This window comes from Opisthocomus hoazin, chromosome Z, assembly GCF_030867145.1.
Source record: "Opisthocomus hoazin isolate bOpiHoa1 chromosome Z, bOpiHoa1.hap1, whole genome shotgun sequence".
In the NCBI taxonomy this organism is placed as follows: domain Eukaryota; kingdom Metazoa; phylum Chordata; class Aves; order Opisthocomiformes; family Opisthocomidae; genus Opisthocomus; species Opisthocomus hoazin.
In genome coordinates, this window is record NC_134454.1 from 43,581,986 (window position 1) to 43,653,708 (window position 71,723).

General features: G+C 41.4%; 1 protein-coding gene and 1 long non-coding RNA gene across 3 annotated transcripts; one reads left to right on the plus strand and one right to left on the minus strand.

Moving 5' to 3' along the window:
* The first annotated feature begins 3,315 nt into the window (after positions 1-3,315).
* On the plus strand, positions 3,316-40,639 carry SPTLC1 (serine palmitoyltransferase long chain base subunit 1). The gene is made up of 15 exons (XM_075411447.1): positions 3,316-3,394; positions 5,402-5,509; positions 15,177-15,271; positions 19,172-19,265; positions 19,732-19,804; positions 25,128-25,260; positions 26,997-27,126; positions 28,964-29,053; positions 29,796-29,903; positions 31,336-31,431; positions 31,748-31,844; positions 33,192-33,246; positions 38,259-38,376; positions 39,240-39,313; positions 39,764-40,639. Exons 1-15 carry the CDS (start codon positions 3,332-3,334, stop codon positions 39,855-39,857), a joined length of 1,428 nt encoding a protein of 475 aa, XP_075267562.1. The 5' UTR covers positions 3,316-3,331; the 3' UTR covers positions 39,858-40,639.
* Positions 40,640-64,372: 23,733 nt separating this feature from the next.
* Positions 64,373-69,996, minus strand: LOC142358956 (uncharacterized). 2 transcript variants are annotated; one of them, XR_012761979.1, is made up of 3 exons: positions 69,693-69,996; positions 66,720-66,900; positions 64,373-64,598 (listed from the first exon to the last, which is right to left on the minus strand). It is a non-coding gene; the product is annotated as an uncharacterized LOC142358956 (long non-coding RNA). The 2 variants fall into 2 exon arrangements; XR_012761978.1 differs by lacking the exon at positions 64,373-64,598 and adding an exon at positions 66,519-66,599.
* Between the last annotated feature and the right edge of the window lie 1,727 nt (positions 69,997-71,723).

Sequence of the window (71,723 nt, forward strand, 5' to 3'; positions counted from 1 at the left end):
TTCAGGGTGCCATGGTACAGTTTGGGACAACTAGAATGCACCAGTGCTCTGACCATTAGCTACCCTTACTCCTACACGAAGCTTGTGTCAAAGGCTGCAATCTCCAGATGTTTCCCAGGAAGATCTAAGACAGGTTTCTGCTGGTGACATTAACCCAGAGCTAATTCACTACAGAACAAGGATTAAGCACGTTTCCAAGACACAGTGGTGCATGGCTCAAGATAACACTAACTTTATCCTATGCTCCGCTTGCCTCGTGAACAACTACTCCTCCACATATCAGGTAAATTGCAGAACTTGATATTCAAGTTCTTCTTGGCAGTTGCACAGTACTCTTGCAACATCTTTCTGCTTCCCACTAGGAGCTGGGATACATTTTTGGACTTAGCACTAAGCTTCCAACTGACTTTGGACATTTTCTGTGCTTGCTGCCAGCATCATCTTGGTTCAGCATCAGGTTTCAAGACAACAAAAAGACTAGCTAGTACTATCGTGCTATTCTCCTTGCCAGTACAGGATTGCTTTCCCAATGCTGTATTTATTTTTTGATTACTTTTTGAGGGTAGCTACAGAGCCAACAAGTTACAACTAGGCACACTAAACACACAGTAATATAAGCTACGCTTTCACCACCCAGAATGTGTGAGAATGGCTGCAAAGACTCGCTTATGTCCCTAATCTCCTTGGCCATCATCCCCCTTCTGTGTGTGTGGCTGGAGGAGGCAGCGGGGAAGTGAATGACTCTCAGACCTTATTCCCACCAGTTCCCATGTTTCCCTTGCCACCATCCCATCCATGTGCACATCTCCAACACAGCAATACAAGTAGGATGGAAACAATCACCACCATCCCCTCACCGTTACGCATCACCTCCTGCTGCCATTCTCCCCTTCCTAGGTGATAAAGTTCCAGGTCGAAAGGAGCTGGAGGTGAGAGCCAAGAGTGCAGAAAGAGGGTGGACATCATTCCCCGACTTCCACTTCCAGCCCCTACTACCTGTCTCATACTTCACAGAGTAAGAATGAAGAAGCCAGGGGAAGAGCTAATAGAGCAAAGAGAACCAAAGATAACTGGCACTGGCTACCTCTGTGATATTTAGGAAAAATAAAATTCCTGATAGACATACCAAGTCCCATTTTTCTGCTTCTGGAGCAACCAGAGAACAACTGCAGATAACTGGCACGCCAGTGCTGAGCCAGGGGAATTCAGCTGAGAACTCAAATCAGGGCGTGCAAAATCCATGGATTGGTGAGGAAGGTCCAGAATAAGGGCAGTTTAGGAATAATGTGCAACTGGAGGAATCGGGAAGGAAGACAAAATTTGACACTTCCAGTGCAGGAATTTCCTCAGGGCACTATCTCAATAGCTTTTGTCAGGACTTTAAGTTCACAGATAGACAGATAGATGTTTTTCCTCTCCCCTTTCTTCCCAGCCATAAACTGCCATTGCAAAGGACTACTCCATTCACCTCACCCTCTTTTTCTGCTGTCAGAAGCACAGCAGCCTGAAGCAATTAGCTGCAGTTGCCTTGTGTTGGAACAATGAAACTGCTGAACCATAGGGATAGGCTCATTATTATGAGAGACCCAGCCCTATGATAATCCACACCAGGAACTGTGAATTCACTGCCAGAAGAATTACTGATTCGTACATTATTAACTTCACTGCATTTCAAGCTGGAAACAATTCATCCCGTGTTTCATAAAATCAATTTCTTGGTCTCCCAGTCATGCACATACATGTCTAACACTGATAGTCAGAATCTGATGTTGAGAGCAGGGGTGTAATTTAATCTGCAGCTCAGCAAGACAACTAATGTGGCCCACTCTTCTGGTGGCAATTTGGGACTAGGATGCATACCAGATACATTCTTTGAGGCTGGTAGTAACAGCCATCCCAAGAGCCCAAGACTCCTCTCCAGCATGATGCAACGGCCACAGAAGTACTTAACAGGGAACAGAATAATCTTCAGGCAGCTAAAAAACAAAAGGGACATTTATTGTCTCTGTCTTGACTTTGCAGATAGCCTCAAACCACATTTTTTCTCTTTACTGTGTAGAGACTGGAATTTGACCAGTGTATCATTAAGTCAGAAACCTGGGGAGATTAACTATTACACGCTTGAAAGTGAAGTTCACCATCTTGCGATAAAACCAAGTTTTAACCATCTGCTGCTGTAAAAGTGTAACTTACTGTTTGCTTGTCGTTAGCCACAGCACCCAAAGTTTTCATGATCATCCATTTAATCAACTGCTGCCCCAGGTTCCTCTCCTCTAACCGCAGTGAAGACTTGTGAGTGAAGCCCCAAGGGCTGCAGTTTCACAGTGCTTTCCCAGAAGGCCATCAGAAGCCCTCCTCAGTTGTTTAGCTTCAGCTAACAACTCCTTTAGCAGCAATGTCCTTTGTTCCCCTTCCATCAAGCGCTACCTCACTTCCTACGCAAACTTCTTTCCAGCTCCCCCTCCTCTCCCCTGCCTTTTAGGCAGTTGCTTAAGTCCTGCGCAGCTGTGCACAGGGACTGAGCCACCTGCCCACGCTCCGGTCCATCTGTGCAAGGTTTATCTCCCCCCCAACAATACTCAGCTTTTATGGCTGCTCACTTTGACAAGACTCTTAAAGCTGTAATTTCTCTTCTTATTTGAAATTACTCGCTATTTCCACTATACTCTGGGTTTGCTTTTGCTGTTCATCAGCCAAGTGTCTGAACAGCTGTTACTCACAGCAGCAAAGCCACCAGTTCCGGGTACAGAGGCAGCACTCGCGAGGCCCATTACAAAGCCACCAGTCCTGGGTACAGAGGCAGGACTCGTTCCAACACCCAGGCTCTGCCCTCGGCTGGTCCTGGCCCGGGACGGCGTTGGGCCGCAGAAGCCTGCGGCTGTGGAGAATGTGACACCGGGACGACGCCAGCACGTTCAGCAAACAGGACCAGGTCTGAACTGCGGTCAGGAAGCACGCGCCAATGCGTCCCAGTTTACCTCCTCACGTGAGTTCAGCTTATAGCTACTTTATTTAACGCCGAAGAGTGCACCTCTCCGGTGCGGCCTCGCTCCCCGACCCGGGCTGCCAGAGGGAACAGCGGTTCGCGACGGCGCCGGGGCGCAGTAACCGCGAAGTGACCCAAGCAGGGGCACCGCCAGAAAAGGCGTTTCTTCACAAACCGCCATTACGGAGAGTTAGGAAAGCGGTCCCACGGCCGCCCGCCCTGCCCCCGCCGGGCCGGAGGGGGCGCTGTGGCGCGGCCGTGGGCCCGCCCCTCCGCCCCTGACGCGGCGTACGGCGCCGGCGCCGCCCGGGCGGGGCTCAGAGGCGGAAGCGGGAAGGCGCGGCGATGGCGGCGGCGGGCGTGGGGCAGCAGTGGGTCTTGGTGGAGATGGTGCAGGCCTTCTACGAGGTGCGGACCGGGCCCGGGGCGGGCCAGGCGGCTGTCATCCGCCGCCGGGAGCGGGGGGGGCCGAAGGGGTCCCAGCGTCGAGCCGCGCCGCGTCGAGACGGACGGGGCTACCGGAGCTTGGGTGGTGGGTGGTGGGTGCGAGGGCGCCCGGTGATTTCAGGTGCGGGGAGCGGGAAGGTAGAGTCGGGCCTGCCACGGGGCTGGCGGCTGGTGAGCCCGGCTCGGTGGCGGGGCAGGGGGGTGCTGCGCCTTGCCGTGCCTCGCCTGGGCTGCAGGGCCGCGGGCCGCCTGGCCTGGCCTGCCTTGGCCTTTCCGTGCCGTGCTAGGGCTGCAGGGCGGCTTCCCTTGCCGTGCTGTGGCTGCCGTGAACGGGGAGGCGGCCGCGGGTGATGGGCTGCACTCGCCAAACTGTGGCTACGTGTATGTGCACCGTGTTTTTATGCTGAAAAAATGGATGCCCACACTAAAGCGTTTCTCTGTGTTGAACTTTATAAAGTCGTGTCTGAGGTGTATGCCAGAGCATTGGACTTTAATAAGATTCAACAGTGTTCTTTGCATATAAGGTCAGGGTTTGTAACTTACAAGTGTTATTTACAATGGAAGAAACAACTTCTAAATGTTTATGCTTGAGTTCTCCCCTGGAGGGGATCAGCATGGCATGTTTGTATCCAGGCTTTGTTTTGTGGTATTAAAAACTATGTCCTGATGATAGGCGATGTTCTGGTATCCACAGTTTGTTTACCTCCTTTCCTTTGGCAAAGGTTGGTAACTTTTTAAGAATTTATACTAGGGTTTGCAGTATGGAGATAGAAGTGCTTAGCTGCTTAAGCTGGTAGTGCAGTCTAGCACACTGAATTCGGGATAATTGTAGTCACTGAAAGCACGGGGAAGTAGTTTGTGTATGCCTCTGCTGCTACTCTGTGTTCTTTAGACGTAATGGTGTACATGGTGTTCTTAATACATTTGGTGAACTGAAAGTACTCTGCAAATGATAAATTCGTTATTTGCAGTTTGATATGCCATAGGACTGCTTACTGGTTTTGAAAACTTGTGTTCAATTTCCTTTAGTTTCTGGATGTGTGGTGTATTCCACTTCCTTTCTTGGCAGGTCAGATCCCACTAGAAAAAGTTGATGTGTGGGAGCTCTTCCACTGCATTGGAGACAGAGTGCACTAGTTTGTGTGCGCTTTGAGTGTTTTAAAAATGGTAGACATCTACAATGCAGACAGAAACCTTTCTGAAATGGAATAACTAAACCCATCATTAAAACTAGGTGTGAAATGCAGATGCTGTAACTCCACATACACTTTAAATTAGCTGTGCTAAGAGAGACTTCCCTCTCTCCCAGCACCCAAAGAGGCTAGCTTTAGCTTGGATCGGCTCTCTGTTCTGGTTTGCTGTGTGTATTGCTAGCTATTGTGTCCGCACAAGAGAGCAGACGACACAGAGGCAAAACTGCTTCTGGTGGCTGTGATGGGTTATACCTGATCAAAATGCCTGTGAGACTAATAAAAATGGGCTATGAGGACAGGATTACATTTCTTTGTAAATGACAGTAGCTGTCACTGCTGGTGGACTGCAAGTTGTAAGAATGTAGGGTTGAAGTGGGTGTGTATAAATGACACAGACCTTCGGCTTCTCAGGAGATTTCTGCTTGTTGTGAAAGCTTTCTGTCTTCACAGATACTGGTGCAACCTGTACGGCTTATCTGCCTTTACTCTCAATATTCAGTTTATGTGCATGTGTGGAACTGAAACCGCTTACCAATTTAGAGTGTGCCTTGTTTATTAACGGTAGAAGAACTCCATTCAAACTCAACAGCTACAAATAGCAGTTGCAAAGCAATCCACTTTCATGTAACTGTAATTTTTACTGCTTTAGAAGTACAAATTGGCTGATGATCAGCTTTTTTTTTTCTGAGTGTACTAGTAGAGACAGAATTGTTGCAGTGTCACACTGATTCAAACAGAATTCTGCGTAGACTTACTTTTGTGCGTTTGTTTTCAGGCTCCTGCTTACCATCTCATTTTGGAAGGAATTCTGATTCTATGGATAATCAGACTTCTTTTCTCCAAGACATACAAGCTTCAAGAGCGATCTGATCTAACACCTAAGGTATGGTGAAAAAATATTTTTCTTTAGAGAAGCACTTTATAGCTATTGATGCGTTTGGCTGTTAAACAACTGCTGCATCACAAATTGTGCTGGTTTTTCCTTAGGATTTCAAAGGGTAAGCTTACTTTAGACTAAGAATCATCTTATTGCTTGAAGGCTTGAGTTCGTGCTTTTGAAGTAGCACTGGGTTGGAGAGTTTGAGAATTTGTTAAAGAACTGATGTGACCGTGACTGCTAAGGTATGAAACATTGGCATTACTTCTACTCAATGGATGGCTTTGTTTTAAAAATGGAAGCTATACTAAAAAAAAACCCCACCAAACAAAATGTACTATAAGAGTGTAGAGAGTAGAGAAACGATCAGACTGTACAGGTTGTATCTGTGAGTACGAAGTCTGAGAGTTTATAGTGTTATGTGGGTTCCGGAAAACTTTGTAGTTTAGCAGCAGTTTTCTTCTTTTGCAAAGTAGTTGTCTCAAGAAAAAAAATAAGCTGTAATTGTTTGCAAAGACTGGAATTTCTGTCTGACTTGTGGATGGTGACTGTCAGGAATGAGTAGAGTTTGTTTTTGAGATGTTCCTGGACTAGTTTGTCTGAGACATGATCTGCAGTTGGGCTTGCTGCACAGTATCAGAGGATGCCATTGGATATATTCAAAGGATGATTGGATGCGCTCTCTGAATGTGAAAATAGAGAGGTGGACAAAGACACACTCATTTTTCTCAGTCGAAGATGAACAGTAGCAATGTATTGCGATGTGACAACCAACTTGTGTATGAGAGGGGTTAATCTGAACAATCTGAAGTCCTGTATAACAAACAAGCTTAGTTTGGTAGAGCTTCAGAGGGATGGTATCTTTTATGAATGGGGTAAAACACTAGAGTTTCTTCGTGGTGCTGAGGAAGGTTTGTGAAGCAGATTTATGGGTATGTGACCCTGTCATTCCCATCTGTCACGCGCTTGCATGCTTTTTGATCTTATTCTTGCTAAGGTTGTTGAGGTCATTAAGCATGTGGCCTAGGTGTAATGCATTAGTGAATGGGATGCAGGGACTGTAGGCACAAGGCTCTAAATGTGTGCAAATCTGCAGGCAGTGTCCTCTTTTGGGGAGTACTTACTAAACGAGCTTAGAGCACTGTAGGGAACACTTTAGCATGTGTTCATTGGAGGCATTTAATACTGGAGGTGAGAAGCGAGCTGAGCAGCAATCAAGAAAGGCCAGTTCAGTTTTGTGCTTGGAAGGGTTTGAATTTATCCTGGGATTCTTGAAGTTTGCTGCCTTTAGTGAGACACAGAGGAGGAGGGAACGCAAAGGGAAGGCCAGTGTGGTGAAGTGCTGAATGTTCACATCAACTTGGAAAACATGCTGCAGCTTTAAATTAGCCTCTGATTGCCCATTCAGAAACCATGAGGTTTGTTTAGTAGAGTTTTCCTGTATCAGATGGTTTTGATCTCTGGTATTTTGGTAGATAACTTTTTTTCATTTGAAAGGTTCATTCTCTGTGCAGTAGATGGTGAGAAAAAGGTCTTCGCTACTCTTGCATAACTGGTGACCTGAAAAAGCTGAAAGTTATCGCTTCCTTACAGATTAAGGATTACCCTTACATGTTCCTCTGTGCTTCTTAAATGTTATCATCCAGTTGCAGGTCATGTCATTCATTCACTGACAGACCGTTTTGCTGAAGCAAAGGTGTTTAAGAAAGTGGTCACACAAGTCTGGAACAGTGGTATGCAGGGAAGAAAATTGTTCTGTGCCCTCTTAACTGGGGACAATGAGCTACTGGAAGATTGCACATGTAGCTTGTTTGCTGCAGCTCAGTTGAAGCAGGGGTTTAGAAGGGGGTCAAAAGGGGGAAAAACATGTGAAAATGGCTCATGCTTAGTAACAATCCTACTTTTGCAGGATGACAGGAGTAAAGTTCACTGGTAGGACAGCAGTAGCAGGCTTTCTGAAGAATAAAAGCATGCAAATGCATTATTGCCGTGATACTTCTGATGAGATTTATACAAACTTTACTGAGCTTGAAAGGTAGAAAAGGATGTGAATACCAGCAAAAATCCAAAGTAGTTAAGAATTGCATTGTATAGATACTGGATATATTGATTCACAGTTGCAAGGCACAGGAGGAAAAAAATTTGTAGAGCGCTAAGAGCTGTGTTACAGCAAAGGATTGGACTTGAGATGTTAAAGACATCAACACCTCTACCTTTTTGTTACCTGCATCTTGATGGCAAAAAAATAATGTTGGGGAGTGCTCTTTGGTCTGATGGCATGTTCAGGTTGGCTGACAATGAAGGAGATTTAAGTTAGTCTAGCTGGCTTTACCATTGACCTCTGAAGGTGGAAACACAACTTTCCATAGGAAGTACTGCATTTGGAAGGGAATGTCTTGTCTACAGTTGGTTAATTTAAAGCAAGCTTAAATACAACAGTGAAGTGAAGTGTGAATAACTCAAATGCAGTTGGAGGACTTAAGCAGACTGATACATCAGAGATGTGGAGTGGTTCCATCTCTATTTCTACACCGTCGGTAATTGCTGTGAAAAGAGCTCATTTATTTTGTGTAGGGGAATTACTGGGAGGGGGGGAAACACCTTAATCTTCACTGAAAATCCATGAATAGTTGACACTGGTCTGTGTTGTGGGTTAACCCCAGTAGGCAGCTAAGCACTGCACAGCTCCTCGCTCTCTTTCTCCCCCACCCCCAGTGAGACACGGCCAGAGGAAAGGAAGAGTAAAAAAGAAAACTTGTAAGTGAAGATAAAACTGTGTAATAAGCAAAGGAGAAGTGTAGGAAGAGAGAAACAAGACAAGTGATGTAAAGACAATCACTTACCACCTTCCGTGGGTGGACCAATACCCAACCAGTTCACAAGCAGAAGGTGGTTAACTTCCCTAAACCCTCCTTTTTCCCTTTGGTTGCTGAGCATGAAGTTATATGGTATGGAATATCTGTTTTGTTAGTTCAGGTCATCTGCCTGGTTTTGTCCCCTCCAAGCCCTTGTGCACCCCCCAGTCTACTCACTGTGTGGGCAGAGTGAAAAACAGAAGGCCTTGACACTGTGCAAACGCTGTTCAGCAAGAGCTACAACATTAGTTAGTGTGTTATCAGCATTGTTTTGGTCACAGATCTAAAACACAGCGCTATACGAGCTGCTATGAGGAAAATTAACACCATGCCAGCCAGACCCAGTACAGTCTGTTTTATACAGTATGGGATCCCCACAGCCGGACTTCTGTGTACGTGTTGAGCTATGTGTGGCAACACACCAGCTGTTCAACGAGGAGGCAGCTGATTTGTCTTCTGATTTGTTCCTAGTTTGGTTCGTGCTGTGGTGTCCAGTCACCAGAAAGAAATACTAGCTTGCTCAGGTGCAGGCGCTGGAGATAGGCCAATGCAGGCATGGAGCTCAGGCCACCTTTATGTCAGCCACTCAGGTAATGATACGTCGAGTTTCTGTGTGAATTATTGTTGGGAATGCTGCCAGGGCAGAGCTGGCTCCACATAATAAATGTGACTGAAGAATACCACTGTTGCACAGCTATCTTAGTGTGATCTGTCAGGACCGGTCTGTCCTGGGGAACGAGAGGCAGATGGTAGATTGTGCAACGTAGCGCTCTTAGTGACAGTGAAGAAATCCACTCTGAAGGTGGCTTCTGGGTTTAGTCAAATGTGTAGCAAGAGTAGTACGAAATCCAGTGCAGGAGTCAACTTTCAACTGTCTGTCTGTCATCCATTAATAACATTGTTTGTAAGTATTCCTATTGGTTCTATTCCAAAATAATGATCTCTCCCAAATCATTAGCTAAAATGGTGGAGTACTTCTCTGTGACTGTAAGTTCCTGATAGTTTGGGATTTTGGGAGGTACAAATAAGTCTGTGGCCAGACAGGGTGCTAGACATAAAGATTCCTGTGGGCTTTTCACCCAAAATAAAATCTATAGAAAAGCAGCAAAATGCCACTGAGGACTGGAGCAGGCCATGGGAGATTGCATGGTGTCATTTAGCTACAAGCTCACTCTCCAGCCAGCAACCATTTGTGTGAAAGGAAGGTGCTCTCCAGGTGTATGTGTCTTTCACTCTGTAAGAAATGATACTGAGCTTTTCTCTCAAAATCTCTGAAGTCCTACTAGGAGCAGCATCTTACCGTGTGTGGATAGGAGGAATAGTTGTTTTCTTTAGTTTTAGAATTTTCACTGCAGTATTGCAGGGACAATAATTAATAATAAAACAATTGCATGGGAACAGTTTTATTAGAGCAATACAGGTCAGGAGGCTGGAAAGTTCCTGTCAGAGACAAATGTTTAATGTGGGCTGAGAAATACTGTGGGCCACAAGGGCTTTCTCTTGCAGGAACAGCATTCAGAGATTGATCAGATGTTGTTCTACGGGGAAAAGCAGATATAATCCGTTCTTGAAAAGGTTTGCAGTCATTTTAAGCCAAGACTCCCTACGTGGGTGAAGATTCTAAGTTTTATCATAGTTTGAAAGAGAGAACATTCTAAATAGCATATCCATTGCTTGTGCCAATTTATGCCATGCTAATGTATGATTCTATAAATACCATGAAATTAAAGACCTGTTATCTAAGGAACAACAAATACAAGAACATTATTAATCTTTGGATATTGACACAGATGCATGTATGACACTTTCAAAACACTAGTGCTAGGTAAGAACTGTCTTTATGAACGTAATAGCTACCTTTTCTTAAAAAAAAGGGTGAACAAAGCAATGTATTGAAATAATTTGTTGAGTGTGTTTACACCAAAGTATTTCTCTTACCCAACGTAGCTGGTGTTTAAAAAGTAAAAACCACAACAAGCAAAATACAACCACCCAAAACCATTTTATTTCTATATATGTGAATGTATTTAGATAAATATATTTAAAATTTGGTGCCTGTTTAGGAGGTAGAAGATAAAAGTGCTGTTCTGAATGTGAGGTCACTGTATGAAAGCCTGCTCCTGCTCTGTCTATTTGGTCAGAGGGAGATGGACATGTTTACCCTGAAAAGTCAATGGGACAGGCCAGTGTGCGGAGATATTTGGTGAGTGGAAGGAGGAGGTATTCCCATCTGCAGTGTGGATGGCTGTTTTAGGTTGAGATAGGTATTCATTTTAACCACCAATGTCATAGAATCATAGAATGGTTTGGATTGGAAGGGACCTGAAAGATCATCTAGTTCCAATCCCCCTGCCATGGGCAGGGACATCTACTAGACCAGGTTGCTCAAAGCCCCATCCAGCCTGGCCTGGAACATGTCCAGGAAGGGGGCATCCACAGCTTCTCTGGGCAACCTGTTCCAGTGCCTCACCACCCTCATAGTAAGAATTTTTTCCTTAGATCTAATTTAAATCCACCCTCTTTTAGTTTAAAGCCATTACCCCTTGTCCTATCACTACATGCCCTTGTAAAAAGCCCCTCTCCAGCTCTCTTGGAGGCCCCTTCGTGGACTGAAAGGCTGCAGTAAGGTCTCCCCGCAGCCTTCTCTTCTCCAGGCTGAACAGCCCCAGCTGTTTCAGCCTGTCCTCGTAGGAGAGGTGCTCCAGCCCTCAGATCATTTTGTGGCCCTCCTCTGGACACGCTCCAACAGGTCCACATCTCTCGTGTGCTGAGGGCTGAGGGCTCCAGAGCTGGACACAGGACTCCAGGTGGGGTCTCAGCAGAGTAGAGGGGCAGAATCACCTCCCTCGACCTGCTGGCCATGTTTCTTTTGATGCAGCCCAGGATACAGTTGGCCTTGTGGGCTGCGAGCGCACATTACCAGGTCTTGTTAAGTTTCTCCTCAACCAACACCCCCAAGTCTTTCTCCTCAGGGTTCCTCTCAATCCATTCTCCACCCAGCCTGTATTTGTGCTTGGGGTTGCCCTGACCTATGTGCAGAACATTGCACTTGGGCTTGTTGAACTTCATGAGGTTTGCATGGTCCCACCTCTGAAGCCAGTCCACGTTCTTCTGGATGGCATCAGTTCCCTCCAGCGTGTTGACCACACCACACAGCTTGGTGTCACCAGCAAATTTGCTGAGAGTGGACTCGATGCCACTGTCCATGTTGCCAACAAAGATGTTAAACAGCATCGGTCCCAGTACTGACCCCTGAGGAACGCCACTCATCACTGATCTCTACTTGCACATCGAGCTGCTGACCAGCCTTTGAGTGTGACCATCCAACCAGTTCCTTATCCACCACGTGGTCCATCCATCAAATCCATGTCTCTCCAATTTATAGACAAGTATGTTGTGTGAGACAGTGTCAGATGCTTTACTCAAGTCCAGGTAGATGACGTCCGTTGCTCTTCCCTTACCCACCAACACTGTAACGCTGTCGTAGAAGGCCACCAAAATTGTTAGGCACAATTTGTCTTCATTAAAGCCACGCAATCTGTCACCAGTCACCTCCTTACTCTATATCTTCAATCCCCCACCATCATAAAGGAACTCCTATTGCAGAAGCTTTTGGTATACTACTGCCTATGCTAAGTACCTGTGGAAACAGAAGACATAAGACATGAAGATGCAGTAGTTTGTTGTTTGTGTTCCTATGTCCATCAAAAAGCAAAATGCCATGTAACGGATGAAGAGAATGATTGTGAGCTGGAATTAGTGAAGCGGTGTTCTTTGAAATGAGGATTAGTCTTATTTTGTGTCAAGAAAAAAATCAGGATATTACCACATCTCATCTGTGGCTTGTCAACTATGCTGTTAGTTTGTATGCTGCAAACATTTCAAAGGGAAGAATGGAGGCTTGTTACAACTTAGTATGAATGGGGGAGAGAAGTACTAATTAGGAATTGCTCATTATCTTTATGTTCACAGATCTCAACTGCAGTTATACTGTACTAATTTATTGTAGTTACAGTGTCCTTCCATAAATACTATTTTCCTTTCTGCTAGACTCCACAGCAAAAACATTTTAATTGAATTTGTGTATTAGTTGCTAAGCTGCTTGGTGGTATTTTGTGCATGTAGTTAAAAAAATTAGACTTAAATGAAAAAGCTAAGTACATGCTTGCACAGCTCTAATTCTGCCATCTTTAGGAAAAGGTACGTTATGTTGCCTGCTCTGCCTTTGAACTGTGTTGCATAAGAGCTGTTCAAGTATTCATTGTGTTCAGGTCTTAAACAGAAGAAACACCATGCTTCCGAAGTCATTCCCCTTTAGGCATTTGATGTAATCTAATGGTTTTCTTATTTATCCTTCCATAACTGACAGACTGCACCACTTCTCACTTGGTTTGTTCCGCTCCCTAAGTAAAACAAAAAACAAGAACTGAAACACCACCACCCGCACCCTGTGCTCTGAAATGAACAGAAAACTGTTTATGCAGGCTACAGTGTACATCAGGGATCTGGGGCCTTTTGACACCAGCTGTTGTAGGAGCAGAGTGAAGGCTGCATGAGCATATATCCTGCTTTCTGGTTTTCAGAAGTCTTTTTGAACTCCTGTGAAAAGGTAGAAGATACTGTAGCTTGGGATATGGTTTCCCAGTAGCATCAACCAGTCTAGTTTGGGACTACTTTGTCGTGAGATCTAGTTCAGCTGTATACCCACCCTGCTTTTGCTGAGTTTATTTTCATCTGGATCATTTTTCTGAACAAGGTTATTTTCTGGTTTTGTAACTGCCTATGCCAACACAAGAAACAGGAATGCATCTGTGGCAGGGAGAGGACTGTACTGTAGCAGCTGCTGCCTTGCAGTGCTGTGTATCAGCACACTTAGTGTTAAATTACATCTTTGATTTTTTTTTTCGTAGCAATACAGTATAGAGGTGCACACTAGTACCTGTTCTGAGACAAGGATGGAATTGCCAGTCATTGTCTTCGATCAGTGGAGTTTAGCATACAGAGTTACCCACTCTGAGATTAAACTGAATTTGGGTACTACTTTTCCACCATTTTGGTACTGTGTTGCATGTTAATCTTTATAGGGTGTGTCATCTAGTAATCTTCTCTTATAGGGTTCTTGAGGTATTTGCAGAGTCATGTCAAACATGAGGTTTGAGCATGGAATGCAGTAGTGAATATCAATAGTATTTACACACAGCTTAATTTATTATTGTTCTTTTCTCTGGTGCTCAGTTATCTGTGTGGATTTTTTTAATTGAAGCATTAAAATGTGCTATTTGACATGCTATGAATGGCACTAGTACAGAGTAAATTAATAAAACCCCTACTTTTAATGCTTTTCTTAATATGTGAACAGCATTTTAAGGCATACACAACTGTGTGCAAGGGGTCTGTCCTATGGTGGCTGAAGAAACTAAGGACTCTTGCTATCATAAGTGTAGCCACTTCAAAATATTGAATATATTTAGTTCTATTGCACATATTAATGGCATTTTATTTGCTTTAAGGTGTATGCACCATGGGTTAAGTTTGAGTTAAGAAATCTGAGAAAGTTAAATTAAAACCTATTTAAGGTACATCTGCAAAATGTTAGAAATACACGTGACTATGCTCACATAAAAAGGATCTTTTCTGAAATACAGGGCTATTGAAACTTCCATTTGTGTTTTGAAATAGACCTTTGTGGAGTGCCTGGGATATTAATACTCTGGAAGCACCTAGAAACAAAGTTGTTCACTAGCTTAGTAAAAGGAAAGGGATGAAAGTGCAAGAGACTAATTGTATTATTGCATGTAGTCTCCTTTTGATTTTTTCACATCTTAGTGTTTTTTTTTTGTACTTGGGAGTCTTTGAAAAGTGTATTTGGAAAAAATAAAAAGGGAAAAAGATATTGCTGTGGTGGTTTCAAAAATCAATTGCAGATTTTGTCTTTTGGTATTGAAATAAGTAGCCTTAAATATTCTACTGCTTTTTGAAATAATAGAGAAATACAAACCCATTGTAGTCATACTGTTCAAAGTTAGTGCGTTAACAAATATGTTATCAGGCATGTTTTGCTATACTAGTAAATAATCCTCCAGGGAATTTCTGCTTTTATCATATGAAGGATGATTCTGATGATTTGTCTGAGTGGTTGCTAATTTATATGGAATTGGTCTAATGCACCTGTTATACTGGTCCACTGTATGTCCTTTGGAAAATCTTCTAACTGAGGTTTTCCAAATAGTTTAAAGCACTTTGGAAATGAATATGTGTTTAGTATTTCTCCATGGTTAGTTGAGGGATATGTGGTTTAGTAGTTACTGTTACCAGTTCTTGAGCATTTGGCAGTTTTTCTCCATTGTGTCATGTTTGTGTATCGGTTACTTTGCCAGGTATTTTAATGCCACAGTTGTTTAAACAGCACTGTTGAATACTTGATAATGTAAAGTGAGGCAATTTATATTCAATTACAAAAACTGTAGAGGAGGATTTTCATAATTAATGGATTGAATGAAACAGTATTGATTAAAATTTGGCAAGGACGCCAAATTAGTATTTCTTCTCTTGAATACTATGTCCTACTATGATGTCTTGCCATGTCTTACCATCTTTAATGCACAGGCACAACTGGCTTATCTTTCTTTACATCTCCTTCCTTCTGAACAATTCAGAGCCCCTCAGTTGAACATACTGAGATAATACCAATTCTGACTATCTCAGAATGGTGACACATAATAGCATACATCATTTCCATTACCAACTGCTTATTAGCACGTAATGTCTTTTCTAATGGGAATCCTTTTTGAGCAGTATGTTTTTTTTCTCCTGTTCAGGAAAAAGAAGAGTTGATTGAAGAATGGCAGCCAGAGCCTCTTGTACCTCCTGTACCAAAAGATCACCCGGCTCTCAACTACAATATTGTTTCAGGGTAAATGTAACCAAAATAAATTCTAGGTTTGTCTTCAACTTAAATACTTGAAGTCCATAATTTTAAGCATGTTTCTTACTAAGCATTTCCATATCCTCAAAACCTTTCATAAATGAATTGTATTTTTAGATAGCAGGACTGAATATGCCACTGAAGAAATTGTCTTGGTTTTGCATCATTATCAAGACTATCTTACTAAGAAAACGTTTCTTACTTTAAATGTAACTAATTTTTTAAAAAATACTGGGGATGGTGGGAGGGACACTTAGTCTTTTTTGTCATTATGAGGCTGTATTGTTTGGTAGTAATTTGTTTCATTTTTTCTGAATATGTAGACTTAGACCTCCAGAAGTGGTGACCACCTTCTGTGTGGGGGTGGGGGGGAAATTGTGTCATCACAAATCACTGCAGGAAAAACTGATTTTGTGGTTAGCCACTTGGCACTTCATGAAAAGTTGTTCCTCTTTGGACAATCAGAAGTAGAGATGCTTGATGGCAAATTTGTTTGAGGAAATTATGGCTCAGCATTATTTTCTTCTCTGTTACGGGGCTTTTAAAATGTTTGTGGACATAGGCAAGAGTCACAGTATTTCAGAAATTGCTCTGAAATTTCTTTCGCAAGCTTCAGATTTATGTCAGTAACTTTTACAGTATAAGCATTCTTAATATCCTTCTAGTGACACTAATAATTTAAAATAGTTTAGCAACAGAGCACAATTATTTGCTTTCATAGGGAGCTCTATTTTGGTAGTTTAACCACTGCAGAGAAGTCTGCCTTAGAAAAGGGATGCCTATTTTAATCAACTATGATGTGAACAATCCTGCTGTTATTGTTCAGAATTTTGAAACAGGCAGTACTGTGGAGATAAAGGACATGTTGGATGTTTAAAAAAATATTAATAAATATACCTATGTATTAATTAATGTAAATGTAGATTAATTCAGAAAATGTTTAAATTACTTAGAACTTTCCAGTGCTTACAGCTAGGGAATGTGTTGCGACAGAATGTTAAGATGTTGTGGCTGTTAAACTTAATAGTGGCTATGGGGAAAACTTGGCATTTTTCTTGTGAGATTTAAACTGCCAACTACCTAACTTCCAGTAAGTTGCTCAACGGCTATGAAATTGTAACTTGGGCTATAAACTTAACCCAAGCTTCAGCATTAATAACGAAATGAAAGTGTCTGCATCCTAATTCCAGCTCAATAGCATTTCTATCCCCTTTTTAATTAGAATTTTAGGGGGACCCTATTGATGCTGATGAGGTACTCTTCTTTCAATGGTTTTCATGTGTTAATGTCTACCATGAATGATGATTTACATAAATCTTTATTATCTTCATATGTGGTAGTTCAATATTGCATATTTGCAGTAATGTGTGGATAGGGTTTATATAGGCTCATAACCACTTAGAAAGTATTAAATATTTCAGTAAAAATTTTGACCCACTGTGTGTGAGAGGCAGACTTCCTCCTTCCTCAATATGCAAGGCAGTTTGTGCCTTATGTTAGTATGCTCCTTTCTGCTGAACACTTGCATAATCCCAGTAACGTTGCTAAATGATAGCGAAGACAATAATGCAGAGACTTGTCCAAACAAAAAAAGTGATCAGTCTTGATTTAGCGGTCAAGTTACCCATGATAGCTTGGTCACAGTCCAGAAATCGGTGACTTTTTGTGGTACCCTTTCTGTGAACTAACCTATGGAAGGTAGCTTAGTTGTACAAGACCTCATTCAGGAAATATGAACCTATTTCCTAAAACAGTATGTCTGCAAAATTCTCATGCTGATTCTCATTTTCCTTTAAAATAAAAAGGCACTAATGGTCTGGCTTTTAACTTTATCATCTTCTGTGACTGATTTTTCAATACATGCAACACTGAAGATGTGAGTGGTCCAAGTACAGATGGAGTGCTTTCAGTCCATAAAAGACATGATTTCTGAAGGGCTTACTTACAAGTCCTTTGAATATAGTGTGAATTGTATTTTTATTTACGGTTTCAGCTGGATCACTCAGTATCTGTTAACTGTTGTCCCTAACCATGATACCTAATGATCTGTGTTATACTAGGGGAAGGGAGATACGTGAAAATATAAAGAAGTGAAGTGTTTCTCTCTTTCCCTCTTGCAAAGACTTGATTTTGATGTTGCAAGGAAGATTTTTATGATACTGTTAGGATCCATGTTTTGGTAACAATTATTCACTGGAATAAACTTTTCCATGAGTGTTTTCTGCCTAACCATAAATGCTCCTTTAGAGGGTTGGATAAAATTCTGATAGCAAAGTGTGGCCATGTTTTCATGAGGGCTGCAGCTTAATTAGGGTCAAGTTGTTGGTGAACATTAGTGTGTTTTCTAGGTTTGAGAGATGGAGCTGTGGGGGCAAATTCTTCTAAATTTACAAGGTTTGGTAGTATGCTAGGAATATACTGAACCTTGTGTTAGTGCCAAAATGCGGAAGTATAGGTCTGCTCTTGTGAGTATCTGCAAACCTAAATAGTTGATTCACTTAATAGGACTTCCAACAATTGGTACAGCTTGTTAATGGGCAAGACAGAGTAATAGGTGCAGGTATATTCTTAATGGCAGTCAGTTCCTCAAAGCAGTTTGCTGAACATCTGTTTAATGCTGCTTCTGTGCAGAAGATGCACTGCAGTGATGCAGGACTGGTGCTTTGTGGGGTCAGGTTCAGCTCATGTCAGTTTAATGTCATGGAACGACAGTGATGAAGATGCACTGCACGTGCACTATGTTAGCTGAAAGCTTTCCAAGCTGTTTTTCCAAAGCTTTACAATTGCTTGGTTGAAGTAATATGTGCTAAAGTTTTAAAGTCAGCAGATATTAAACAGTATCATTGCATTTTTTTAAGTAAAGTTCAGGCAGTTCAGTGTTTTTCTTAACTTGTAGTGAGTAGCTTGGACTTAAAGATTATTTGTTTTGCACACCAAATATACTACCCATTTAAATATTGTTAACAACCGGATTTGGAGCAGTTGTGCACAAGCATTTGACATTTGAGCAGCGCTGCTTGATTTTGATTGGAAAATTGCTCAGTGCTGGTTTCCACATGAGAAAAAGTTATTGAAACTATTGTGTTTGAGGAATAGTATAGGATCTCAACTATAATATTTGACAAAGCATACAGAAATGGGCAGACAGAAGGTTTTGTATTTGGCTTAACTTTGAGAATTCTCAACACTGAATGATTAATTGAAACTTTTGATTTATAGTATTGAAATGTATAGCTGCCAAAACAGGATTGCTTTTAGAATACAGTACACAGATGCGATGCTTGTGTTTAAAGGGGTAATAGCTATTTTTATCTTCAATTTTTTAAAAACTGTTTACCTAAATAATAATAATTTTTTAGGGCAGAAAATTTCTCTGCCCCTTGTTTCATATGTATTGTACTCTTGTTCGTTTGTTAATGTTGGTTATTTTCACACTCATTGGTATTGTGGGTTTGCTTTATGAAAAAAACTGAGTATAAATCAACTTTTATAATGGAAGTAAGTAATTTCCTTTTTATTTGTGGTATTCCTTCTTTCAAATACATACAACTTTGGTTTTAAAGGAGAAGCTTTATTTATCTCTTCAGAAGTCATCTTTGCATTAATTAAGTTTTCAACAAAGAATCATTAAGCTAAATATCTTGGGAAGGTATTTACGACTTCTTTATTAAACTACAGGCATACAGTTTTTGCCGAGTATGGTAGCATATTTGTGACTTGACACTGAACTTAAAATAATGATTGGCAGCTGCAAAGGAAGAAGTGAAAAGTGGGAATCTTGAAGAAGCTGTGTGCCTTTTACTGTTGAAAAACAGAACTCCTATACTCTTTGACTGTTTATGAAAATGGCAACTGTTCATTCATAATAGGTCTTTAATTTTTTTCCAGTCCTCCCACCCATATAATCACTGTTAATGGCAAGGAATGTATAAACTTCGCATCGTTTAACTTTCTTGGACTTTTGGATAATGAAAAGGTTAAGGTGAGTTCTTAGTTATTGTATTTGTGTGATTATTCCTCTTTTACTTTGTATATTATCTTGAAATTAAGAAGGACTTCAGAAAACACAAACTTTGTCGAGGAAGTGCACTTCTAAAGCAGCAAGGAAGATCATAAACCTTTTCATTTTGTGCTGTTTAAGTTTGTCTTTTTACTAAAGTTTAGTCTGTTGCACTTACTGCATACTAGCTGATTGTCAAGTTAGATTAGTATCTGATGTCCTTAATTATCAGAATACAATGAATGATGCTCAAACAGTTGTCTAGTTTTGATGTGAAATTAATTGATAGAAATCAGTATAGTACTACACTTTCTGTAAAGCAGGCCATGTCACGTGATGGAAGAACTGGCCTGTGTATATTGGTATAGAATTGTCAATGTGAGGTGTATAGAAGAGTTAGAAATCTAGTGTAGGAATAAATATTTGATGTAATTCCTTTCTGTTTAAGAGTGCGGCCCAGGCATCTCTGAAGAAATATGGTGTTGGCACTTGTGGACCTAGAGGATTCTATGGTACTTTTGGTAAGTAACTTTCTTTGATCTGCCTTTAAAGGTGTTCAGACTGGTTAGGTAAGTCAGCCAAAATAGTCCTATATATAAGCAGCAAATTATTTCTATCACTATGAAGAGCAGTTACCCTCTTAACACACTTTTTACTGTAATTGCTAATTACTAGTTAGTAATAATTTTCTTACTCTTTGTAGTGATGGTCTTGGAGGAGACTTGCGAAGTTAAATAAAATCTGTTTTAGATTTGGTGACCATAGTAGAAAGAGAAAATAAATGTATTAGAATTTAATCACACACGGTGAATTTAATTGTAAATTAATTATAAATTTCTAAATAGACCACAAGAGGGCAGTGTGAATTCTATGATAAAGACTATTATCTAATGCTGTAGTCAGAATGAAGTTTTCCTTTACTGATAACTGTAATTGGGAGATTTTATGACGTGAGGAGGTGTTACTAAGGGTTTTTTCATTCTGTTTAAGAAGCAGTAAGTTAGTTGTTAACTATCAGCCTCTAGGAACAGTTCTTTACAGGCACTGGTATTTTGAAATATGGCATGGAAACCAGAGAGTAATACATGAATAGCTGCACAGTAGCAGGCTAAAACCATCCACTCATTGTTCTTGTGAACTTTCCAGTCTCTTCCCAGAGGTGATGGAATTCACAGTGTGTTTGTACTCGGATGATTTCATAGAGTTAGCTTCTTGTAGCTTTGACTTGAATTCAAGACTAACATGAGCTTTTCTCAGTTAATCAAGCTAGTCCTTTAAGTGATCAACCAAGTGCTGTACCTGTTTTGATTTGTTAAAGTCTATGTATCAGAGCGAAGTTGGGTCTTTGATATCAATCTTATAGATTGCTCATTAGCCTAGGACCATAATTCATTTCTAAAGAAGGTGGTGGTAGCCCATTGATTAGTAGAGAGCTTTTAGGAGGCTAGATTCCCTCACTGATCATGTTTCAGCAGTGATCTACTGGAGTTCATACATAGTTTGTGGGGTTTTTCCCCAAAAAACTCTGAAAAGCTTAAAGAAACCTGTGGACTAATGCCTCCTGCCTTTTGAGTCCAGGATGATTTTACATTTTGTGAAATCTCTGACTTTGCTTCTTTCTAGTAATTATTCAAAACAGAGTGGTTAATAGTTGATTTTTTTTCTGGTAAGTGAGAGATTCTTTGGGTTGTTTCCTGGCCTCTTTGGAGGTCTAGTCTGAAGATCCAAGCTGTATAGCTTTTGCATTTAGTTTGATTGCTGTTCATTGGCTTCTGAACTTTTGGGGTAAATGTTCCATTTCACAAATCAGGGGATATAGTGAAGAAATGATGTTACATTAACTTATTTGAGATACTGTATTTTATAGATCACAGAATTTTAGGGGTTGGAAGGACCTCTGTGGGTCACGTAGTCCAGCCCCCCTGCTGAAGCAGGGTCACCTGCAGCAGGCTGCACAGGACCTTGTCCAGCTGGGTCTTGAATATCTCCAGAGAAGGAGACTCCACAACCTCCCTGGGCAGCCTGTTCCAGTGCTCCGTCACCCTCAGAGGGAAGAAGTTCTTCCTCATGTTCAGACGGAACTTCCTGTGCTTCAGTTTGTGCCCATTGCCCCTTGTCCTGTCGCTGGGCACCACTGAAAAGAGCTTGGCCCCATCCTCCTGACACCCACCCTTCAGATATTTATAAACATTTATTAGGTCCCCTCTCAGCCTTCTCTTCTTCAGACTAAACAAGCCCAGCTCCATCAGCCTCTTGTCATAGGAGAGATGCTCCAGTCCCCTCATCATCCTTGTAGCCCTCTGCTGGACTCTCTCCAGTAATTTTTCATCTTTCTTGAAGTGGGGAGCCCAGAACTGGACAGAGTACTCTAGATGAGGCCTCACTAGGGCAGAGTAGAGGGGAAGGAGAACCTTCTTCGACCTGCTGGCCACACTCCTCCTAATGCACCCCAGGATCCCATTGGCCTTTTTTGCAGCCAGGGCACACTGCTGGCTCATGGTCAACTTGTCATCCACTAGCGCACCAGGTCCCTCTCCAGCAGGTCTGCCCCAAGCCTGTACTGGTTCATGGGGTTGTTCCTCCCCAGGTGCAGGACCCTGCACTTGCCCTTGTTGAACTTCATCAGGTTCCTCTCTGCCCAGCTCTCCAGGCTGTCCAGGTCTCGCTGAATGGCAGCACAGCCTTCCGGTGTATCCACCACTACATAGACAATTGGTTTAAAATTTGAGATGAACACCTGCTGTCCTTGTTGGATTCCAAGCTGTCTTCCAATTTTCCCTTGATTTTAAACATTTGAGTATTGCAGGATTATGAGTCTCTGATAAGAAACGCTTATTACGTCAGTAATGTTGTACACCTCAAACTTTTCACACAATTTATCATGTACTGCGACTTTTGTAAATGAGTCGTGTTGTGTCCAGAACTACCTAGTTTCCTCTTACTTAACTATGTACTATTTAATCGATGGTTGTCGATTGTTGCACTCAGAACTTTCCCCTCTTAGGGGCTGATATTTCATATCAGTATTAGAGATCTCTTTATTTTGAAACGTAGATACCATGTTATATTTTATTTTGAATAGAGACTTAATTTTTCGTATGTCTGCCTGTTTGAAGAGATTTCGTAGATTCAGTGAGTCCCTGTTAAGAGATTTTTGCTTTGTGCTCTATCCCTGAAAACTGCACCCATGCCTTTATGCTATGATAAGCTTGAAATACTCATGTATTCACACATAACTGAAACTTTATGGTTATTTTCTCCATAATGACAGCTGAGAGGTGTATGACTTTATTCCTGATGGGGGCCGGTTTTGGGCTGCTGTTGATTGCCTAACAGCCACAATATCTGTACCAGTGTGAAGATCAGGACTGGCTACCCAATAAAATATATACAAAATGATGTGGGGTTTGGTCTCAGTTCTTCTACTTTTGACTTGCATGCGAGCACATGCTAGGCACTGAACTGGAACTTCATAGTAGTTGTTGGCAATAATAGCTTTATTTAGGTTTCATAATTATGTAGAAAGCTGTTCTGATCATATCTTCCTCTGTGCAAATGTACTGTAGGTAGTGTTTGCAGCTTTCACTTAAGGTAGGCTAATGCAAGTGATGTAACCAGATTAAAGCAAATCACTGCAGTGAAGAATAGGAGAGTCAGAGAGTATTCTGGTTTTATCGCCGTGTAATGGTAGCGAAGCCTTAATACTGTCTTAAGCTTTTCAACCTCACAGTTATACAAAGCATTTCTTCCCTTATGTAATGATCTGTCAAATTGTGTATGCTGTATGTTGTTCTGAACGTAAATGTTCTTGCCCTTGGCAAAATTTACTAGGCTTGTAAAATTTATTTCCTTAACACAAATCTGATTATGTTTGTTAGCTCATTATTGCTGACAGTGTTTCCTTTGCCCACTATTTTCCCCTAGCCTTTGCTCAGTGTAGTAGTGGTTCTGGTTGAGTACAGGTCAGTGAGAAGCATGCAAGTTTTCATTTCGTAATGATGATGGTCTCGTCATCTTTTCCAGTTTTTTAGTTAAAGGATGTAGGTGGTCTTTCACACTCAAACATTTTTTTCCCCATTAGGTATCGATAGCTGAGCACTGAAAGTAGTAGTTCAGTCCTTGTTTCCCTTAATTTGTTATTCTCCACTGGCAGGGCTTCAAGAAGAAACATTTTTCACTGAATGTTGTCTACATTGCATGTTTTAAATGCCATGTGGCCAGCCTCTTTTTTTCTTGGGCTTTTTGTTCAATAATTGAATCAAAGTTCATCCATCCTGTTTTGGTGCCTGACTGGATATTGTTTCATTGGTCCATGTAACAATAACGAAAAAGATAGAAAGATTCTGGAAAAGGTATAAATCAAATTAGTACCCTTTCTTCCAAAGACTTTAGAGAAGAAAGGCTGTTGTAGGTTTCTCCAAATGTTTAGTGTATCTGATATACCTGGATCAAAGTGATAGGTAGCAAAAGAAAACTTTCAAGTAATAAGTGGTTAAACTTTTGGTTTCCATTTAAAACCAGTGGAAAACCAAATACTAGAATTCCTTTCCATTCCATTTTTTGATGCTCAGTTAGGCATTAGCAAAGGATTATTGAAGATTTGTATTCTGCAGTCTATGGACAAAATTGCTCATGACTGTCATTGGGAGACTGTTGTTTGAAGACATACTTTTGCTTTTATTGTGTAATATGTGAATCAGGTGGATGTGCCCTTTTGGGGAATAGTTATGCTAGATATTTGTTTAGTATGGCAAAGTCAAGATTTTTACAAAGCGCTTTCTTCCTACACCCTTGCTGTTGGTACCTGGCTAGAAACAACAATATTGACATAACTCTGCCTCATAGGCTGTTCAAGAATCTGTATTTTTAACTGATGTTGCCTCATTTGATTTTAGTTTCAGTCAACTTTCCGTAATTGCAAAAAGGTGGCACTTGGCTGGTGGCGATCTTTAAAGTCACATGCAAAGGACCTCTGTTTGCCCTTTAATCTTGTTTATTTCCAGTTGATAAAATGCATAATTCTCTGACTAACATTTGCTAGCAGAAGTGGGCTGTGGCAAAAGAGTTACACAGTTAAAATAACAGTTTGTCAGATAGAGGTTATTTTGCTTAGGAAGAATACTTTTAATGCTGTGGTCACCTTTCTGCAGCAAGCAGTCCACTCACCATGTGGTATTACCCTTCTTAATCTTTCTATTTAGTGGTGGGTTTTTCCTAACATGGGTCACTTTGATGAAATTGGTTTGGGAAATGCTTCTGTGTGTAATTGTGTCAATTTATTTTAAGGGTGAGTGATCTCTGGTGTGGAGGTGATGACCTCTTCAGTTGGCTGAAGTGTGTTCAGGAGATGGTATGCAACTGCAACATGGCAAGAGCAGATTTCCGTTGTAATGATAGCTGTGCTATATGTAGTGGAAGCACCAGCTTGGAAGAACTGACAGTCTGCCAAGAGAACCTCATTAATTGCTATAAATTACATAGCTAGTTGTTGTCTGACTGTAGTAACTGTGCTCCCTAGTCACAGTCCAGGAATGCTGCATCATTTACTTGTGGTGTAATCACAAGTGGATTTTAATTACCATTGCAGAAGAACATGAGAGAACCACATTACATAAATATTTTCAGATCTATCAAAGTTTCAGATTAATATTGGGTTACTTGTCAGTTTAAGTAATGCTGGATTGGTTGCAGCTGGTTTGGGGGAAGTTTTTTGTTGTTAGACCCTTCTTACAAATAAACATTCTGTTTCCTTCAATTAGATGATTGCTAAAAGCAATGGTAGTCTTTGAATGATATGAAAACAAGTAAACCATGTAAGATCTTTTCAATTTTTCTCTCAAATAGATGTTCACTTAGAATTAGAAGATCGACTAGCGAAATTCATGAAGACAGAGGAAGCTATTATATACTCATATGGATTTGCAACAATTGCCAGTGCTATTCCAGCATATTCGAAAAGAGGAGACATTGTGTTTGTGTAAGTATTGTTTTCTACTTGGGAAATTCCATATTAAAGAGTTTGCCTTTCAGTTTTTCTCTTTCATTATTCTTAATCACATTAAGTTAACCGTTTAGAAAATCATGCAGGTTTCGATTAAGTATTTTATTGTACAAAGCTCAAATATCTTTTCTTTGCTAAATACTCTGAATCAAATGAGTTACTGCATTTGTCATGAAAGAGCAGACTTGGATACTCAGCTGAAAAAAAACACATGACAAACTGGTGTATACAAGAGCTAGCAAAGTCTAATACCCAGTTTTCTGCTTAAGAAACTGTACAGTCATGTTTCCTTTTCTCCTGTTTGCTGCTGACTTGTCACCTTTCTTGCAGGACAGTTGTTCCCTTCATGCATATTTGCAATGGATTAGTTGGATAAATATTGGTACATATTAAAACAACACAAGAACAGCTATGCAAGGTCAAACTAAGATTCAGCAAGCCAAGTATCTGATCCCTTAGAGTAGCCAGTCATAATTTGTCCAGGGAAGAGTATAAAAACAGGAGAAACAATGTAACAATACTTAAAATATCCTGAGCTGAAGAGGAGGATGTGGATTTAGTAATAATTGATGGATTTTTCTTAAGTCTTCCTACACTTCTAGTACCTTTGTAAATCTTTAATATCCACAGTGCTTCTATGACATGTAATTTCACAGTTTAACTTGAACATTTTGTGAAAAAATACAAAGAAATACCTATTTTGAGTATAACACCTACTAATTTCAATTGATGCGCTTGATTTGTAGACGGTGAACTGATGCACCTTCTCCATGGTGGCAGTGAGCGAGTGACTGTGTGAGGCTTAGCTGCCTGCTGGGGTTAAGCCACAATACACTGATACTTTTGTGTTTGTCTGACAAAATCTTTCTTCAGTCCTCTCTTTTCCAAGTGTAAGGCATGCAGCCTGTTTGACTTCTTTTACAGAAGTTCTTTCGTAACTTTGATCATGATTTTTGGTCGTCTTGGAACATTTTCTGGGTCAGCTTGTTTGAGACAAATAGCTAGGATTGCGCATGGTATTCAAGATGCCAGTGTATCCTGAGCTCTCCTGTACTGTTTCAGCTTCTCACTGACAAAAGATCTTACCATATTTAAAAGCAGCTTGGTTGAAATTACTGCATGTAACCTATGCGGAAGGTTTGATTTAGTTGCCACTTCAAAAAGATTACTCGACTTAAGCAACTGTGAAACTGCATACCCCATCATGCTCAGAGATTTGCTTTTCCAACTCGTAGAAATGATGGATAGTTCTTTGAACACTGAGATAATAATTCCGAAAGGATATTAAAACATAGGTTTTGAAAGTTTGGAGGTCCATTATAAGTGTTACAGGCACATCTTTGCACCCTTTGTGTAAGACCCAGACCAAATGGAGTGAGAGGTTTCTGGGATGATTCCCATGGTATTGTACCTGGTCCGTGGAATGCTGTACTCGGATAAACTGCTGTCATACAAACAAAAGGACCAGTGTACTCTTCAAGGAAAAAAAAAACGTTGGCTTGCCTTTAGTGATTGTAGTGCATAGGAAAGTTGAGAAGCTTTGGAACTGAGTTTTCAAAATGTAAATAAAATATGTGATGTTTTAATAAATCTGGTTTTAACTACACCTAAGTACAGGTATCTGCTCAAAAGCAGGACAGTCCTAATAGCCAGCTTTCTTTGAATAATTGTTAAACCGAGTGCAAACTTAGAAGGGCTTGCTATATTTACAGAGATGAAGCTGCCTGCTTTGCTATTCAGAAGGGATTACAAGCATCTCGTAGTAACATCAAGTTATTTAAGCATAATGATATGGCTGACCTTGAACGACTGTTGAAAGAACAAGAGACTGAAGATCAAAAGGTACCTTTCCTTTGAAGAAATATCTGTACTCTTTTCTGCCACCTCCCCACATTTTTTTACCAGATTGTGTAATTGAGTGGCTGTAATGCTTATAGGCAGTTATTTGGTTTTCATAGATCTTTATTGAGCAGTTAATGTTGCTTATGTAATTAGATAGATTTAAAAAAAAAAAGTTTATTTGCATTTATCTGCGTAACCACTGGTAGCAAGCTCACAGGCATTGGTAGTGGGAAGTATCTTTATGGGCGGGTGACTTGAAGTGTGAGATTATTTTATTTTTTTTAAATGCTATTATGGAGTGCTTTTTTGGTCTTTCAGAAATTTTGTGTAAGTGCATTTACCTGATAAGTCATGCAAGTTAATTATCAGTTCGAATGCAACACCCTAAAATCATCACAAAAGCGACTAGTCCTAGCCCTTTAATTTATACAACCAACATGATTCTGTTTCTTTTTTTTTTTTCCTTTAGACTCTTCCCCTATGTTGCATTTAAGTCTTAAGTTCTCTCTCTTGAAAAATTTGGGTCAGTTTGATGGCTTGCTTCTCATTCTGACAGTAATACAAAAGGGTGTCCAAAAGCAGCTACTAAAATCAGGATCAGTGAGTACAGATAACTTGTTAGGAGAATTAGCTGAAGAGATATCACCATTATGTGCCTGATTCACAGGATGCCGGAAAGTTACAGACAATTGGAAGAAAGCTGATTTTGTGCTAACACATAGAAAAAGTAAACTAGATAAACTGCATAATTAGACTACAATCAGCTTAACGTCAGTCTAAATCAGTAATGGATCTGCTTAATAGCAAATTTATAGATAACATACTAGTTAACATACCTGCATGGAAAATGCATTTTGTCACACAATATTTACATGATCTTTCAGATGTGGTTGACAGACTAGTGATGCAGTTTGTGAAACACGTTTGGTTTGCTAGAGCAGAGTGCTTTGATTTAGCTACGTGGTTAAAGCTTCCTAATGTAGTTAGCTGAATGTGAACATAAAGTTGGTGGCCAAGAGCTTAATGTAGACCATGTGTGTATAATTAAAACATACTGACTAGGAAGGAGTAGATCTTACCGCTAGAGTTGGTCCAGCGTGTGGAGTGGGCTGTGCCTAGTTTTGGTGCCTACCACTCAGAGCAGTCAAATAGATGTTCCCTGAATATTTTTACAAGAACTGAAAAAGGTAAGAAGCATGATTTAATATCCTCTTAAGAAGATTTCACTAAGTTTTAGAGTAAGTATCAGGGGAATGACATTTTAAAACGATGAAACTCAAATCATACCATTGAAGTTTAAACAGAAACCAGTGCAGGATATTCATGTGGCCAATATTGTCCAGCAATCAGACAAGGAGATTGTAACATGAATGTTAGGGGTACTTTTGCATTGTGTTTATGAAGACAGTACTTGTGAGAAGTTTGTGAAGAATCCTGGTGCACAAACCACTTGTTGAAAAGCCTTCTAAATGCTCAGACTAATGATGAATAGAATAGAGATCAAGTTTTGTAGTATTTGTTCTGTAATTGTGTTGTTTGTATTTTATGAATAAAGTTCAGATGGATTGGTTATGATTTGTTGCAGAACAAGGCATCTTAAATCTTGAGTCAGAGTTAAAAGCTTTAAAATTAATTACAAAATGAAGAAAAACTAGACCAGTGAAGCATTTCAACTTTTAAGAATGATGAATACTAAGTTCAAATGAAAGTAAAAGCCTCTTGAAAAAGACGTTGTCTTCCTTCCCTTCCCATTACTGTCCTTCCCTATCACAAAGTCTTCAGAGCTTTGCTTGTTAGTAATGATTGATAAGAACTGAAACCTTATCTTTCTCTGAAGAATCCTCGCAAGGCCCGTGTAACTCGAAGGTTTATTGTAGTGGAAGGATTGTATATGAACACAGGAGATGTTTGCCCTCTTCCAGAATTGGTAAGTGGTTTCAGTTTGCCTTTTAAACTCTCCATATGAAAACGTGTAGCTGAATCAATGGTAGTATCATATAGTTCAGCCTACATAGAAAAGCTCTGCATGCAGTTTTTTTGTTTACCTTCTTGCTTTGTGAAACATTCATGAAATGGCGATCCCAAATCTGACATTGATTTGAAACTTCTGATCAGGATTGGCATTCTGAAGCTGTATGTAATGAGGCTTGCCAGTGAATATCTGGTTACGGTCTTAGTTTTTAACCCGTAAAATATACTGTATTTTCAGGTATGCTGTATGATACTAAATCATTAAACTAAGTTATAGCTAAAAAAAAATTATGAGGTTTCAAAGAAACCCTCACACAGCTGTCTGAAACAGTGATTCCAAGGAAAACATTTGCTATTCAGCATAAATTGGCTTTTTGTGTAGGCTGTGTGCTTGTAGATAATGGAAGAGATGCTGGGAAAACGCATTATCTTGAAAGTACTTGATAGCCTATTTGGAAAAAAAAAATTAGAAGTATTTTTGGTACATGAACATTTTTAATATTTACTCTAATCTTACATGGTGGAAAAATTTTGAAGGCTTTTAAAATGTCTTAATGACAGAACATATCTGTAGAGCTGACATTTTTGCAGTATTCAGGATACTGGACTTGTCTGTCTTTACCTCATCTCCTCCACCTGTTTTGTTACCAAATTCTGGTAGGGTTGACTTGTATTTTATATCATTTGCTCTGTTTTAGATAAAATTGAAGTACAAATATAAAGTTAGAATATTTTTGGAGGAGAGCCTTTCCTTTGGAGTCCTTGGTGAACATGGAAGAGGAATCACTGAACACTTTGGAATAAACGTAAGAGTCTTTTTTTGAGATTTGCTGTGAACAAGAGACTTATACAGAAACAAATTGCGCTATTGATTGCTTGTACCTGTGACATTAACAATGTTTCGTAGTTTACAATAGAAATTTAAACATACTTTTCTTGGCTAGTCTTAAAGCGTTCAGGTCTTGGCCTTTTCTTTCATATGCTTACTTGAAATAATTTTACTTACCTTTAGTGAGGAAGGTAACAAAATAATTATTACAATGCATAATTTTATCCTTTTTTTGGTTGCTCAGTGAAATGATGATTGCAGTATATTCCAGCCACATACACTTAAAAGTGTCATGCTTACACAGAAATATTTGCAGGCTAGGGCGTATGTCAGAAAAACCTTCTTGGTGTATAGACAGTCTGCTTTGCTCTATTGCCTTTTATTCCAGTGGGGAAAAATAGGATAAAGCTTTTGATGGTCCTTTCAAAGATGTTGTCTTACTACTTTACTGACAGATTAAGCCAAGCTTTTTTTCCAAGAGTGTCCCTTTTGTGGTGTTTATTCAACTGAGAAGTGCTCTGGAAATCCAAAACAGTATGGTTGTGGTTGTTCGCTATCACAGCCACCTGCGCTGGGCAAGGAAGAAGTACTCTTCTGGTTGCCGATGTCTTAGTGTGGACATCTCTCACTACATTCTGACAGTGTGTGAGTTCAGCTTGGAAGCGAAATACCAGTTTCTGAGAATTCATCTGTCTTCCCCTATCCTCTGCTGTTTTCACTTTAAATGTCTTAATACCAAGTGTGGGAAAGAGAAAATGAATGTTAAACAGCTTTAGAAAAGGAAGCAAACAGTGCTGCCGTGATGCTTGCCAAGTACCATCTGATTAATTGACTTCTGTGTTTAAATTTGTTTACAAACATAATCTTTCAGTTTTGTTTACTCAGAATGGGAGTTTGTAGCAGTGGTCATAGGTGTGCATTACAGAGCCTGCCAAAAAAGATGTTTGCAACTAACAAGTGAAATAAGACAAGTGTGTCTGTAAGGTTCAGACACTCATTTAACTAGGCTTATGCTCAATTGTAATCGCATTCTAACTCCCACTGACTGCAGTGGGACTACTTACATTCTTAAAGGACACTGTCACACAGAGCGCTTTGAGGAATTGTCACAGGTATCTATATTATTTGTTTTTTCAGTTTGTGTTTGTCACATTGCATTGCCTGGAAGAGAGTGATTCTATGTAAATCTACGTAAATTATCTGCAGAGCCATACATCTCAATTTCTAAAGTCCTTTTGTATTGCTTAGAATCGTTATTTCAATTGTAGCTTCATTTTGATATGTTATAGTTTGGTGAATCTTCTCTAGTATTTATGATAATATAAAACAAGGTACATCTTTAATAGATTTATCTGAAATAGTCTTGATGTGATCAAAAGCATCTCTTAACTTGTTAATTTAACTGGCAGATTGATGATATAGATCTTATTAGCGCAAACATGGAAAATTCACTGGCTTCTATTGGAGGATTTTGCTGTGGCAGATCTTTTATTATTGACCATCAGGTAAGCCAGGTCTCATTTTTGTATGGTGTGGCAGGATTAGTTACTTAAAAATGAGAGTTAGTAATATCAATTTGCAATGAGTGTTGTGGTATAAATTATTATGCAACATTTGATTGCATACAGAAACTGTCTGGTTCTATGAAATATTGTAGATTAATTGGAGACCTACTTTTAAATCCTTCCATGAACCTGTAAGTGTGGAGGAGAGGTTGTTTAGACGTATGTGAATTAACTTTTAAAACATTGTCTATACTGCTATAAACAAAGTGAATTTCAAAAACGTTTTTCTTTCTTAGTATTTTTTTTCCCCCCACAGCGACTGTCTGGTCAAGGCTATTGCTTTTCTGCATCCCTACCTCCTTTGTTAGCTGCTGCTGCTATTGAGGCTCTGAATATTATGGAAGATAATCCAGGTACTTACTTCAGGAAAATCTTATTCTTCAGTCTTTCTTCACTCAAAACTAATAGCTAATATTTCTCTCTACTTTGATTCCTCACCCGTTTACTCTTCTGAGTCCTCTCTCTTTCGTCTAATTAATTTTACATGCATGATTTTTTTCTTCGTATAATTTCCCATACTGCTTTTCTTCTTCAGTGTTTCCTCCCCTTTCCTTCTTCCAGCTGAAAATAAGTGAGTTAGTTGAGGCTGGGAGGGACAGAAACAGTTACCACTATGCAAATAAGAAATTATTGTTTTGCTTTATACTAGTGATCTACTTCATCCTTGAAAGCAAATTCATTCAAGACAAATCGAGAAAGGGAAGCTTAAAGATAAACAAATTGGAATGTATTTCCTCAGGACTCAACAACCCTTTCCTTTCCACTTGCACTTCATTTTTTTTTTTTTTTTTTTCTTCTCCAAGTAAGCATCCAGGCAAGAATATCAGGAATAATCATGGTGCAAACACCTGCAATTTTGGCAGGACCAACTACAGGACATTTGGATAAAGTTGGCAGGCTGGAATTGCAGCACAAGGAGTCAGAGAGTTGCCCTTGGTGCTAGAACCTAAGAAAGTGTTGTGTTTTTGTGTGATGTGTGTTTGTGGGGTGTTTTTGTTTGTTTGTTTTTTGTGGTTTTTTTGTGATGGGTGGAGGGGGTGAGAGGTGTATGAGAAACACACAGATTTGGCCAATTTTGTCTATTTGTTTTTAATCTTTATTAGCATCAACAGATTGGAGGACATCTGCAGAGAGATGCAATATTTAATTTGTCACAAATCAATAAAAACTACTGGGTAGCCCATGCCTAGTCCTCAGAAGTTAAACAAAAGCAAGAAGAAATTAATAAGTTATGGGACAGTTAGCTGTAGTGGAGGATCAGCCTTTACTGAGGAAAAGAGCCAAGGTTTGCAGGTCCAGGAATAAAAGTTTCCTGTTCAAGAATCTGCAGTGACTTGGTGAAAGGATCAAGGAGCAGAGTCTGCATGACTCTAGATATTTTATAGATACAAGGAAGCTGGACTTGCCATTTCAATCCCATTAGCAAGTGTTTGTGTCATCCTTTGCATATGATCATGAACCAGTGCAGCTGGAGTAATGAGATAAAGGGAGGTAATGCATTTGTCAGACCTTAAAAGCCTGTCATTTCCTGGCAGAAGTGGGAATCGGGAACAGTATGAAGAGTAGTGAAGAGACTTAGTACTTCAGTAGACACGTGTTTCTCAGTTTTCCTTACAAATGCTTTTTTTTCAGTCTTAGACTTACAGATATGTAAAGTAGAAGCAGCATATCTAAGTCTTTACTTTTGTGTGTGTGTGTAGACATTTTTCAGACTCTCCGGGCTAAGTGCGAACGAATTCACAAAGCTTTACAGGGGTAAGTGTGTTTTTTGGGGGGGTTTTGGTGGTTGTTGATTTGACCATGCCTTTATAATGCCAATGTTCAAGAACTCTTCTTGTGCAAATCTATTTCTGGCTTTGCAGATGCTTAGACTGAGATACGCACACAAAATTATGTATGTGTTAAAGGAGGAAAGTCATCTTTTTCCAACTATCTCTGTTATGCTACTAAAAAGTCCCAAGTTTTTAAAATCCCTTTTACAGGTATTGAAATGAAATTATAACTTAATGCTAGGAAGGATGTTTGCAAGCTCTTTACACATTTAAGTCTGTATGAGTGTGACAGCTTTCAGTGGTACGAAGTATTGATAAACATTTTGGGAAAAAAAAGGTCTTAAGTAAAAGCATTTGGGGTGCAGCATAGCAGATACTCTTTCAGACAGCTCGATGCACCTTGCAGTCACCTTCAGTACAGTATTGTTCTTATATATGAGACTTAAATGTTAAACAGTAACAGAAGTATTCATTATTCTGGAGGCACGTAGAAAACTGCAAGAATTTATCTGAAAAATAAGGATTCTGTTTAAAATTTCCTAACACTATCCTGTTTTAAAAGATGATTATACTGAGGAATTGCTTTTTTCCCGAACAGGTTCTGATACTAAAAATTGTAGAAATCTCTGTGACTGTTGAACAACTGTTTAATGTGGAGAATAGATATGTTAGCTGGTATTATACAGAGCATTTTCTTCAATGGTTTTCTGTTACATATTACGGAAATTAATAACATTTAAACACATACAAAATCTATAATTATAGCAGCTGATTTTTTTGTAGTATTAGTTACTTCAATGTGAGTTGCTTGTTATTTCAAATAAGCAGCTTGCTGCTTAGCTGATGTTTTATGTTAGAAGTTTAGCTACGCTCAACTACTTTGGAATAATCCTACCATCAAACAATCCTTGTCTCCTTTGGCTGTGTTCTGTTTCAATATGGGTTTAAAATGGATAGGCGTTCAGGTCAAAGATACACATACACTTCTACACTTGAAATTAAAATTTCAGAATAACTTGAAAACTGTTAGTCTCTTCTTTGCTAGTAATAGAATGTTGTGATTGAGCTAAAAGGAGAATAATAGTAGTATTCTTCTCTACCTGTTTTTTTTTAGGTGATAATTATAAATAAATTTAAAATACGGGGGGGGAAAAAAGTAAGAAAAAAATTATCAAACTTTTACTTGTTAGTATTCACTGCAAAACAGAAGCGAATAAGCCATGGCTGGTACTTTTCTATGCTGTGATTAATTCTCCTTTTTCACGTAAATTCAGTGATTTGTATAGTCACAAATCAACAAGTAGGCAGAACGCCTGAGTGTCTGTAATAGGACTTCTGTATTTTTGTCTTATGGAAAATGGTGTGATAATACAGAGTTCAAAAAAAATTGCAAAGGAAACAGTTCTTCTATGTCATACTGGGAAAGAACTTGACAAATTAACACCACCAGGGAACTCGGTAGCCCTGTGGTAGGAAAATGTCCTAACAATTCCATAAAGCAGCATCAGAGAAAAGATTTGAACTAATATTTGCAGGGAACAGTGTGGTTTTTTTAATTAATAACCACACAAAAAAAGGAGTGTGTGATGGTGTGAAGAGGAGGCAAAGCTTTTTTTAATGCTGTGATGTTAAATGCACTCATCTTCTCCGCCTAACCATGGCTGCTGCTTGACTCCAATTCTTTATGGTGCTCTTACTATGATAGAGTGGAACTAACTGTTAGTTCAAAAGAGAGCATAAAATGGTGGTAGAGCTGCACACAAAGAGAGTGGGAAAGAATGCACAACTTTTCTCCTTTCTCATAATAGAACAAATACAATGAGAGGAACAAATCAAAAGTAAGGGAAATCTTTCTTTTAGCCAAAGTGTAACTAAGCCATGAAATTTAGGACTTGATATATCAAGGACCAGTGCATGATTAGCGTTCCAAAAAATTGTTGGTCTTTTTGTGGATAAATGGTGGGGGAATAAACTGTAGTGTTGTAGGCTAGAGTGATGACTGGTGGTTATTCCTGTTCCGGGTACAAGCCAAGTGCCGGTTTGTGGAAGAAATGGAAGAATTGTTCTGAATCCTCTTTAGAACTACTTTCTTGTTGTCTATGGCAGCTTATAAAGCATAAGAAAACACAGTAAGAGATGGGATGATTAATATGGATCAGGAATATTCTTAACTTTCTTAACAATCTTGGGTAAAGTAGATTTCTGTCTTGTATTTTAAAATACCTGGTGTCTTAGTAAATAGAAACGAGGAAGCTCTGTTGCAAGGAGACAGGATGGATGGGACAGAATGTTGTGATTTTTTTAAAAGCAGGACAGTAGTAGGCAGTATCCCTTGAATAGTTCATTATTTATTGCATATCCTAGAGCTGGCTGAGAATTTTCCAATAAAGCAAGTTTTCATTGGGGAAAAGCAGATTTATTTTTAAAGATTTTTGCCTTCCAGAGAAACTTGACAGTGTTTCAAGGAGACTTCATTCCAGTTTTCTGTTGGCAAAAATTGATGGAAATGCTTCCTCGGGCAGCTGCGCTACGCAGGGTTCCCTATTGTGAGGAGCCTGGTCCTGCCACTCCGTTCTGCAGCCCAGCCTTGTAGCCAGGGTGCGGAGAGCTGTGAGGAGGGAGCTCCCCGTGGCTACATCCGTAATGGTGTGTTAACATCAGGAAGCATTCCTGGGTGCTGTCAAACTGTTGGAGTGATCTATGGCGTGCGCTTGGCCCAGGACAAGCAGCGCTCTTTGAAAGGACTCCTGGATATGGGTCAAGAGTTGGCGTGAGCCAGGAGCTGTTCCTAGTAGTCAGTTTGGATGTGGCCTCACTGGCGTGGAAACTCAGATTTTAAAAGCGTGGATGTGAGTCATTCCATACCCATTCACCACAGGGCCAGAAACCAGTCCAAGGCATGTTTAATTTACTAATAAACATAGAACATTAAAAGGAGCTTTAGAGTTCAGGAGGCTAGTTTTGCTCCTTTGTAACTTCAAAATCAGCTCTTTCGGACTTCTCTCTTTTTTTGTGTGGAAGTTGTACGTTTTTGTTTGAAACTTTCCCAGCATTTCTTAGGAAAGTGAATTCTGATTTCAGGAAAGTTACAGTGTTCATGCGTTGGATTCTGAAGTACTTGTTGAATCTTAATTTGGCAGAGGCTTAGAAAAACATGGTTAACACTATACGTAAAGGTTAAAGTATTGCTGTCAGAAGACCTCATACTAAACTCCTGGGTTTCTTCAGATAGTTTGGTAAGGTGAATTATGTAGTTAAGTTTAGTACAGCTGTGACTGACAGAAGTAGTTTCAAGATTAAAATTAAGTTTGAAACTTAAGCAGCCTTTATAAGTAAGTGTATAGCAAATACAAAGCATGTTGTTCCAGCAAAGACTTGGTTTGAATGAAAGTGATACAACGCTTGCTTCCTACTCATCTTTTCTCATTTACTCTTTGGAGGGGGGCAATTTATGATTATCTATTTTAATTAAAGAATTATTTCTATTTTGTAACTAGAAGCTGATGCTGTGTCTCCCTAAACAAAACCTGATTAGTTTTGTAGCTTGTCTTACACTCTCTTTTCCAGCAAATAGATTTAAATTACAGTGAAACTTTACAGGACTTATACTCTCATCTCCCTACTTGTAGAACGCTACTTCTAGAGTCAGGTCACTCCTAGGGAACATAACTAAGAACAGATCAGTTATACGGCTGTACTGTGTATTGCCTTTCTGCCTTGTAGCTGGACCTTGGACTGCTTTTCCTTCCCCTTTGTTACCAAATGTTGTATCCCCGATCCATAGATGTGCATGCAGTAGTAAGACAAATGCAGTGTGTGTGCTTGTGTATTAAAGAAATTGCCTGTGTTTGGTTAGTTTGCAAGTGTAGGTGAATGATGGCAGAATGTTTGCTGTTTTGTGGCTGAAGAAGAATATCAGTTGGATTTGTCTTTCTGGAATGGATTGTGAGTTGAAATAGCATTGTAGAAATAATGCGGGATACTTCCTGTGCTAGAATATAAGTTTATTTTTTCAAGGTTATAGTTGATTCAGTGTGTTTGTAGTGCCAGTTCTCTCTCCTGTAGGGTCCAGTTCTGGAGTTTATGGTTTTAACATCTCTTCTGCACTGACTGGGTCTTGAACTTTGGAAAAATAGAAAACTTATTTGAAAACAAGGGTATAAGCTTACAGTGTGTGTGAGGCAAGCTCTTCAAAGTCAGGAAGTCAGAATTACAGCTGATGATAGACGTGGATTTATGAGACCTGTTAATTTTGGAGACCAGAGGTCTTGCTTGTATGTTGGATACAGGTTTTTGGAGGGGAATAACTCAGTCCTGAATACAGTGATATGACATGTCAGGACAATGACAGTCAAATGTCAATCACTTTTTGGCAATCAAATGTCAATGATTCAATCAAATTGTAGGAACCCAATTAACAACTGTCCCTATGTACAGATGTGGGGGTAATTCTAGTAATATAACTCGTTTTAGAGGAGCTTCTGGCTAAATGACAGATGATGTTGTAAACATTTTCTACAGGAAATAATTTAAAATCAGAAATCTTGCAAAAAAAATAAACCTTGCTGCTTCTTATCATGTAAGTGGGTAAAAAGATTTATTATTATTTATTTTGTTCATATAGACTCCAAAGACTTGAGTTAGCTAGCTGTGTTTTTATCAGCAACGTACAGGCCTAACACATTTCTCCCACATCTTAATAAGGATTCTTTTTCTGAATCATTAATCCTTCCTGCAAAAAGAGGAGTCGCTGTTGTACATAAACTTGCTGAAACTACATTTAGTAAACTCCTTAGGAGAGACATTCACTTGATAAATGTTGTTATCTTTGCCTATGGCAAGCTGAAATGCACATACGTTTTTGTCTGCATTACTACTAGTAAAGTGAAATATCCCTCTCTTCTCACTCACCATCTAGAAAGGGGAAACACTTACTATGTAGAACTTTAACGTGTTCAAATAGGAAGTGCATTAAAGGCTTTTTATTTGTTTTAGGATTTCTGGCTTAAAAGTAGTGGGAGAATCTTTTTCACCAGCATTGCACCTGCAGTTGGAAGAGAGCTGTGGATCCCGAGAAAATGATGTGAAGTTACTCAAAAGAGTTGTGGATTATGTAAGTGTCCTCATAGCAATTAAAATATATCATTGCCTTTGGGAATAACGAATGAAGTGCATGTGATGGGGAGGCTTGTTGGGTAACTTACTGGAATGTCTTGCAGCAGAAGTGCAAGAAACTCAGTTTCTTTGCTGACTGTAGGGCTACATTAAAGATGATCTTCTAAACATTTCTTGCTGGAAATGATTAGGTCTGTAGCACTGGATAAAAATATATATTAAACCTTTTGCTTCAGAAAATAACTATTTCCTGTTATATACTTCAAAACTCAAGTTAAAATTGCATATAAAACTGTTGCTTAGAGAACTTTTATGATGTTCATAAGAATAAAGCTATCGTTTGAACAGAGTTCTGGTGATGTGTTTTAAACATTTGAGGTCTAGCTTACTTGCTTTTTTGTGTGAAGAATCTCAAGTCTTGTATGTAGTATTTTTTCCCTCTTCAGCCCACAATGGTTTTCTTCTCCCACATGAAGTAGATGAAAGTTGATGAGGAAGTTTTATATTTCAGGTGCCAGGTAAAGAAGACTACACAACAAAAAGAAACTCTGAAGTAATCAACTCTTTGAAAACATGCTTATATATGATTTAGTAGCCTACTTAATACATCATTTTTGTCTGATTACTTGGAGATGAGAGCTGAAGAGGCTACACCCTAACATGTTTTATGTGTTTATGCTGTATTAAAATTACAGATGATTTTGCACAACCTTCAAAACCTCCTTCAAAAAAATTTGGTAAAGAATTTGCAGTTATCCTGACACCAAACTCATAAAAGTTAGTCATGTGTATTTGGTGATCCAAAGCATATGCCATAAGAATTTCCCACATTCGTGACTGCTGTATTTTCTTTATTTGTAGTGCATGAATAGTGGTATTGCATTAACTCAGGCCCGTTATCTGGAGAAAGAAGAAAAATGTCTTCCTCCACCCAGGTTAGTAGAAAGTCAGTACATTATTTCATTTTATTGGATATGACTCTCTCTTTTCATACAACGATGGGGTTTTCTTAGTAGACTGGATTGAATAGTTGGTCATGTAAAAAATGGGAAAGGCTCTATTTTGAGGTATATTTTCAGTGACTTTTACAGGATACTAATATCCTGAAATAATTGTATGAAAACTGCCTGAATCTCAGCCACCAGGCAACCTTCCATGAGCTGCACATCTGCAGGTAAAAAAGATAACAGTCAAGTTTCTGTGGTGGGTATGGGGGGAAAAAAGTAGTCTGACTATTTCTGTGTAGTCATGTGTCTTGTTTCTGATTGAATTTGAATTCATATTTCAGTTCCCTAGAGATAGTGATTTTATTGTCTTAAAATTAGTACAAAAGATGAAGGCAAGGAGTAAAGTTTACTGTGCATGTTCTGGTTTTCTTTTTCTAGTATTCGAGTAGTGATAACAGTGGAACAAACAGAACAAGAACTGGACAAAGCTGCATCACTTCTCAAGGAAGCTGCACAGTCTGTATTGAACTAGACTGCTATTTTGGATTCCTCTTTCCCCATGTTACCAGGATAAGCATTTTATGCTGTATAGTGACTTCACTTCAGATATTCAGATATCACTTCAGTTCTTCCACTGATGGCATTGAAACCTGACTGAGTAACAAGACTGTTCCAGAATGGTACAAATGCAGTGAGGGGAAGAATGCTGAATTTTGGAACTGGTGAATGACACAGTGTACTTACAACTCAAACTCTTCCATTTACTAGTATTCCTTAAAATGGGATATCACTGTTGCATACAGGACTCGGAGTTGCATCTTAAAGTTTAAAATATATTTCTTCAAAAACTTAAACGTTTTTAAAAATGTATATGAACATTCAGTTTTCCCAAAAAACAGCTGAAATGTATAATTTTCTCTGCATATTCTCAGAACGTAGGAACTTCAAATAAGTCTCAAGAAATTATTCCCTCCTCTCCACCCCTGAAGATAATCTGTTCCCGATACTGCTGAAAGGGAGAAAGTAACACATTAAGAGATAATTTGTGCTATATTGCGTCATTTATTACTGAATTATAGGAGGAACTTAAATTCTTTTTTGTTCATATCTTTCTCTAATCATTTTTGGAAGCTAGTTCTTAAGAATGCCTGACCAGAGAATTTCATTGTCTAAATGGTAAGCTCATATTAAATACTATTTGCTTCCTGCACTTCAGAATCACAGAATCACAGAATGGTAGGGGTTGGAAGGGACCTCTGTGGGTCATCTAGTCCAACCCTCCTGCCGAAGCAGGGTCACCTACAGCAGGCTGCACAGGACCTTGTCCAGGCAGGTCTTGAATATCTCCAGAGAAGGAGACTCCACAACCTCCCTGGGCAGCCTGTTCCAGTGCTCCGTCACCCTCAGAGGGAAGAAGTTCTTCCTCATGTTCAGACGGAACTTCCTGTGCCTCAGTTTGTGCCCATTGCCCCTTGTCCTGTCACTGAGCACCACTGAAAAGAGCTTGGCCCCATCCTCCTGACACCCACCCTTCAGATATTTGTAAGCATTTATTAGGTCCCCTCGCAGCCTTCTCTTCTTCAGGCTGAACAAGCCCAGTTCCCTCAACCTCTCCTCGTAGGGGAGATGTTCCAGTCCCCTCACCATCCTTGTAGCCCTCCGCTGGACTCTCTCCAGTAGCTCTTCATCTTTCTTGAACTGGGGAGCCCAGAACTGGACACAGTACTCTAGATGAGGCCTCACTAGGGCAGTGTAGAGGGGAAGGAGAACCTCCCTCGTCCTGCTGGCCACACTCTTCTTGATGCACCCCAGGATTCCATTGGCTTTCTTGGCAGCCAGGGCACACTGCTGGCTCATGGTTAACCTGTCGTCCACCAGGACACCCAGGTCCCTCTCCACAGAGCTACTCTCCAGCAGGTCTACCCCAAGCCTGTACTGGTGCATGAAGTTGTTCCTCCCCAGGTGCAGGACCCTGCATTTGGCTTCGTTGAACCTCATCAGGTTCCTCTCTGCCCAGCTTTCCAGCCTATCCAGGTCACGCTGAATGGCAGCACAGCCTTCTGGTGTGTCTACCACATCTCCCAGTTTGGTGTCATCAGCAAACTTGCTGAGGGTACATTCTAACTCTTCATCCAGGTCGTTGATGAAGAAGTTAACCAAGACTGGGCCCAGTACTGACCCCTGGGGGACACCACTTGTTACCAGCCTCCAACTAGACTCAGCGCCGCTGATGACAACCCTCTGAGTTCTGCCATTCAGCCAGTTCTCTATCCACTTCACCGACCACTCATCCAGCCCACACTTCCTCAGCTTCCCTAGGAGGATATCATGGGAGACTGTGTCGAAAGCCTTGCTGAAGTCAAGGTAGACAACATCCACGGCTCTCCCTTCGTCTACCCAGCCAGTCATGTCATCATAGAAAGCTATCAGATTGGTCAGGCATGATTTCCCCTTGGTGAATCCATGCTGACTACTCCTGATAACCTTCTTTTCCTCCACTTGTTTGATGATGGCCTCCAGGATAAGCTGCTCCATCACCTTTCCCAGGATGGAGGTGAGGCTGACCGGCCTGTAGTTCCCTGGGTCCTCCTTCTTGCCCTTTTTGAAGATTGGAGTGACATTGGCCTTTCTTCAGTCCTCGGGCACCTCTCCTGTCCTCCAGGACCTTTCAAAGATGATGGAGAGTGGCTCAGCAATGACATCCGCCAGCTCCCTCAGCACTCGTGGGTGCATTCCATCGGGGCCCATGGATTTGTGAACATCCAGATCACTTAAGCGATCCCTCACACAGTCCTCCTCGACCAAGGGAAAGTCATCCTCTTCGTAGGCTTCTTCTCTTACCTCCGGGGCCTGGGATTCCTGAGGGCCAGTCTTAGCACTGAAGACTGAAGCAAAGAAGGCATTCAGTAGCTCTGCCTTCTCAGCATCCTCCGTCACCAGGACACCCGCCTCATTCAGCAGCGGCCCCACATTGTCCCTAGCCTTCCTTTTGCTGCTGATGTAGTTGAAGAAGCCCTTCTTGTTGTTTTTGACATCCCTTGCCAGCTTCAATTCCAGGTGAGCCTTTGCCTTCCTCGTCGCATCCCTGCATGCTCTCACCATGTTTCTGTACTCTTCCCAAGTGGCCTGCCCCTCTTTCCACATTCCATGGACCTTTCTCTTCTGCCTGATCTCCGCTAGAAGCTCCTTGTTTAACCATGCAGGTCTCCTGCCTCCTTTGCTAGATTTCTTTCTCAGGGGGATGCATTGCTCCTGTGCATGGAAGAAGTGTTGTTTAAAGAGCGACCAGCACTCATGGACCCCCCTGCCTTCGAGAGCCCTGGCCCACGGGATTCCTCCCAGTAGCTCCTTGAAGAGGGCAAAGTCAGCCCTCCTGAGGTCCAGGGTTTTGATCCTGCTTATCGCCCTGCTTCCTCCACGCAGGATCCTGAACTCGACCATTTCATGGTCACTGCAGCCGAGTCTACCTCCGACCTTCACATCCTCCACCAGTCCCTCCTTGTTTGTTAACACAAGGTCCAGCAGCGCGCCTTTCCTTGTTGGTTCCTCCACCACTTGCATCAGAAAGTTATCATCGATGCTCTGTAGGAACCTCCTGGATTGCGAATGCCTAGCTGTATGGTCTTCCCAGCTGATGTCAGGGTGGTTGAAGTCCCCCATGAGAACCAGGGCCTGTGACTGTGAGGCTGCTTGCAGCTGCCTGTAGAAGGCCTCATCAACTTCCTCCTCCTGGTCAGGTGGCCTGTAGTACACACCCACCGTAATGTCACCCTTATGAGCCTGTCCCTTAATTCTAACCCACAAGCTTTCAACTCATTCCTCATCTGCCCCCAGGCCAAGCTCAACGCATTCTACTTGCTCCCTCACATATAGAGCAACTCCCCCTCCTCTCCTTGTTGGCCTGTCTTTCCTAAAGAGTCTGTAGCCATCTATGACAGCATGCCAGTCATGCGAGTTGTCCCACCACGTTTCTGTGATGGCGACCAAGTCGTAGCCATCCTGCTGTATAATGGCTTCCAGCTCCTCCTGTTTATTGCCCATGCTACGTGCATTGGTGTAAACACACTTGAGCTGGGCTGTCAGTCTCACCCCTGGCCTTGGCAGGCCAAGCCTGGGCTCATCCCTAGTGAGCTGGGCAATATCCCCTTCCCCCTTCGAACCTAGTTTAAAGCCCTCTCAATGAGCCCCGCCAGCTGGTGGCCAAGAATTCTTTTCCCCCTTTGAGATAGCTGAGTTCCACCTGTTGCCAGCAGGCCCGGTGCTGTGTACACCTCCCCATGATCAAAGAAGCCAAAATTGGACCGATGGCACCAGTCCCTGAGCCACCTGTTAACCAGGTGAGTTTTCCTGCCCCTTTCAGTGCTGTCCCCTGCCACTGATGGGATGGAGGAAAACACCACCTGCGCCCCTGATCCCTCAACCAATTGCCCCAGCGCCCTGAAGTCCCTTTTGATGGCCTTGGGACTTCTTTCTGCTACCTCGTCCCCGCCAACCTGCATTACCAAGAGGGGGTAGTAATCAGAAGGCTGCACCAGACCAGGGAGTTTCTTCGCAACATCCCTAACCCGGGCCCCAGGGAGGCAGCAGACTTCCCTGTGGGATGGGTCCGGTTGGCAGATCGGGCCCTCTGTTCCCCTCAGAAGGGAATCACCTATGACAATGACCCTCCTTTTTTTCTTAGCTGAGGCAGTCGTAATTCTTGGGGCTGTCTGACTCGTTCTAGGCAACCCCCTGGATGGAGCCTCACCTTCACCCACATCCTCTGTGGCCGGTCCCTCACATTCCAGAGCCCCATATCTGTTGCTTAAGGGCAACTGGGCCGGTGAGGGAGGCCGGGGGGAGATTCGCTTGCCCCCCTGAGCAGGGACCCGTTTCCATTCCCCCCCAGCTCTTAGGCCCCCTCTTTCTGCTCGGTGGCAAGAGGGTAGGGGGTTCTCTGCTTTCTGTGGAGCCGCCTCCTGCTGCCTCTGCCTCAGGGAGGGCAGGGTGCGGCTCCACCAGTCGATCTCCCTCTCACACTCCCGGATGGTCCTCAACCTCTCCACTTCCTCCTTCAGCTCTGCCACCAGGCTGAGCAGGTCATTCACCTGCTCGCACCAAACACAGCCGTTGTCTCTGCTGTCCTCCGGTACGAGCGCCAGGCTCAGGCACTCCCTGCAGCCAGAGACCTGGACACCCGCGTTCTTGCGTGGGGCCTCCGTCTGGGTCCCCACACTGCTTCGAGAAACACCTTTACCACGGGTGGTAACCATGGCTAGAATATCTCCTGGAAGAGCGATGCCCACTACTTGAGTAGTCAGGAGGCGGACTGCACCCTGCCAGTCGCCTTCCCCGCTCGCCCTGCCCGCGCAAACTGCCGCGCAAACTGCTGCGCCGCTCCCGGGCTGCTGCGCCGCCTCTGTTTGCCGGCTCTGTTCGCCCGCGCTCCCTGGGGGCTGCTCTTATCCGTGAGGGGGTTTGGCCGCTGTCACACTCGACTCCGCCCCCGCTGAGTCAGAGCTGCCGCTCGTTGGCACCTCCCGCTTTCCCGCTGGGGGGGGGGGGTGTCTGGGGTCTCCTCTCTCTCTCTCGGCGCTTTTTGCCGCCTCGCCTCTGCGGTTTTGCCACCGGAGAAAGGGTCCCTCGGTGCGAGCCTCTGCTCCAGAACCCTTCACCTTCAGTAGCTTCGCCGAAATGATGTAATTTTATGCATGTTTGGTATTATGGGTGAGGTTTTTCATATTATTGACTTTTCATATTATTGACTTTAAAACATCTAAACTGAAACCTCTGAATTGTGAAACTGGTTCCATTGTAGTATGTTCAGTCAGGGGTCTTTGCACCAGTCTTGAAGAGGAGTCATAAGCGACATGAAGAATGAACCCAGATTTTGAAACGGCAACGAAATACTGGCTTAGCCAAACTACTCTGAAGCACTGAAATGGTGTGTGCTAAGCTTTATCTCTAAACAGCTGTACCTTAGAGGGGGAGACTCACAGATAGCTAATAAGAGGTTAGATGGTACAAATACTACTGAAAGGCAACTCATTATGTGCACATAAAATCTTCACGTAATTGGATAGTAAAATTTTGCTCTCAGGATTTTCCGTAAGCAGCGATTGACATTACACAAATGGAAACATTACACCAATCAGAGAAAACTGAAAGGTTGACAGTAAGCTGTACCTTTTTAGAAAACAATAACTCTGGCTATGTATTTCAGGATTTTGCTTTAAGAATGCCCATTTAAAAATTTTATATTCTGCCTGATCTGTATTCTGCATTGTTTTGTACTAATGTGCCTTTATGGTTGCTGCTACAAGGACTACAGGACTATTTTTGAGAAACATCATTGTTTAAATAAAAAGTTAATCATGTTTGATTCTGAATTTTACTTAAAATTAGATTTTGTAGTATGATAAACCATGCTATGATGAATATTCTGTATCAGGTGAGCATAGTCTATGTTGCCTCCTTCAGTTCATGGTGACTGTCTCTGTGCTGGCTTTCAAAACTTCTGTCCTGCATACATTCAGATAAACCAGCTAAAGTTATGTTGGGGCACTTTTGTGATTGTTGCTAGACTATTTGAAATAGTCAAATCACTATCTGTGCAATGTAGAGAAACCTTCCTGCCAATGTGAAAGAATATTCTTATTTCACTGACATTCACATTTTTCTCTATTAACCGTGAGTAAAAGCCTGTGAGAATCCTATGATTTAAAAGAGCACAAATGTGGGGAAGGAAGCTGATACCCATTTTACAGACGAGAAGTGCAGAGCAATCAACCTTCTCAAGACCTTCAGAGATTGTGAGAAATGGAAATTAAAACTTACCACTATGCTTTGAACTTGTGAGCCATTTTTGGTTTGATAACTGAAACCTCAGTATTTAAGTAAACTCAAGCCTTTGATGTATAAGCTGAGAACAAATTAGGCACTTTGATTCCAGTGCAGCATAATAAATGGTTTTGGAGTTCAGGGTAAACCTGTGAAGGTCAGCAAATCATGAATTACCATTGAAATACCAGGTTGAAGATCTATATTCACTCCTTGCATTTTGTTTTAGGTTGTCTGAAAATGAGGGGATTTTTTCTGTTGCACTTTTGAGAACTAGCAGCAATCTTTAGATGGATGAGTTTTATTATGTTCTTTGCTTTTTTTTTTTTCTTTAAAATGAAGTGATAACACCTAAATTGGCAGCACGAAGAGCGGAGTTTCTGGCAGTTTCTAAGCTCTGAGTGGTTCTGATGAAACAAAAGTTCAGGTATGTTGCTAAGAGATACTGTCATCTGATTCATTTGGCAAACACATACCCAGCGTTAAAACATTGGTAAAACTGCCTTTGTCCATGTGTGTTGTTTACAAGTGTATAGAAAAGAAGCATTTAGCTCACACTGCAGTGAACAGCTTATGGTTGATAGCAGTTGAAGTACTGTTATAATGTATGTTTTACTGACGGGTTATATTCGAGGTCTCTGTGAGAAATTAAGACACTTATGAGATCTGGCTGATGGAGAGAGATATCCCTGATCAGTTCAAGCATGTCTGACCCTCTTCGTTTTGGCTTTTTTGATAAATGTCTCTGGCATGGCAAGCGGATGAAGGGAAGGATGCCTCGGGGGGAAAAAAGTTGATTGGGGTTAGGGAGACAGCAGGTGATTCTAGTTAAACTTTTGACATTAAAAAATCAGAAGCCTGGTAAGGTGCTTAAGTTCTCAGTGCTCTAGGCTGATAAATACATGAACAAGCCTGTTTTCGCTGCTTTGTGGTTATGTTTGGATGTAGCGGGACTTTTTCATCCATTTCTTCCAATGTGGGAGTGAGGCTGGGGTCTTAGTAAATAAATGAAAAGCTGTTCAGCAGGATACTGTGAGGTGATTCAAACACATAATGGCCTTATCCCAAACTCTGGGTTTTCTATTGACAATAAATATCTAAATTCTTAATTTTAATTCAACTAATTAATTTAATTCAACATTTTGCCCTGCCAACTATTTGGAACAGAGTTTCAGCTAAATGGAAGCAGCAGGATAATAAATAGTGATCAAAATAAATGTTGATTTTTTTTTTTTTTTTTTTTTTTTTTAACTAGTAGTATTACTAGATTAGTATCTGGTAGTTGAGAAGGAATGCATTTTAACTATAATAACATAGCCATTTATTGAAATTGTCCTGATGAAAGCAATTGTTTGCAATATGTGCGAACTGGGATGGACTGGAAAGAATTTACACTTTGAAGGTATTTTTCTTGAACATACATGTCTACATGATATATATGTATATTCTTTTTTAAACAGAGATCTCTTTTCCTTGAATATTTAAAAATAATCAATTGTTATTTGTGTAGGTTAATTGTTTTTATAGGAAAACCTACAGATGCCTTTTCTGTCTCTCATAGTAATCATTATTTTTGGATAGGAGGTTGAAATGCATAAGGAGAGTATTAAGAAAGAGAGAGAAGTATGGCTGAATAACTTTTTTTTTCCTCGCTTTTGAAATACGAACCCAGTCACTGCACAGAATGGTGTACTGTCTCCTTTCTGTCACTCCATCTGGACTTTATTATTTTAAACAGGGTTGTGGAGTGTTGGCATTCACTGATCTATGAAGTTGCTACCGCAAAAGTATCTTGCATCTTAAGATGACTGGAGAAATGTACATGAGCTGTAAATGCTGCTTAAACAGAGGAAATATTTAAAACTAACACAAAGCATTTGTGCATTAAACTGTTGCAGTGTCCTAATAAAAGGAAGTGTCTGGATAACATTTCTTGTTGTGTTTTTATGTTCTTTGGCAGTTTTCATGCTAATAAGATAATGGACTTAGTCTGTCTTACTGTTGATGGATTTTTCAGATTTTAATTTCCTGTCTAGTGTGTGCTAGGTCGTTGCAAAATATGCATAATAAAAGTCACAAATTAATAAATCAGCTGAGCTGCAGATTGCTGAAAGTATCTGTCAGGGAAGGACAGTTCTCTACATGACCAGTTTCTAACACTTAAGTAGCAGAAACTTATGGAAAACTGCGGTTGGAAACTAGACACTGGGCCAGATACAGTTTTGCTGTGACTCAGTGTAGAATTTCTGATGCATCAACAAAACTCTTGAGTCCAGATGAAATATGCCCCAGCTTGGAAAGACTGTTATAGAAGAAAATACTGCAGTTTTGCCCACCATGTTATATGGATAAGATTTCTCTGTTTAGCCTGGCTCTTATGCCTGACTCTGCGTGCTCTTTGGATAACTGGACAGGGTACTGGGTAACCTCATCTAGGCTCCCATTCCCATGAAAGGTTGGACCAGACGATCTTTCAAGGTCCCTTCCAACCTGGGCAGGGCTGTGATTCTGTAGTTCTGTAATTATAACTGAAGACAGGAAGTGGCAATAATTTTTGACACTTGAACTATTCTGAGTCGTGTTTCTTTTGGAGCAAGCTGTTTGCTGATGACCAAAGGTTGTCACAGCAGGTGTTGGGGGGGAATGCAAAAGAAAGAATTTAAACTCGGTGGATTAAAATAAGTACATGTTAGACTGATGCTAAAGAGAGAGGATAAAAAAGGTGACATAGCACAAGCACTTCATGATAATCTGAGAGGTGGCTTTGAATTTTGAAGTGGTTTGGACTTTTTCTGTTCTTTCACATAAGACAATAAAATGGCTGTTCTGTACAGTTAGTTGCTGAAGGATCAAATATTAACGTTTTTGTTTTAACTTTGTCCAGGATAATATGTTTTTTTATAAACTAGCTTCAGTTGTGTTTTATGATGTTTGTACTGAGTAAAGTATTGCCTTGGTATCAATGGTGATTGTGAACTTCAGTTACAGAATCTAAACATAACCCTTACCTTTGTATGCAGCCTTTATGTTTAAAATCTGGGAGTATTTAAGTGGCCTTTAAAGTAGCTGATATTGTGGAATACTCAATGGTAACAAAATTTCTATTTATGACTGTTCAGATAGAGTATTGGTGAAAGACTATAGCTCTAACTTTGATCCATCCTTAGATTTCAATGGTCAAGCTACACGCAAAGAATTGCCAGCAAACAGTAATCAGCATTTGCCGTAATAAATTTCCTGACCTTTTCGTGGATAAAACAACTACATGGAAGACGTTATGCCATAGGCATGATCATATGCAGATTGTTTTACTGAAATCTACCAATTTTCAAACTTTGTTAATAAGCAAGTTTTAAATACTTTAGTTGCTTACACCTAAATTGCTGTCTTGAGGATAAGAATTTTGAAAAGCTTAAGGATTTTAAAAGATCAAAATTTTTAATTAAGTTACTCTTGTTTATTGAAGCTTTTGCTATTTCCTGCACCTTTATTTTCCATACATCTTCCTGCCTTTTTTCTTCATTTTCCAGGATCGCCACAAAAATAAATGCATTGTTAGTTGCTGTGGTGGATTGACCCTGGCTCAATGCCAGGTGCCCACCAAAGCTGCTCTTATCACTTCCCCTCCTCAGCTGGACAGGGGAGAGAAAATACAATGAAACGCTCACGGGTTGAGGTAAGGACAGGGAGAGATCACTCAGCAATTACCATCACAGGCAAAACATACTCAGGGAAATTAGTTTAATTTATTACCAATTGAATCAGAGTAGTATAATGAGAAATAAAACCAAATCTTAAAAATACCTTCTTCCCACCCCTCAACTTCACTTCTGAATTGTCTACCTCCTCCCTGCCAGTGGCACAGGGGGACTGGGAATGGGGCTTGTGGTCAGTTCATCACACGCTGTCTTTACCGCTCCTTCCTCCTCATGCTTTTCCCCTGCTCCAGCGTGGGGGTCCCTGCCACGGGACGCAGTCCTCCATGAACTTCTCCAATGTGAGTCCTTCCCACGGGCTGTAGTTCTTCATGGACTGCTCCAGTGGGTCCCTCCCACGGGCTGCAGTCCTTCAGGAATAGGCTGCTCCAGCATGGGTCCCCCACAGGGTCACAAGCCCTGCCAGCAAACCTGCTCCAGCATGGGCTCCTCTATCCCTAGGTCCACAGGTCCTGGCAGGAGCCTGCTCCAGTACAGGCTCTCCATGGGATCATAGCCTCCTTCAGGCGTCCAGCTGCTCCAGCATGGGGTGCTCCTTGGGCGGCAGGTGGAGATCTGCCCCACTGTGCGCCTCCATAGGCTGCATGGGCACAGCCTGCCTCACCATGGTCTTCACAGGCTGCAGGGGAATCTCTGCTCCAGCGCCTGGACACCCTCCTCCCCCTCCTTCACTGACCTTGGTGTCTGCAGAGTTGTTTCTCTCACATCTCCTCACTCTATCCCGCTGCAGTTTTTACTTCCATCTTAAATGCATTATCACAGAGGTGCTACCACCATCACTGATGGGCTCGGCCTTGGCCAGCGGAAAGTGTGTCTTGGAGCCAGCTGGCGTTGGCTCTGTCAGACATACGGGAAGTTTCTGGCCCACCCAAAATCTTGCCACATAAACCCAATACAATTGTTTAAAAATTACTTAAGCAGTGAAAGTGTTTGTTGTACAGTAGACCTTGTTTTAGTGATTATGTTCACATTTCCTAAATGCAGAGGCATGTTGCTGTTGTCTGACTGGTGGGAGGCAAGGGATGTGCAGAAAGTTGCATTAAATTGGGGTTTCAATATGGTGGTACAAATGAACTGGATTTATTAGGTGATGATCTCAGTGAAAACGTAATGACTCAGTTTCAGTCTAGTTCCAGTGCTCATCTGTTCTTGGTGCATAGTGTTGGTGACTGCTGTGCAATTTACAATACATGCATATTTGAGGTTTAAAGAGTAAGTTAAAATCTGTAGAAATGCATAATGACTCAAATGTCAATGATCACCTCTAAACAGAAGGCCAGTTTTGCCATGTTAGTAACTTTTTACTATTTGAAAGCATAGAATTAAGTGTGGGTAAGATATCGCAGCTGCAGTATCAGACATGCTGGAGTTACAGGTCAGAAACGGGAAGGTTTTTTGAATGCTATGAGGTGAAGACAGCAAGATAGTGATGTTTTTTACAAAGGTGGGATTTGGTAGTATTTGAGGAGCCTTCAGTTTGAACATGAAATATAAAGTAAGAAAATGGACAGCAGGATCCTAGCTATTATTAGTAATAAGACTAGGTTACGTAAGTTAGTTGTCACCAGAATTGTTGCTTGCTCATTGCTGGTCCACCCAAGTCTAGGGAGTAACAATGCACATTGGAGAACAGTGATCTTCATTGTGAGTACTGGAAATTGTTGCATATTAGAAACTGTTTGTGTTTACATGAAAAAATAGTGACTCACTTCACAGCAAAATTAGATGCAACTACGAAATCATGTAGAAACTAGCAAATGAATGAAGTTATATATACCCTTTGCAACCTAGGGGAAGAGTTCAGTGTGTGGTAACAAAGGGAATTTATTATGTATCCACACATCTTCCTATAAATACATTTATTATTCTGGGCTAAAGAAAGAGTTGAAAACAGCATAACCTCAACACTTTTGAGCGGAGCTAAAAGATGGTATCAAATGGCAAGGTTTGAACAAGTTTTGGCTACTTCAGCCCTTAAAATTAAAAAAAAAGTTCAACATATGTGTACTGCTTTGGCCACAGAGATTATTTGTGCAGCCAGCAGGGCAGAAGAAAGGTGCAGTAAGCTAACTCATACGTGAAGGAGTTCTTATTGTCACAGATGGAAAAATGGAAGCAACGTTTGCCTTTGGGGTAGTTTGCTGTGGAACTGCTGGTGGGCAGCATGAAATGCACACAATGCCCAATCTGTTTAGCATTTGATTATCTTGTTTGGTGACTGCAGGGGTGGACACAGCCCTTTACTTCCAGAAAACAGGAGTATCCTCAGAAGACTCTTAATCTGCTAGTACACACATTTATGTGTTTGTTAATTGTCCCTTAAGGCAGTATTGATGGATTTGAGGAGACAAGAGGAGGAAGAGCATATCACAGTGGAAGCAGACTCCGTTCTAGCTGTTGCATCTCTATTCAACAGAACAGCCCAAAAAGCCACTGATTAATCCTGATCTCTTAATCCTTACAGACATCACAGCATTGCTTTTGCTGGGCATTAATGGCAAAGAGAGAAATTTGAAATAAGTGTTACAGATGACACTGGAGCAGCAACATCTAGACCAATGGACAACTTTTAAGTGCTCATGTGCTTACCCAGAGAACCTAGAGGTGAAAGGGGGTTAATTTTCAAGTTTGCTTAGAAGATCCAGGTGTGGCTCCTGTCTTCTCGTTATCCCTTTTCTTGTGAAATTATCCACTGCCTTGACATTATGAAATATTTCCTGAAGTTCATGCAAAAGCAAGCTAGGTTTCTCAGATAGCATAGGAGCATCATGCTGTGTTTCACAACAGTCTCAGGATGTATGATCTCCTTATTACTTGCAGTTCTCTGCATGTTCATTTTTCTAAAATATTTTCAGTATGGATTTTTTCCAAGAACCACATGAAACTGTGCAATGTTCCTGAGCAGTAATCAAGGGACATAATATACCCATGAAGATAGGCTACATGAATTCACACAGAAGTACTTAAATTCACAAACTTGTTTTCTTGGCTGCTGAAAGACTATGTTGATGATGTTTCCCACTTAGAGGCTCTTGGACATCTAGGCAATATGCTTGGCAGCTAGTATACATATTTTGGTGTGGTCAGCTAAGATTATTCATTTTCATAAATCCTGCATCCACTTGAAATGTCTTAACTATTCAGAAATGACAGGAATGGAAATATATGTTATTACACTGATGTGGTGTTTGTTATCCTTCCCATAGTACATGCAATGAGGAAAAGTGCTCTGCAGCAGAAAGAATATGTTTCCTTGGTTAAAGGAAAATATTTCACTGCTTCTGGTAGGTAAAAATAAATGGATATGCATATTTTTTTGTGTATATGAGAGAGAAAATGCACCTTCTTTTTCTTATTTGTATCTCAAGTTTTCCTTATAATACATTTACATTTACATACAGTAAATACATGTAATACGAATGACACCTTAGGCAAAAACATGTTTAGCATTGAAAAAAGTACAGTTAAAACTTCACCTGCCATTAATATGCAACTGCTTTCTGAAGACATATATATATGTATATGTTGTTTATGGAACCGCAAAAATAAGTACATCACCTTGCAGCATATCAGCAGCTGAAATTTCTGATTTTGAAGCTTGGCCTCAGATGTGTAGGTTTGCCAGAGAATTCTTCAGCGAGTGCAGACATCTAGCAGGCTGTCCATTCAGTCACATGGGGAAAGAGAAACTTTTAAAGCTAGTAATGAGATCACATGTTGTTTTCTTCATATTTGTGTTCACTGAAAATTATGGGGTTTGGTTTAGATTTTGAAAATAAACCAGTCTATGTAACATTAGCTTTGAATTTGTGTTAAAACATTTTAATGTACTAATAAATACCAAGTTTTTCATTAGCATGGGAGAATCCTTAAAACACTATATAAGGAGAGTTCTGACATTCTGAAAGAGTTCGACTTTACTGTTCTTTTTGTACAAGTACATGAAATGGAAAGCATTTGACTCATACCTGTGTCGTTATTGTTAAAGTTCAGATCTTGGACCACTGTTTCTGTCTGGCATAGGAGTACTGCTATCCATAGTTTGCAAACAATAATAGGATGCTTTGTTGCAGAAATGTATGAAACTACGGTAATTTGCATGGGATGTTTTATTAGAAAGAAACATTTTAGTCGTTTCCGGTGTTAGCCAGGTAAGCTCTCTGGCACCACTGCTATAGAGAGCACTTAATTCATGAGGTATCCCAGGCAAGTTTGCTGCACCCACATAATGATAATACTAAGAGTATGTAGAATCCTGCCTCATGGAAGTGAGAGTTTTGGTTTCCACTGAAGTCACGGTTTCACTGACTTTGTGCATTTATTACTGCTAATACTTGTCCCATGAGGGAAGTAAACTGGTGACCTTGTTATGTGCATAAATTACTAGGTTTGGTCTGTCTGTACACCCTTTTAGCCAGGTATACCATATATAACCCTAATACTATAGGATTCGAGCATTTTTGTTAGTATTCTGATTGTAATTCAGGAACTGTAGCTACGACCATTTGTGTGGAGTATTAACGTTGCTTTTTACTAGCAGAATACAAATGTGTCTAATTCTGATGGGGAGATGTGAGCCATCTTGGCCAGCTGACCAATGCTGAATCTCTAAAGGTCGACCCAGCGTACTTGTTTCCTTTTCCTTGGGTTTTGGCCTGTTGCAATTATTTATCAGTCAGAGTTAGAATAGCTTTTCACTCAAGTAAGCAAAACTAGACTTTCTTTTCTGACATGCATCAGGAGTTATGGAGAATCTTGAAGGATATAAGCAAATTGGTGTTGAATATTCTGTTGAATCCTGTTGGTGTTAGCTGCTGCACTGGCTGCCATGAGAACTGTAATATGGGAGGCAACTATACTGTAAGAGCTAGATCAAGAAAGCAATACTTTTACCCTCAGGCAGGTGGTTGTGTTTTTGGCCCAATATAGCTTCTTTAATTATTTAGTTACACAGCAGATCTGAGAACGCTCCAGATGGAGGCTGAACCTACGACCTCCTGACATAAAAACATCTATGATACCAGTTACACCATCTGTTGGTCATAAAACCACATTCTCTATCTTTTCTTGGCTCTTGTGTTATACAAAAGCTGAAGGGCAATATTTGGAGCTGTTCTAGTTTATCCATGTGATTTAATGCAGAACACATTTTCACAGAGAGGAGAACAAAGCACAATAGCACTGAAGTTAAATTTACATTCACAGTCAGTGAAAACAAAAATGAAAATAAAAACCAGTTGTCTGAGTCATTATTTATACCCAAACTATGGCTTCAATTGTAGTTTTTTCCCAGTCTTTGTGATTTAAAAAAACCTAAAGAACAACTTCTGCCACCACCATGCCAGCTTCTGAGGCCCCTGAATTGAAAGAAGGTCTGTAATGTTAAACGCTACATTATGGCAGCATTGAGGTACACATAGATCACGTTAGTAGACAATGTGTGCCCAGTACTGACTTCTGCACTTTTTTGGAGATTTGCGCTTGGTGCTAGTGTTTGGGAATGTACAGTACCTATCTGACTACAGTATTGTTAAGGTGGAGATTCAACCAGTGCACTGCACGTGCCCTCAGAATCCCTCTGGATATAGGTCTCTCCACTCTGAACTCCCTGCCCAGGCTCATCAAACTGGTATTCTGAAATACTTAGACTTTGAAATTGGACCTCAAATTTCATCCTCCTCTGGGTGCAACAGTTATCCCTAGGTGATTTATTGTGGTCATCAGAAATGACAATGGAATACTGAGGGCTGGGATACAAAGAATTATGTACTGAAATATGAGGTGTCATGTACTAGGGAAAAAACTGATGGCATAGGTCCATGACAGCAAAGAAATGGGAGAAAGTGTGTTACTAGTGCAGAATGGATAACTGAGATGAGGCAAGTTTTACATTTTTTAGGAATATTCTGTTCACATAATAAAAATTTTATTTGCGTGTAGCATTTGACTGGATTGTAGTTCTAGACAGTAATGGGCCCTTATGGAGGCTGTATCATTAAACTCAGTGGCTGCTGTTGCACATGTTGTCTTACAGTGAGAACAGTTTGGACACCTTTCTTACCCTATGGTGGTACACTGATCAATAGTCAAAAAGACTAGAAAGCTACTGCCAGAAACACAGGTGACCTATGCATTCTGGTACCCTGTCTGATGGTTGGTTCTGTGCTTTGCACCAATAAAGTCCCTACAACCTTGCTTTTTAAGAAACTTTGTGCTCTAATACCACCATCTGTCTGTCTAACACAAACATAAATGCCTGCTATATTACGTAAGTGGTCTAAGTATACAGCAGGTGGGGGAAATATTTCTTCAGAGAAAGTCCAAAATCCCCACATCTTTCTGGTCCTTTTGAGCTTTGCAAGCTGGCTCCTAAGCTGACAATGAAGCATTGCATGAAGCACAGTTGAGTTTACTCTTCATGCGTTGTTGCTTTCTTCTTGTGCTCCATCACTACTTTTTAACAAACCATTTTTTCTTTCTTAAAAATGATAAATAATCTATACAAATGGGAGGGAGAGTCGAAAACTGAAATTGAAAAGGTTCTGTAGAATCCTTGTCATTGGTTAAACTGAGGAAAATACTTGAGTTTTCTATTTCAATGTATTCCTTTTGTGTACTTCTCCATAGAGTTATACCACAGACTTGGCAAGTACAAGTGCCTATATTGAAGCCAAAAAGAAGAAGAAATAAGTGCATGCCAATCAGTGGGATAAAGTGACAAAAGCACTATTGAGATATATTCCTGCCAGCAAAACAATTGAGCATACTGTCACCAGAACTTTTATCCTTGATTAACACTAAAATGTGCCTTAAAAAAAAATGATATTCATTATTTGTGATAGAATCTATGCTCTGAAAAATAACACTGACTATAACAGCAAAAAAAAAGTCTGTATTGTCTAAGTAAGTCCTCACTTCGGTCTCAACTTTGTTGTATTCATCTTCATAAACAAATTGTGATACTTCAGTGTGTGTTTACGTCAATGAAAAACACTTGTCTGTCATGGTAGAATTTGACCTTTAAGTGTGGCCAGATGATTTTTTTTAATACTTTATTTATTAACAATGATACTCATCTCGCTGTTTTTAAAATAAATTATCTTGGAAAGGATCTCAAAAGGCCCTGTAATCTGTTCTGAATCAGAATCAAGTACGTATCAATAATTGGTGTAGAGTCTAGTCTTGCTGATACTGGAAAACTTCTGCTGAACACAGTTAATAAAAGACTAACCACACTGGATCAAGGTCTGTCTGCCCAGGAACTTGTTATCAGATTGCTGTCTGCAGCAGACTTGAGAACACCAGGGAGAAAGACAGTTTTACCTCATGCATCAGTGGCAGGATAAACTCTATCCTTTCTGTTTCTTAAGATCTTGATGATCTTAAACATGAAAAAGGACTCAACACCAAACAACATTAACAGTCAAATCCTGTAGTGCTGGTCTCATTTCCTTTACTTCATGTCACTATAAATAATGCAAAATGCATTTACTATCTGAAATATCCTTTTTGTAGTTCTTTCCATGTTTGGAAACATTGTATGTTGTGTACTAAGGTGTGCTCTTAGGTTTCCACATCACTTTTTAGCTCTCAAGATGTTAGCAGTAATGCAAGTAAAATTTGGCAGAGAAGACCGCTGCTTGAGTAGAAAAGGAAGGATTTCTTCCTGTAGGTGAAGGCCAGTTTTCTGAAGCATAAAACTGAAAGTCAAAGTGGTATGAGTTTTCACATCCTTATCTGAGATGCAGGTTTTATTTTTCAATGTGTCACAATTTCTATAAAATTTAGGTCCATCTCCCCGTGGTTCTAGTTTCTTCACCTCTAAGAAGTTGTTAACACAACTTCTTTAACTTCGGGTTGCACATATTCGCGTTTCCATAAGACTTTGAAAACCTCCGAACCAGTAAGTCGTGTAGTACAATGTATTTACTATGAGGCAAATCTCTGTTTTCAAGTCCTGTGTCTTCCACCTCTGTGCTGTGTAATTTACAGTAAAGCTTTAGATCTCTTTGGGAAACAACTGTTTCATCTGAACTCTTTCATAACTTCTGACAGACCTGTGTAAATACTGAATTGGAGCAACACTGATAGTAAAAATTTAAGTAAGTTTAAATATGTCAGGTTGTGCATTTTATGGTTATCAGTGTCTGTCTTTTGGACAGAAAAGTCTCTCCTGAGGTTTAATAAGACCAAATAAAGCTAGATGGAGTAAAACTCGTAGAATTGCATTGTGTAAGTCTTAATGTAAATATAGTCTTCACAGTCGAAAGCAGTGAAAGATGACTTGATAAACGGGTAAGTATTGGAAACTATTCTGCTAATTGTCTATGCATTTTTCTCTAAGTTCAGTGCCACCAGATTGCACCACGTGTTCCTATATATGGTAGTCCTAAAAAATGTTAACAGTAATGTTTAATCCCTTTCTTGGAAGGTATGCATGTTTTTGTTTATATTGAAGTTAGTTACATTACTTTTGTTCGGCATGTCTGATTGAAATTTGCCAAGAAGGTTGTAGAATAGTTCCCATGTGGATACCAAGTTTCTTTTTATAACATTTCAGATTTTATTGTTTCCATAAGTTTTCAACTTCATTCAATCCTTTGTTTCAAGTCTTCCCAACAAATTTTAGTTATGATTGTTCAAATCTTCTTTGTAATATATTGCATCAGATTTTAAAGCAAATGCTGACAGCAGCAGTATTATACCCTGCATACCAAGCGGATACCACATGGTTTAAATAACAGGCACTCCTGCTGAGTGTGGATCAAACCAAAATCCTTGCATAGTCATGTAAAATGCACTGATAGAAATCTGTCTTTAAATCTGTTTTTTTATTTTAAAATGGATTCTTTTAGAGTTTATCCTGCCACTGATGCATGAATGTGATTCCCACTAATGGTAATGAAAGCTGAAAAGGCTATGGCTTCAAGTAGTCCTAGAAGTCACCTTGACCTTATGTACTACTAAATAAACAAAATTAACCCTGTGGAGTTTACTGTAGGTAATAGGCAGGCTAACTTCAAGGTCTTAAGCATCACAGTCCTTTGGTGTTATTATCAATGCTAAAGGCAAGATTTTTTTTTAGGCATTGGCCTGGAATTCTTAGCAACTGTTCCTTCTTTTCTGCTATTTAAAACGCTGAAGGTGTAAACAGCAAAAGCTAAATTTCGAAGAGTAGCATTAACATTAACTCGGTCATGTTGTATATGGGGAATATACTTGTGTTTTGGCTAAATTTTTGTTGCAATTTTATTGCCTGAGAATACCATAACAGATAATTTTATGAAATTGCAAATGTAAACAGAATCTGGAAGTAGAAAGAATATATGCAGAACTCTGTTCTAAGTTGTCTTCTCCATATTGCACTGTTAACTCTGTCTTCTTCTTTTAATTTAATGGTGTTGTTTCCAAAGAATTTAAACAAAAGGGAAAAAAATTGTGGCTTTGGGATACCGGTGGTAGGTTGCATTAGAAGATCTCGTAAAGTTTTTTAGTTCAATAATGCAGACACATGAGTATGAAACCATGTTTGTGGTACATCATTAATAAAATATGTATATACCCAGTACACAATTTCCATATTTTAGAAGCTCAAGCTCTTGTTCACAAAGAAACTTCCTCAATGAGGTTAACATGCATGGCAAGCTATAGGTTTCACATTCAGCCCCAATGGCAACAGCTCTGCTAAAAATATTCCAGTTCCGCTCCCTCCCCCATTTTACAATGGAAAATATTGTTTCTCATAGTTTCTTCCACCCAGATGTATTTATTTAGTTGTTTTTATTTCTAGTGCCATGTATGGCTCAGAAGCAGTCTGCTCCACTCAGGTTTGTTTCAGTGGGAAAAGCCCTGCACACTGTAAGTCACTGTACAACAATAGTCTCCTGATTCCTTTCCTGACCTTTCAAAAGTACAATTATCTATGCTGTCTTTTCCCTCCTCCTGTTGAATTAAAAGCTACACAAATGTAGAAATGCAAAGTTTAAATAGACCACCTTCATACGTTTTATGTTACAGACTAAACAGCAGCTTTTCTGCCAAATCAGTCTATGTCTTCTTGTCTGACCTAACCGCTATTAAATATTCAGTACTTCAGAACGAACTACACAAAGAAGTAATATTAGCTTCCATTGTCTTTGCTTTCCCTATTATCCACAACTTACATGCAAGCAAAAAAGTGCTGTTCAGACTGTTCCCATTTATCCTTGATGTTCCCAGAGGGCTTCAGCTCGGAGCTGGAATGAGCTGTCCCGTTTCTCCACTTCCTATTTTTCTTAGCCTGGTTGATTCCCATGCTGCTCAGTAGTTTCTGAGAACCTGACAGAGGACAGTTGTGCTCAGGGTCTGAGTTTTGCTGGGCCAGCATTGCATAACGTTAGCACAAGGCAGCAATTGGCACATGCTGGGGCCTTTTAGATGAACTCTTCTCCACAAAAATGACACTGGTGTCTCAGCGATATCAAGTCTATGCAATAGCTCAGAGCATCTGCATCTCATTTAACTGTGCTATTTAGTATAGTTACAGATTTGTTGCAAGAAGTTGACTGCTGCTGCTGCTATGGTTGGTTGGGAAAGAAAGATATCGAGAAGTGTTCATTTAAGTGGCTTTCACCTAGGCAGGTAGACACTTGTGTAGCGCAGCAGTAGCTAATGTTCTGCAAGTGAGATAAACCTCCATCAAAACCTGTGGCTCAGCAATTTCTGAACAATATAGGAAGCAAAGTAAGTTTTCTCTCCTGTTTGATCTTGGTCAAATTACAGCTGTTAGGGGACAACAGTAGTGACCGACCTGGTAATCCATCCTTACCTGTTTGCTCAAAGTGGGGAATGCTGACCGATGCCAGACTCATGCCAGGGGTACTGATCCCCATCAGCACAGCCTCAGGTTAGGCAGAACTCCAGTTGCATAAACTTAAACCAGGAAGTATATTCTCACAATCGCTGAAGTGAAATGGTGCCACCAAAGTAGCCAACCAGGTAGAAAAACGTTGATTCTCTAATAAAAGGTGAAACAACTTACTTGCCTTCAGCCCCTTTTCTTCTCCCTGTGTTGTGTACGGAGATAAGACCTTTTCATTCAGGAGAGTTATCTAATCTGCCCCTAGGTTGAGGCAATTACCTATCTCCCTTGGCAGATCAGGTTAAGCTTGCAATTTAAACTGAAGACAAAACATGAATCGTTTTTCTAATTATTGCTAGTCTCTAATCCTGTTGTGTCTTTTTTTGTGAATGAAAGAAAAAATATGAAAGGGATGATAATAAGATTGTAAAGGGAAAAATATATTTAGATTAGGTTTTTCTACTTGTAGAACATCAAGAACACAACTGCACAGAAGAGACAGGATAATCAGATATTCAGAAATACACTCCAATAAAAACAAAGAAGATCTAGAAGAGGGACAAAAAAGGTACCAAGTCCTTTTTGTAGTTGCATAGTGAGTAACTGTTCTGATTGTTCCAGTTCCCCGTAAAGGGAATGAGAATTGGTAGAGAGCATCTTTAAGTGAGCAGATCTGCTTTTCTATTTGCTGTAAATCATGTATTTACAGGACTGGTGCACAGACAAAGAGAGGCTGAAACAAAGGAAAAGATGCTAAATAACAGGTAGTAACACTGCAGGACCAAAACCATTTGACAGCCGATTCAGACACAGTGCAAACTTGTAATTCTATATAACAAAAAAGTCTATTTTGAAATAATTTTACTTGCTAGCACTATGCTGCTTTTAAGAGAAGAGTACCTCAACTATCCAGGTGGGAGCAGGGAATCCGTTGCTGCTTTCTTTGCAGCTGATCGGCTTTGCAAATCTCTCTGGGGAGAAAAGTTCTATGCAGTCTTCAAAATGTTTCAAAAGTAGCATGCAATGTAATCGTGTCTTGCTTAGTGTACCTCAGTGTGAAGTCTCTGTTATCTGTACTGTTGAGCAGTTTTGTGTATGTGTGTGTTAAGCAGTTTTATTCATGCTTGTACATCTGTTTGAGTCCACGTCACTCACTCTGGTTCCCATTCTTTAAGTACGATTGTCTATGAATGCTGTAGAGTATGTTATTAGCTATGGCACCCCGAATATTTGAATATTCGTCAATGCACTGAGTTTTATTTTCACAAATCTTAAAGTTCAGACTGTGGGTGAGAGAAGGGAAAAAATGTTGCAGGCTATCTTCCTCAGTGCTGTAGACCAAAGGGAAGACATGGGGTAATGTATGCTGAAAGCCAACAGCTCTCATCTGCTCCATGCCACAGAACACAGCAGCACCTAATGGATTTTAGTTGTATTCATGTTCCCGTGACTGTTTGTGAAGTTCTTCTCACGATCACTCTTGCTCCTGTATGCGTGCATGCCATATATACCCCCAAGTTTGGGGGGAGAAGAGGGAAGGAGAGAAATTTCATTTTACCACCTGACTGATCCCTAGTGCAGGATAGCAGTGTGTTTAACCTGCCTCTGCTAGGCTAAGTTTGTTGTCCATTCGGGAGCTGCTTTGCGACTGCGAAGGCAGAGGAGTTGCAAGAAACTTCGTGTCTGTGGCACAAGATATAATAGTATGTGCTGACTGCTGCTAGTTGTCTCCCAGATTTTACATCTTTCTCAAGTACATCCATCTTTTTTCTGCCGCCCCCAAATCCAAGGCATTCTTTGATGCGCTTTTGACAAGTTGTAATGAGATGTCTCCCATCTGGACCACTGTTCAGTGCTCTTGGGAACAGAGCATGCAACTTCTGATTCCTGCTTCTGGCCCTGAACCTGCATGGGCCAGTGTTGAAGACTGCCTGTTCTCTAGCTAAGGTTTGCTTTAAAAAACAAAACCAACAACAAAAATACCACCCACCAAAACCCCAGTCCAAAGCAAAACAACAACCCCAAACCACACAAAACCAAAGCAAAACAATTCTTACCTTATTTTCTTCCGCCTCTCCCAACTTCCCCCACAACTGTCCTTTAGACACTGATGTGCACGTCAGGGCTCTTGGGAGAGCATTCTCTGTAGTCAATACCCCTTGGGTGCTGACTTCTAAACTCTCAGTTCAGTTCAGTGTTTGTCTGACACTTTCATGCCCAGAAGATGACCTTTCAAAATAAAACAGTATGCAGTTTTGTGGTGACTTGCCAACATCTGCTGCATTTTGAAATTGAACTGTATTTTTATCTTGCGTAGTGTACCATTCTCCTAGTGTACCATTCCCCTAGATCCACTAACGTTGCTGTGTCTGCCTCACCGAGAGAATGTTGTATTTTTGGTGTTGGCTTGTAAACTGCAGTACTCAACATAATATCCTAGTACTGAGAGCTCGGGCAGCGAATTTACAGTTCTGTATAAACTCAGCAAGTAACTTGGGGTGTTAAGGGCACATTAGACACCCTTTTTTTACTTTGCAATCTGTCAAATGTCTGAATGTTGGTGCTCCAGCTTGACAGCTACAACTTGTTTTGCAGTTTACATAAGTTAAATAGTTACAGTTTTAATTGTTCACAAGATGTTTACAAAACTGTAGAATTCCAGTGCCATGGCGATGGCTGACATAAACAATTAAAATAAACATACATAAGTATTTCAGTATGACTAACAACAAATGATAATGAAAATTGCATGAAAGAAGAACCTCAGTTTTATTTTTTTGAGTATGAGAGACTAAATGCCAAGATTACTCTTTAGTGTAATTGTAACTACTTCAAGGATTAGTTGAGCTCTAAATTAAATTACCTCAGACATTGATGTTCTTTTTTAATTTGTATAACAGAAACCTAAATCCCATTCTCTGTTCAGAGTCGGATCTTCAACAAGTCATGCTCTAACTGTTTCACCTGTAGGAATAATGGTTAAAGAAGAGCGATGCAGCTTTCCCCATCTTTCAGTTTTGATGACTGAGATGATTGATAAGGCTTCGGTCTGAAGACACTGCAGACCATCAGGTGACCATGATTTTACAAGTCAAGGGAATCAGCTCTATTTTTGTGAGCACTGTCTGCTTCCTAACCGAAGAAATAAACGAAAAGCTTTGTCCATTGTTTGCTGTGGTTCATGGCATGAGAAATACCCTTTGTGATTCTCTTTGTAAAAGAGTGTTGATGATGTGAATACTCGTCAGATCTGTTTATTCTGTGCTGGGCCGGCTTCTGTGGCAATATTGCTTGATATGTTTGTATGTGTAGAGCTGGAAACACAAGCAAGACAGGAGATGACTCCTGAGCCCATTTAGAAATGGGCTTTACCTTCCGGAGGTAAAATATTTCCTTCAAAATATTTATTGTGGCTATTTATATATATATATATATATAATTATCATGGATATTTAAAGCATAATAAATAAAAGTCTAAATGTGTGGATCAAAACCTGATACTATTTTGCTTCCAGTAGAGAAAAAGGTTTTCTGATGAGTGTTTTTGATTTGTTTTTTATTTTGACAGTTGCAAGTTTCATTAAAAAAAAAAAAATCAGAAATGTGCAGGTAGACTGTGAACATGCAGTTCTTCATTTGAGTGGCTGCTCCAAAACTATTTTTGGTTTTATTCAGTGATTCACTGACTGTAACATTTACCAGGGTGACCAGTCTCGTAGACTTCCTAGACCTTGCTCAGTGCCCGAGTCACGCAGCTGGGCTTCCCCTTGTGCCTTCTCAGTTCCATCCTGAGACTCACGTTTATTTCCCTCCAGTGGTGGCACAGCTTCAGTAAGAGAGCCAGAGAGTGTCCCGGTCTTCTGCACAGTGTCTTGCGGCCAAGTTGCTCCTTGAGGGCCTAGACGTTGAGAAAGGTCAAGAGCACAGGTCCTCGTACGTGAGGCTAGTATTTGCTGGACCAATGCATAACACTAAGTACCATCACCAGAGTTTCTTTCCAAGCCGTGCTTTTCAGAAGACAGCAAGAAAAACAGTTTGGGTGGTCAGAATCAGGCACAGGTTGGCAAGAGCCAGGAAAGTTTCTGGACCTCAGTGGAACTGGGCATTCGGTTCCTATGGCGCGGGCAGGTCTGGCGACATATAAATGTCCAGGTGTGCAAGGAATGTTTACACCAAACACAAGACAGCTAATGAGATGTTCAGGATTAAACAGCTGTGTTCTTGGGTTACAAATTTGGATTTGAGTGTCTGAAGCCTATCTGAATCCTATTTTAGATACCTAAATCCTTTTTCCAGTTTTGGCCCATAGCAGAATTGTGTGGGATGTACTTTACCACTGTAGAAGCAAGCCCAAGAGCTGATCCTGCAAATGTGAAGCATGCAGGTAATGTTTGCAATAACGTTTTCTGCGCCACTTTCATCATAGGAAAAGAAAGATCAGGCGTGGAATGAACTTTCTGAATAAAGATAGTGCACTGATTAAACCCTATGTAAGCCTGTAGAATGATTATAAGAACATGAAGACCGTGAAGTTTGGACTCCATCTGATCTCACATTTTCTTTAAAGTTACTTTTGTTATATTTATTATGAAAGCAGACACACATGGCAAAGGGAATTATCCAAATTCTGTCAGGGACTTCCAAGTAAGTTCAGGCTGAATTCCAGCTTTGCCCATTGCTCTCAACTACTCCTATCAGGCACGTACCATATGGTCATGCAAACAAATACATGCACAGCTTTTTCTTTGTCAAATAGTGACAAAACGGTTTGGGACCATATGCTGCAGAACACAACTGAGCACTCTAATGGCTTACACGAGTAGGGTGAACCAACTCAGAAGAAATGTGCAGTTGTCTGTGCTTCTTTTCCTGCTGTACATATTTTTCTACAACACAAAGCAAGAATTTGTACTGTGGTTTCCTCACTGCAGTGACTTCACCTCGGTCCTGCCAAGTGATTCTCTCTGCAAATGTGAAATATGAAATGGCAGTTTTTGTGGTCAGTGACAAAATCATTGTGGCTACGAAGGAGACTTAAATTCTCAATAGCTAGCTTGGTCGAGTAATTTAGCCTTCATAACATAACCAGTTTCCCCTGTGAAGCCAGAAATATAATTCACAACTGAAGTTTCTATCAAATGCTAATTTGGTAACTTATTTTGATAATGAATGAATTTATTTGAGAATTTAAAAAAACTATTTGGATCCACATCCTGGTTACGTTGCGAGATTTTTTTGAGAGCATCAGAGAAAAAAAAGCAAAGTATTATTTCTTGAGAGGATTATGCAAAATGTTGACTAATTTATGCAAGCTGTTTTATCCCCTATTATGTTTGGAAGGAAACTGAGCTGAGCAACCATAAGCTTCAGAGGAACATAGAGCTTGTTAGGTTTTAGGCAGGTAACTGCTACAGGTTTTAACCAATTAAACTTGTTGTAAAAGTCACAGCACTGTCTCTGCTTCTGTTTCTTGGGCACACTTCTTGCCACTGAGTTCATCTATTGCCTGCATCAGAAAGCTAACCCCATCGCCTGATAAGAAGTGTGCTTATCATCACAACCAGACAGCAGATATTGCCAGAATCGTGGAATAAAATACAAATAGGGGAAAGGAGAAGCAATACATTTAACTGCAGGCCTAGCTAAATTTTTTTTCTTTCCTTTCCCAACCCTTCTTACGTAATCTACCAAAGGACGTGCAGTATCGTGTAAATGTGAATTAACAAACGCCCTGACTACTTACAGCCAGTGGCAAGTAGCAGCTTTATTTTGGAGAGGAGCAGGAGAGTACGTAGTCTTTTTGTCATCCTCACCTCACGTGCTGCATATGCTTCCGGTACCACGTTATGTGGCTGTGTGATCTTGCCCATTTCCCCAGAGATCATGGCTTTTTTCAGCTCTGCAGATGATATTTATGAAGAGTGAGAAAAAGTTGTTTGCCCTCAGGAATTTACAAAGCTCTGGAACAAAGCTTGGAAGAAAAATTACCGTGGAAGTGAAGAGAATAAAACTTACTTACTAGAGAGACATGATATCAGGTGATCTTAATAGCTTCCTCTCAGTGATTTTCAAAACAAAGGATGTACTAGATCTCATTCGTCTGGACTTCAGTTGAGCATTTGATACACCTCTATACGGAAGTTATAGGTGAAGATGGCGCTTACGGGGATTCCTTGATGGACTGCAAGGTGGACGACGAGCTGGCATGAGAGGAAAACGAGAAATTTTAAATGGCAGACTATTAGGTAGAGGGATGCTCTTCGCTATTGATCGCTGGTATTTAATATAGGTTCACATGTATTCACAAATGCCTTAGGACACATTATCACTGTGCGGCCAAAATTTTTTGCTGATGCAGAGACGAGAGGCATTTTTGATAAAAGGTGGAGCAGAGTATCTTACAGAAAGAACTGGTCCTGATGACTTGAGATGCAAAAAAAAAAAAAATAAGGCGGGGGGGATTTGCGAGGCCAAACACTCAGAATTTTGACCCAGTACTCTGCTCTTAGGTATACACTGGAAACAGCAAAGCAAGAGAGGATGTAGCTATTCTGACACATCATAGAATGTCTGTAACTGGAAAGGTGCTGTAATTATCAGGATGTATCGGTCAGTCTTTTCAGCACAGAAAGGGAATTAGAAGTGTTCTGCTAGAGAAAGCACCTCCAATACTATGCTGAGCTGGAGGCACCCATCTTCAGAAAGACTAAATCAGACTACTAAAAATGCAAGGGGGGAGAGGAGGAAGACGGAGTGGCAGGAAAAAGGGTGAGGGTGATCAGGGAGTGCAGAGCTGATCATTTCAGAGGAAATTAAAAAATGTAGGCTTTTTTAGTGTAACAAAACAAAGGCTGAGGTGTGATTCTGGTCCTTTTATACCACAGAGAGGGGAAGCAGGAAGCTATTTACGTGAAAGGATAATAGTGGCACAAGAGATAAGGAGTATAAACTGGTCATGAATACATACAGGCTGGAAATTTGGAGTAGGTTTCTAACCATCAAAGAGGTAAGGTCTGGAGCAGCCTTTAATCTAAGCTTATAAAAAAAGAGCTTCACTACTTTTACATTAGGTTTCATATGTTTATGAAAGGGATTATAAAATGTGTTGTTGTGATGGCGAGGAACCGAATTCAGCCAGGCCTGCATTCCTGCCAAAGAGGGATCAGGACCTCCCTTTGTCATCCTGAGGTGCCAGGAGAATTTTCAAGATGGAACTGAAGACCTGAGAGGGAAGAAATGGGGTGCAGAAGCAGAAAGAAAGAGTGTGTTGTAGCGTTTTCCTTTGTTCGCAGAAAGAAGTAAATTTAATGGAAATGAATTTCACTGAAACGGTTGTGAATTGAGAGCTTGATTTGGATGAGAACTTAAAAGGGATTTGTATATATTTGGCACTCCTCAGCATCAAATCTTTAGAAATGAAGTCTAAAACAAAAGGAATGTTGTATTCACGGAAAAATCTGGTTAAATTTGGTGTTAAATTCGAACTTTAAAAATACGTCAAATATTCGGGTGTCACTGTGTTCTCGGGGTTTACACGACGTAGTTAACAGATGCCTGCTCGAGCTCTGCATTTACCCTAGAGTACCGATTTCGTCGAACGGCAAAAAATACGAACTGAAAAGGATTTTGAAAAGCGTATTTATATCAAATACTGGCGTTATTGCTGGTGGAAGGGACAGGCGGGCGCGGGGGGCTGCTCCCGGCAGAGGGGGCCGGAGCGCAGAGCCCCTCCGCGCCTCTCCCCTCCCCTGTGTCGGGCTCGTCCTGGGTGACGTTGGGATGCTGGGGAAGGAGGAGGAGGAGGAGGAGGAGGGAGGGGAAAGGAGCGCGGCTCCCTCCGCCCCCAGTCGGGGACAGTCCGTTAGCGGGAGCGCAGGGCTGGGCCGACGGTGCCGAGGAGAAGTGCGCGGCGGTGCCGACCCCCCCGCGGCAGCGGCAGCGGCAGCGGACCCCGCCGAGGGGCGGGCGCTGTTCCGCGGCGGCAGGCCGGCCGGGCAGCATGGTCCCCGCGGCGGCGGCGGCGGGGCGGCGGCGGGGGACGGCGGGGCGGCGGGGGGCGGCGGGCCGCCTCCTGGCCCTGCTGGCCGCCGCCTCGCTCCTCCGCCTCCACGCCTCAGGTAAGGAGCGGAGCGGGACCCCCGCGGCGGGGCAGCCGGCATCCCCCGACGGTGTGGTTGGTGGTGGTCACTTCTTCCTTCCTTCCTTCCCTCCTTTCTTTCTTTCTTTCTCTTTTTTGGTTCTTCTTGGCAAAATGGAAACCTGATGTTGCGGCTTTTTCCCCCGAGGGGGCGGGGGTGGCTGCGCCGAGCGGGGCTCGCTGGAACTTCTTCCCCGAGCGCGTCGCGGTGCCGCTCTCCTCGGCCGGTTCAGCGCAGCCGAGACCGGCCGGTGGTGACCGGGGCGGGGGGGGAGAAGGAGGAGAAAACAAAGGAAAAGTTGGGGGGGGTTTATCGCCGCCGAGGGTGGGTAGCAACGAGCGGAGCCTCCTCCCTCGCTCCGCCCGCCCTCCCCTCGGAGGGGTTACAATAATGTGTTATTATTTGGGCCGTTGAGCGTTGCCAGAATCCCAGCGGGAACCAGGGGGAAGGGGGGGCGAGGAGTAAAGTAGAGTGGGCGAGTGGCGCTCGCAGCCGGCAGGGGCTCGGCGGGGTCTCCTCCCGCCTGTTCTCCAGCTTCAGAGGGTCCCGTTTCCTCCCTGTTACCTGCCCGACCCCCGGGGACCGAGGAGGTCAGCCCTTCGGACGCGAGAAGCCCCCCGACTCGGGCTCCGTGCCGTGCCGGCGCGGTGACCCGTCCCGGGCTGTGTGTTCCCCCCACCCCCCGCCTCTCCCAACTTTAACTTAATTGCTCCGAGGTGCGGGAGCAGAGCGATGATGTCTTTAAGGAAAAAAAAAAAACAACAGTGATGCTGCAGATTAGAGGGGACTTGTTAATCAATTGCACGTTTGAAAGGGCTTTTTCTTCCCTTTGTTGCTTTCGCTAATCCATTTACCTCTCCCCGGGGGGTGACAGATGCCCATATTTCCTGTTATTCAGCTCCGGGGTCCCGGGTCTCGCCATTTGTTGTTGCCTGGCCGCGGAGGGAGAGGATCCGCAGAAAGCCCGAGGTCTGGGGGGACTTCCCGTGTCACAGCCCGCGGATCCGCGGTCGGTTCCCGTCGCCTTGATTTTCCCTGGTGCCTTTATTGCTCCCTTTGAAGGGGGTCCCGCTAACAAATTGCGCGGCCCGACCCTCCGGCGGGGTTCCCGGGCTCCCCGAGGAGGCTGGGGGGGGGGGAGCTGGGGGGCAGCGCCTTCTCCCGGGGCCGCGGGGAGGGTGGCGGCCGTCCTCTGCGGGACGTGGAAGGAGGTGCCGGGCTCTCTGCCCTCCCCCCCCCGCCCCGCTTTCTTCCCCGGGCAGCTGGCTCTGGGTTTTTTTCCGACGCAGCGGGAGGGAGGGAGGAGTGCGGGGTGTCCGGGAAGCGTCTGTCTGTCCTTCCTCCCTCCCCTTGCGACCCTTCCCGCGGCCCCCCCACAGCCCGCCAACACTGGAGCCTCCCGCGCCCCCCCCCCCCGGGGGATGCGGGGCCGGGGGTGCGGGGCGTCCCCGCCTCCCGTCGCGGACGGTGGGCATGGCTCTGCCCGCCCGCTTGCGTCCTCAGGAGACGTTTCCCGCGCGGTCCGGGCGTTCCGGCCTGCTCGGAGGCGGTATGAAGTAAAAAACGACCGTTGAAAGCGCATTTGGGGTGTTTTTTAGGGTTTTTTTGTTTGTTTGTTTCGTTTCTAACGCTGCCCCGTTTGCGGGGGGTTTAGGCGGGTTGCGCTGGTCGTCTGGGGCACCTGTGGGAAGCGTGGGTTGGCCGTACTTGCAGAGGCGTGAGGTTGGAGACTCCATTTTCCCCTCCACTGAAGGCGCAGCGACGGCGGCTGGGAGCCCGCAAGCGCCGCGATAGATGCCTGGGTACCGCCGCTGCGAAGCGGTACTCTGCGGTCGGACCCGTCTGATGGCAGACGGAGTCTTTGCTAAACTTACATTTCGCCCGCGCGTTTATTTTTTTGAAATATTTATCTCGGCCTTTCCAGTGTTGGCGGCGCGTCCGAGGGAGAGGCGAGGAGGAACCTCATCAGGCGGTGGCCGGAGCTGGTGGGCCCGTGTCCCCTTGGCGTCAGGCGGGAAGGGGCGTGCGGTCAGCCCGGAGCCGGCACCCGCGCGGTTTGCGCAGCGTGCAGAGCATCGCGTTGGGGCAGCATTTCTGTCAGCAGCGTGTCTGTGAGTGAAGACGTCGTGGCAGCTCCACGCCGTGATTTTGCAAGCCCTCAAGTCTGTAACCGTCTGTGCAATTGTGCAAAGAAAAAGAAATAATTTATTAGAGTGCAGTGTCAGTGGGGAAACGAATACAAGTATGGATTGCTTTTGAATGCTTTTGAATGCCTAACTACAGAGAAGTTTGAAGTGCTCGAATCTTTAAAGTTGTGTGAGATTTAGCTAGAGCTCCTTCCTGACTTTCAGCAAACGAAATCCAGCTCTCGAAGTTGCACGTAGGTCACAAGGTAAAAGTCGATACCGCTTTGAATACAAGAAGTCTTCGCGTAGCTTTTAATGAATGATACTGACTACATTAACTGTTTTTAGGTCAAACCTTAATCAGGCCTTTTCTAGCGTTAATTAAATCGTTAAGTAGTTTAGTGGTGAATTTTATCCTTGGGTCAAGAGTGGGCACTGAATGATTCTCCCCCCCCCCCCCCCCCCCCCCGGAGTGTCTTGATTACGTTAAGCATTTGTAATGGAATTGCAGTTTTCTCCTTAATCTCTTTGCTGCCGTAAACAGCATGGAAATGCAGGATGCAAGAAGAAAAGGACAACTTGACAGACGAGGCAAATTAATCCTGTTTAGTGAGCTTCCAGATGTTTGCAGGAAAGCTGATCTTTTTTTCTGAACTCGGGGTACTTTGTCTAAGGTGTGAATAGCTTTCAGAACTGTCATTGGCATGGAAATATATCTGACCGCTAATTAGAAAACTGACAGCCTTAGCCCACTAGCCA

Bases quoted from the DNA above. Each gene is read 5' to 3' on its own strand.
- SPTLC1 (XM_075411447.1), top strand. From the start codon at position 3,332: ATGGCGGCGGCGGGCGTGGGGCAGCAGTGGGTCTTGGTGGAGATGGTG. The intron at 25,261-26,996 runs GTAAGTATTGTT...CTATATTTACAG, and splicing joins AGAGGAGACATTGTGTTTGT to AGATGAAGCTGCCTGCTTTG. The intron at 29,904-31,335 runs GTAAGAGTCTTT...TTTAACTGGCAG, and splicing joins CTGAACACTTTGGAATAAAC to ATTGATGATATAGATCTTAT.